Below are 72,089 nucleotides of genomic sequence, written 5' to 3' on the forward strand. Positions count from 1 at the left end.
CTCTCCACTGGGATTCTCTGCCTCTAACCCCATTACAGCAGCTGAGTCACTGGCTTACTGGTGCTCTTCCATGCCGTCCCAAGGAGGGGTGCGTCACTTGAGTGGGTTGAGACACTGTTGTGATCTTCCTGTCCTGGTTGGCGTCCCCCCTTGAGTTGTGCCGTGGTGTAGATCTTTGTGGGCTATACTCGGCCTTGTCTCAGGATAGTAGGTTGGTGGTTGAAGATATCCCTCTAGTGTGGGGGCTGTGCTTTGGCAAAGTGGTTGGGGTTATATCCTGCCTGTTTGGCCCTGTCTGGGGGTATCGTCAGACGGGGCCACAGTGTCTATGAACATTTGAACATCTTGACCATGTTCTGTTATAATCTCCACCCAGCATAGCCAGGAGAGGACTGGCCACCCCTCATAGCCTGGTTCCTCTCTAGGTTCTAGGGAGTTTTTCCTAGCCACCGTGCTTCTGCACCTGAATTGCTTGCTGTTTGGGGTTTTAGGCTGGGTTTCTGTACAGCACTTTGTGACATCAGCTGATATGAGAAGGGCTTTATAAATACATTTGATTGATTGATTGATTGATTGACGTTGAGACTAGTGTTTTGCGGGTACAATTTAATGAAGCTGCCAGTTGAGGACTTATGATGCGTCTGTATGTCAAACTAGACACTAATGTACTTGTCCTCTTGCTCAGTTGTTCCCAGGTGCCTCCCACTCGTCTTTCTACTCTGGTTAGGGCCAGTTTGTGTTGTTCTGTGAAGGGAGTTGTACACAGCGTTGTACGAGATCTTCAGTTTCTTGGCAATTTCTCGCATGAAACAACCTTAATTTCTCAGAACAAGAATAGACTGACGAGTTTCAGAAGAAAGTTCTTTGTTTCTTGCAATTTTGAGCCTGTTATCGAACCTACAAATGCTGATGCTCCAGTTACTCAACTAGTCTATAGAAGGCCATTTTTACTGCTTCTTTAATCAGAACAACAGTTTTCAGCTGTGCTAAAATAATTGAAAAGAGTTTTTTAATGATCAATTAGCCTTTTAAAATAAACTTGGATTAGCTAACACAGTGTGCCATTGGAACACAGGAGTGATGGTTGCTGATATTGGGCCTCTGTACGCCTATGTAGATATTACATAAGAAATCAGCCATTTCCAGCTACAATAGTAATTTACAACATTAATAATGTATTGTATTTCTGATCAAGTTGATGTTATTTTAATGGACAAAAAAATTGTTTTTCTTTCAAAACAAGGACATTTCTAAGTTACTCCAAACATTGGAACGGTTGTGTATATATATATATATATATATATATATATATTATTATTTACCCATCCACCACCCCCCTTCTTCAGAGGACAGATGTCTTTTTAAAAATTTGTTTTTTACAGCTTTTCTGATATATATACATACATTATACATATACATTTTACATACACATTTTACAGAGCGCAGATATTGGTAATGTGATCAGTCTGCCATTTTGAAAGTATTTTGGAAAACATGGCCTTTTTTGAGCTGAAATGAGAAAATCAACTCCCGTTTTGGAGTGAAATGTTGGCCATTCACGTCTCAAATGTTTCCTCACTGCAGTATTTGATCATGATACGTAAACACATACATACTGTGCTCAATAACTGATAAAAATATCCACACTGGGGTGTAGGCTCATCAATTAACCCATGCTAATCGAAAACCATGCTAAATCAATGGGACAAACAAGCTAATTCGCTAGCTAGCCATGTAGATTTTACATTTCATTTTTCGTTTTGGTATTTTATACTAGCTGGCCAGCTGAATGAATACCATTTACACTTTCTAGCTTAGAATTGTTAAGTAAAACGTTTGCTAATCTAATTGTCTGCATTAACTTGACTGGCAGTAGGTTGAATGAATGCCCAGGACAGAGGCAACACCTCATTATTGCTTCTTTGCTGATAAATTCCAGTACAACAATCAACAGAATACAACATTGATTTTATTTATTTAACTAGGCAAGTCAGTTAAGAACAAATTCTTATTTACAATGACGGCCTACACCAGCCAAACCTGGACGATGCTGGACCAAATGTTCGCCGCCATATGGGACTCCCAATCACGGCCAGATATGATACAGTCTGGATTCGAACTGGGGACTGTAGTGACACCTCTTGCACTGAGATGCAGTGCCTTAGACCACCACTCAGGAGCCCAACATGCTGGAGGTGATGGTTAAATAAATAGGGAAATTGAGTTTTAAGTTACTGTATTATGCCCTATTATTCCTGTCCATGTTACTCTTTGCTGATCATTGCTTCAGTGTCTCACACTCTACTCCGTTGCCAGAAACATTGCTCGGCAACATTGCCGGACAAATTGCTAGTGTATCATCAGCTTAACCCTTTTCCTAACCTTAATCTAATTGTCCTAACCTGCTATGTTATGTTAATTCTCTTAACCTACTGAATAAATTCTCCTAACCTGCTTCGAAGTCACTTCTGACACTGGCGTCATTAAGCCAAATCGTGACGTGTGAGTGGAGAAGGAGTCTCATTCTATGCAAGCACATTTTCGTCCATGTTCCCTCTCCTCACTGCCTCTCCTCGATTACCTTTGACCTTTTTCAAAAGAAGGTTAGAGAGGGTGGAGGAGAGAAATCGCAGGAGTTCAGCAAATCCAATTAAGAAAAGGCCTCAGTGATGACACTAGGCTCTGGCTTAAGGGCAGACCTGACTGCTTTTGATGAAACTGCAGATTTTTGCATTTGAGAATCATTCATTCCTTTTCTTTGACTCATAGATGGAAAAACCAGTGGTCCTTTTCAAAACGGGACTTCCATTTCTATGAAGTCGTTTTTTCATGGGGCAATCAGACAGTTGAACATGCAGAGATGACACGTTTTAAATTAATGTCCAAAAAAAGTATTTCAGTTTAAAATAAAAGTATTACATTGAATTCCTAGAGCATGACAATATGGATGGGGTTGAAAATGAAAAGTAAATGGAAGTGCCTTTAAGTTCTTGGATAATTATGAATTGAAAGCTTTTTAACCCCAGCATATCTACCCCCAGGCAGTTGTTCAATCAAACCCGCACTCCAACAGGCCTTCACTGCATAGGCCTTTAACTGTATCCAAAGCAAATGTACAGCTCATACCACCCAATGTTAACTTGACTACAGAGTAGATTTTGTAAAATAATCATATTTCAGTGCAACGCTTGTAAAAGCGCTCTGAATCTGACCCCATTCCAACACTTATTATTTTTCTAACAAGTTGTTATTATCCTCTGCAGAGCTACAAGCGTTCCAGGTTCCATTTCAGATTGATATCTTTCAACTATTGAGCTTTTGCTATTGTCTCTTGCAACAACAGAGGACACGTTGTACAGCAAAAATAAGTTTGAGTCCAGCGACAAATACATTCTAATACACACATTGAAGAAGTCTGAAAATTCCATTACACTTGTCATCGTAAAACGATTTAGGTCGATTTAGTAAACACAGGGTCACAGCTCCTACAACAAAATAGAAATGCAGAGATGAGGGGAGGATTTTCAGGAGAGCAGAATTTCAGAGAGAAATGCTGACTGTGTTAGCTACAGCCCTGGCTTGGCTAAATCCAGTGGAGATAGGAAGACTTTCTCATTTGCTTTCCCTCTATTTTAATAATGGCTGTGCATAAGTAATTTATGAAAGGCCAACCAGGCACTGGGCAACAGAAAATTAAACTAATTTTATCTGAAAGCAGGTGGATGTCTATGTATTATTAACATACATAGAATTTGCAGTGCATTATGGTATTTCTCCTAGTGATGGAACGTAACCAAATAATGTATGAGGGGTTTTTGCTTATGCTCAAATGAAATTCATAGATAAAAGTACTAGCCTTTTGCAATTTTCTGCAAACGTAAACTAATTCTGGGAAATGTCTTATTACAGGTAGCCTAGTGGTTAGAGCGTTGGACTAGTAATCGCAAGGTTGCAAGATCGAATTCCCGAGCTGACTAGGTAAAAATCTGTTGTTCTGCCCCTGAACAAGGCATTTAACCCACTGTTCCTAGGCTGTCTTTGTAAATAAGATTTTTTTCTTAACTGACTTGCCTAGTTAAATAAAAATATATATTTTTTAAACAACAGAGCAAAATTTGGTTTGCATTAAAGTTGCATATATGTCACATTAGGATAATTTCTCACACATTTCATGAGATGCTTTGCTTTGTGTTTAATCATTAGTCCTTCCCCTCCCCCCACTTAATTTCTCTAATTACAGACATAAAACCATTTCTCTTAATTTGTCCTATGGTATAGCTTGAATATTTCATATTAAAAGATAACACTGTGTAGAAAAACCAACCCAAGCAATAAGTTATCTTACAGCTCATTGACTTCAGAAAGTATTCACACCCCTTTATTTTTTCCATATTTTGGTTTTATAACCAGAATTTAAAATGTACTGAATTTAGATTTAGATTATGTGTCACTGATCTACATACAATACATAATGACAGGGGAATTGTTTGTTGTAATGGTAGTCGGTGGAAGAAGGTGAGGACCAATGCGCAGCGTGGTACGTGTTCATCTTTTTTAATGTAAACTGAACACTGAATAACAAAACAACAAAGAAAACAACCGAAACAGTTCTGTCTGGTGTAGACACACAAAGACAGAAAACAACCACCCACAAAACACAATAGAAACCAGGCTCCCTAAATATGGTTCTCAATCAGGGACAACGATTGACAGCTGCCTCTGATTGAGAACCATACCAGGCCAAACACAGAAATGGCAAATCATAGAAAAACTAGATAGATAACCCACCCAACTCACGCCCTGACCATACTAAAACAAAAGACAAAACTAAGGAACTAAGGTCAGAACGTGACATTTGTAGAATTCTTTTAAAATTAAAAGCTGAAATGTCTTGAATCAATAAGTATCCAACCCCTTTGTTATGGCAAGCCTAAATAAGGTCAGGAGTAAACTTGACTTTACAAATCACATAAGTTCCTTGGACTCTTTCCGTGTTTATTAATAGTGGTTAACATGATTTTTGAATAACTACCCCATCTCTGTACCACACATATACAATTATCTGTAAGGTCCCTCAATAGAGTAGTGAATGTCAAGCACAAATTCAACCATAAAGGCCAGGGAGGTTTTTCAATGCCTAGCAAAGAGGGAAACGAAAGGTAGATCTGTAAAAAAAAAAGCAGATGCTGAATATACCTTTGAGCATGGTGAAGTTATTAATTACACTTTGGATGGTGTATCAATACACCCAGTCACTACAAAGATACAGGCGTCCTTCCTAACTCAGTTGCCGGAGAGGAAGGAAACTGCTCAGGGATTTCACCATGAGGCCAATGGTGATTTTAAAACAGTTACAGAGTTTAATGGTTGTGATATGAGAACTGAGAATGGATCAACAACATTGTATTTACTCCTCAAAGACTAACCTAAATGACGGCAGAGTGAAAAGATGGAAGCCTGAACAGATTAAAATATTCCAAAACATGTATCCTGTTTGCAACAAATCACTTAAGTAATACTGCAAAAAATGTGGCAAAGAAATGAACTTTTGGTCCTGAACACAAAGCATTATGTTTAGTGCAAATCAACACAACACATCACTGAGTACCACGCATGATATTTTCAAGCATGGCCGTGCTGCATCACTTTATGGGCATTTGTCATCGGCAAGGACTAGGGAGGGTTTTTTTAAAATAAAAAAACAGAATACAGCTATAAACATGCAAAATCCTAGAGGAATACCTGGTTCAGCTTGCTTTCCAACCGACACAGAGAAGAAATCTCCTTTCAGCCAGACAATAACCTAGAACACAAGGCCAAATCTACACTGGAGATGCTTACCAAGACCACATTGAATGTTCCTGAGTGGCATAGTTACAGTTTTGACTTAAATCTATGGCAAGACTTGAAAATGGCTGTCCAACTTGTCAGAGCTTGAATAGATTTTGTTAAGAATAAAAGCTCTTAGAGACCCCAAAAGACACAGCAGTAATCGTTGCCCAAGGGTGATTCTACAAAGTATGGACTCAGGAGTGAATAGTTATGTGAATGAGATATTTCTGTATTTAATTTTCAAGAAATGTGCAAAAATGTCTAGAAACATGTTTTCACTTTGTCATTATTGGGTGTTGTGTGTAGTTAGGTCAGAAAATGTCAATTGAAATAGATTTTTAATTCAGGCTGTAACACAACAAAATGTAGAATAAGTCAAGGGGTATGAATACTTTCTGAAGGCATTGTATTTCATTTTAACACAGTTCAGAGATTGGATTAATTATTAACTGTCGCAAAGAGAAATTACATGAAGGTCAGTCAATGTGAAAAATTCAAAAACTTTGAAAATTTCTTCAAGTGTAGTCGCAAAAACCATCAAGCACTATGATGAAACTGGCTCTCATGAGGACCGCAACAGGAAAGGAAGACCTAGAGTTAACTCTGCTGCAGAGGATAAGTTCAATAGAGTTACCAGCCTCAGAAATTGCAGGCCAAATAAATGCTTCACAGAGTAAGTAACAGAGTAATTAACAGACACATCTCAACATCAACTGTTCAGAGGAGAATGTGTGAATCAGGCCTTCATGGTCAAATTGCTGCAAAGGATCCACTACTAAAGGACAACAATAATAAGAAGAGACTTGCTTGTGCCAAGAAACACGAGCAATGGACATTAGACCGGTGGAAATGTGCGATTTTTGGTTCCAAACACTGTGTCTCTGTGAGACGTGGTGTGGAAGACGCGGTGTGCATAAAGCATGGAGGAGGAGGTGTTATGGTGTGGGGGTGCTTTGCTGGTGACACTTTCTGTGATTTATTTAGAATTCAAGGCACAGTAAACCAGTGTGGCTACCACAGCATTCTGCAGCGATACGCCATCCAATCTGGTTTGGGCTTAGTGAAACTATCATTTGTTTTTCAACAGGACAATGATGCAACACACCTCCAGGCTGTGTAAGGGCTATTTTTTACCAAGGGGAGTGATGGAGTGCTATATCAGATGACCTGGCCTCCACAATCCCCTGACCTCAACGACATTTAGATGGTTTGGGATGAGTCGGACCGCAGAGTGAAGGAAAAGCTTCAACAAGTGCTCAGCATATGTGGGAACTCCTTCAAGACTGTTAGAAAAGCATTCCAGGTGAAGCTGGTTGAGAGAATGCCAAGAGTGTGCAAAGCGGTCATCAAGGCAAAGGGTGGCTATTTGAAGAATCTCAAATAAAAAAATATTTTTGGTTTGTCCAACACATTTTTGGTTACTAAATGATTCCATATGTTTAATTTCATAGTTTTGATGCCTTCACTATTATTCTGCAATATAGAAATTAGTACAAATAAAGAAAAACCTTTGAATTAGTTGGTGTTCTAAAACTTTTCACCTGTAGTGTAATATAAACACAGTCTTGGTGCTCCACAACACCAGAGTAATATTACTGTTGTTGCTTACTGAATCTTGTGTTATGACTGTTTGCACAAAACAATGCACTGAAAAATGTTGCTATTTACTCATTAAAAATCAAAGTGCAACCATTTCTCAGTCACTTCTACCATCCAACCACTGCAATAATAATAATAATAATATATGCCATTTAGCAGATGTTTTTATCCAAAGCAACTTATAGTCATGCGAGCATACACTTCTGTGTTCGGTCTGCACTCTTAGAGGACATGGTAAGGTTACAGAAGATCATACGATGTGATCTCCTATTCACACCAGTCATTATTCAGATACTAAATACTAAATACTTTTCTGTTTTCCCCAGCAAACAGCATACATAACCTTACCCATAAATATATTTTTACATGCATTGTTAGTCATGTGTTTCAGACTGTCTGCACTGATCCTTGGTAAGGTACTTATGAAATCCATTGGTGTTTAAGTATGTTATTTCCTGGCTGGGCACCTCCACTATAGATTCTGGGCTTTCAAAGAGACCTTTGTCCCAGCAAATGGAATGCTAATCCCAATATGATATGTACTGTATGTGTCAACAAAGGAATCCTATAAAGCTGGTAACCCTTTCAAAGAATGACCTTGGTATTTTCTGATAGTATACCATATTAATTTCCTCGTGTCTAAAGTTGCCTTGAGACATAACTTGAATATTTTTCAAAGCTTGAATACTTTCCTGGTATGCAGCCACACAGTAGTAGTGGTGTTAACAGTGCTTTATTAGGTATAAGGTATAAAAGAGGAACTTCCTCAATTGTTACAGTTGATTCATTCATTTCACTACGTGGAGAAAATTGTATGAAGAATATTTCTATGTTCTTGGAGAGTTTTTCTTGACCCAAACCATTTTCTTATATTAATAGTTAAGTGTCCATCTGTCACTTGGTCATGATTGTGGAACAGTTTTTTGGGGGGTGGGCGAGAAAAAGCAATAATATAGAATGCATTTGAACCCTGGCCCAAAGTAGATTATAAACATTTATTATGGCTTGTTATCATAATATTCTGTGCAGCATATTGCAAACTTCTGTCAGACAGTTTTAAACATGCTGTTGAAGATCATAGTTAATTCTGCTGATTTATGGTAATGCAGCGGCCATATCACCTACTGCATCAGAAATACTAACAAGCTTAGTATAAGCTTTGGCTGAAATGTTATGAGGTTTGAATTTCTGGAACGACTACGGGCTGTGGAGCAAAATCTCACTTCAGCAGAAATAGAACGATTCCTGTGCTTAAAAATTAGTGCTACTGCATATATTTTTTGCAAGGAAAGGACGTCTGGTCTTCTGAAAACGCATTGCATGTGGAAATGTTGGGGAGCAAACATTTTTCAGAGGAGTAATCAGTTGAGAACTTACTAAATGTATTTTGAAATACTAGGTTCATACTATAAGTAAAAGCTAAAGTTGAGATCATTATTGACTCATCTCTGATTGCAAGATGTTTGACTTTACAAATGCATACATGTTAATTTGATGTATACTCTGCACTTTACGTCTCACAAAAACCAGGCATATCTGACATAAGCATGTTATGCTTACATCCTCATAATTTTTCCATGATGCATTACAGGCCGGGGAGGTGTGCTTCTCTTGAACATATTAAATCCTGTTTGTGTCCCTGGGTTGCTCTGGGGTCTTACATTAATCTGACAATCCTTGCCCCAATGGCATTTTCTTCATTTAGAAGAGCAAGCTAATGTGTAACATTTAAGACCACAGAGTCAGAGACGGTCTGAATTGGACAAACAGTAAAGGTGTACAGTCTTCACTATTGAACAGCTTTCATGTTATAAATGTGTCATTTTTAGGAGTAGAGACTAGAGAGTTGAACTAGTAGAAGACCAACTGATATCCCAGCTCCAAATGTCAGCTGACAACAAATCAGTGCAACTACACGCTCTTCTCAATAAATAATTGTCAGGTTTTTATAGAATAACAACAAAAATCCAGCAAATAACTACCCCCCCCATCCCCCATCCCATCATTGAATATTGAATAAGAATTCCGTCCCTCACAGATTTGGCACTTGTGGCAGGTAACTAGAAAAATTAATTTATGTAAACGCTGTGTTATCAAAATTATACATTTGGAGCTGTTAGCATGGCCTACAAAAAGAGACAAAAAGATGAGGACAGTCTCTTCTCATTAAAGAAGCAGAAATAGTGGAATTAGCCTGAATCTAATTACAGGCCACACTATCTAATGTAAAAACATGCCTGTTTTTTCATTCCCATTCATTTTGACTAGTAATTCGTTTTGGCCCCAAAAATGCCACCCTTTAATCATTGAAAGGCAGATGTGATTTGCAGTGCAATTTAATCTTGCTTTAATGAAGAACTAATGGAGGCATTGCAAATTACTTTTTTTGCTGTTGAACAGGGAGAAAATCTATTTCCTGCTTTTGAAAAGATCAAGAGTATCTTTGATAATGGCGAGAGCGGCCCAGGCAGCTCTCCTGCATCGAGCCAACAAGCTCTTTTACTCGACTCACAATTCAATAGAAGGGAGGCCACAATTAGCAACAAAGCAGTGAAAATGCATCACTACAGCATAATTGCTCTCCATGGCTCAACCCTCGAGCTACCAACGCCTTGTTAGAGACAGGGCTAAAGTGTCAGCGTGGAACAATGAACCATGATAAATTACCCTCCCCAAAAAAGATGTACTACTAATTTTCAATTATACCGATAATGCATCAAAGATTGGAAGAACATTGGACATGCATTGAGAACAAACAGTAATAGATGTTAAGCCCTCTCTGTTTCTCTCACCTCCTGTTGATGTTTATGTAACAGGAGAGGAACATCTCAAGAGAGAGAAAAAAATCATATGCTCATTTTGATCGATAAATGAGAGACTGATGATTTTATATTTATCTCATGGCTGGTGAATTAAGATTGGTGCCAAAATGATGTCTCTTTGAGTTTATGTTGAATGTCTGAGTGGTTATTATTGACCCAAAACACCTATTAAGATAGGTCACTAATTCATCAGTTGAAAACAAATCTTATCTTTCATAGCATTACCAATTTGTCTTTAGCCAGATATGGTTTTATACAATGTGGTTTCAAGGAAAGTAGCATGCAGCTATATAAACCACTTATAAGACAGCACTGTTTCAAACAACCATTACTGGAAGACAATATTTGACCAAATATTTTGACCAAATGAGAGTGATTCAAGCAAAAGGGATGTCAAAACTATGAATGGTCAGACATGGGGAACACACTTGTATCTCTATGTGCATGCATTTGACTAAAATGTGAGAGAGGTTAAAAGCCTAATGGAAGTTGGCTTAACTCCTGGAGACAGCCCTGCTGTATATCTGATTACTGGGCCAGTCATTTTCTTTCTTAAATAAGGAAAGATTTGATAGGATGAATGAAATTTGGCTGTCATATTGCAAGGATGGTACCACCGGAGATTATGTATTTCGTAATCATTCATCATTTCCACTAGTGTTCAGGCTTAGCATAATGGATTTCGTAAACTGGTTTAAATCTGAAAGTGAGGACAGACTATCAGCTGGGCCCTAAATGGTTATATGGTAATAGCTCTGGAGCCCAGCGGAATATTTTCACAAGCATATGTCTTATTGATTAGATTTGTTTTCTTCTTATTGGGACGGTGTCACAGGGACATATGTGCACCAACATAAATACTGAATATGATAAGTCATAATTCATGTCTGTAATACTTATTTTGTTGGAAAGTTACATGTCTTTTATATTATTATGTTTTTCTCACTACATTTTATTGTGTAAACAAACAGAGGACTCAGAATAACTTGAAAAACAAGGTTGTTTTCACAAATAGGATACTCATTGAGGGTTGTTTGCAAATTCTGCAATAATTACAGTGCCTATTCACACCCCTTGACTTTTTCCACATTGTTGTGTTACAGCCTGAATTTAAGATGGATTAAATTGAGATGACCGTGCCACTGGCCTACACACAATACCCCATAATGCCACAGTGGAATTACGTTTTCCAATTGTTTACAAATTAATTAAAAATGAACAGCTGAATTAGAGTCAATAGGTATCCAACCCCTTTGTTATGGCAAGCCTATATAAGTTCGGGAGTAAAAATGTGCTTAACAAGTCACATAATGAGTTACATGGACGCATCTGTATGCAATAATAGTGTTTAACATTTTTGAATGACTACCTCATCTCTGTACCCCACACATACTATAAGGTCCCTCAGTCAAGCAGGGAATTTCAAACACAAGATTCAACAAAGACCAGGGAGGTTTTCAATGCCTCGCAAAGGGCACCTACTGGTAGATGGGTAAAAAATGTCTAAAAGACATTGAATATCCTTTTAAGTATGGGGAATTTATTAATTACACTTTGGATTGTGTATCATTACACCCAGTCACTACAAAGTCACAGGCTTCCTTCCTAACTCAGTTGCCGGACAGGAAGGAAAACACTGGGATTTCTAAATGAGGCCAATGGTGACTTTAAAACAGTTACAGAGTTTAATGGCTATGATTGGAGAAAACTGAGGATGGATCAACAACATTGTAGTTACTCCACAGTACTAACCTAATTGAGAGTGAAAAGAAGTAAGCCTGTAGGAAAACCTGGTTCAGTCTGCTTTCCACCAGACACTGGGAGATTAATTCACCTTTCAGCAGGACAATAACCTAAAACACAAGGCCAAATCTACATTGCAGTTGCTTTCCAAGAAGACAGTGAATGTTGAGTGGTTGAGTTACAGTTTTCTATAGCAAGACCTGCAAATGGTTGTGTAGCAATGATCAACAACCAATTTGACAGAGCTTGAAGAATTTTGAAAATAATAATGGGCAAATGTTGCACAATCCAGATGTGGAAAGCTCTTGGAAAAAAAGGTGCTTCTACAAAATATTGACTAATGTAACGGAGATATTTCTGTATTTCATTTTCAATATATTAGCACGTTTTCACTTTGTCGTTATAGGGTATTATGTGTAGATGGGTGAGAAAACCCACCAGATTTAATCCATTTTAAATTTAGGTTGTAACACCGTAACACTTTCTGAAGGCACTGCAATTAAAACATGTCTGGCTATAACTGTAAATATCAAACCAAGTGTTTGTCTATCACTCAATATTTTCTACAGAATTTTTTTTCAGAAAAATGCAGTATGCATTCTGCTGTATCATTTATTTCAGAAACAGTCTGGTTACAATTAGAATCCTTTCAAATATGGTCTGTGTGGAAGGACAATGATGTTCCTGGCGGGTATATGGGAGCAGACTGGTAATAACAAATATTTTATATTGGCCACTAGATGTCACAAAATAGTTTAAAATAAAATAATCAGATTCAATACATCCACACTGTGAAACATGCACAATGGAAAAGCACATTGTTTATGCACTGGGAGGGAAACTTTAATTCAAATAAAGTAAAAAAGGCCTATTTGCACAGCAAATATTGGGTGTTTGCATGCTTCAGTTTACTCTACAGATTGATTGACAACGGTCCCAGCCACAACATTGTCCCCAAGCCACGATTGTATTTATCTATTTTCTATTGAACGTTTATTTAGCTAGGCAAGTCTGTTCTTATTTACAATGACGGCCTATGAAAAGGCAAAAGGCCTCCTGCGGGGACGGGATTAAAAATATAAAATACATATATAAGACAAAATACACATCACGACAAGAGAGACACCACAAAGGTAGACCTAAGACAACAAAATAGCATGGTAGCAACACAACATGACATGGTAGCAACACAATAGGGCAGCATCACAACATGGTAGCAGCAAAAAACATAGTACAAACATTATTGAGCACAGACAACAGCACAAAGGGCAAGAGGGTAGAGACAACAATACATCACGCGAAGCAGCCACAAATGTCAGTAAGAGTGTCCATGATTGAGTCTTTGAATGAAGAGACTGAGATAAAAATGTCCAGTTTGAGTGTTTTTTGCAGCTCGTTCCAGTTGCTAGCTGCAGCGAACTGAAAAGAGGAGCTACCCAGGGATGTGTGTGCTTTGGGGACCTTCAACAGAATGTGACTGGCAGAACGGGTGTCGTATGTGGAGAATGAGGGCTGCAGTAGGTATCTCAGATAGGGGGAAGTGAGGCCTAAGAGGGTTTTATAAGTAAGCATCAACCAATGGGTCTTGCGACAGGTATACAGAGATGGCCAGTTTACAGAGGAGTATAGAGTGCATTGATGTGTCCTATAAGGAGCATTGGTGGGAAATCTGATGGCCGAATGGTGAAGCACATCTAGCTGCTCGAGAGCACCCTTACCTGATGATCTATTAATTATGTTTCCGTAATCTAGCATGGATAGGATGGTCATCTGAATCAGACTTAGTTTGGCAGCTGGGGTTAAAGAGGAACGATTATGGTAGAAGAAACCAAGTCTAGATTTAATCTTAGCATGCAGCTTTGATATGTGCTGAGAGATGGACAGTGGACAGTGCCATACTCCCAAGTACTTGTATGAGGTGACTACCTCAAGCTCTAAACCCTCAGATGTAGTAATCACACCGGTGGGGAGAGGGGCATTCTTCTTACCAAACCCATTTTGGAGGTGTTCAGAACAAGGTGAATGGCAGAGAAAACTTGCTGGACACTAAGAAAGATTTGTTGTAGGGAGTTTACCACAAAATCCGGGGAGGGGCCAGCTGAGTTTAAAACTGTATCATCTGCATGGATGAGAGAGCTTCCTACTGCCTGAGTTACGTTGTTTATGTAAATTGAGAAGAGCGTGGGGCCTAGGATTAAGCCTTGGGGTACTCCTTTGGTGACAGGCAGTGGCTGAGACAGTAGATGTTCTGACTTTATACACTGCACTCGTTGAGAGAGGTAGTTAGAAAACCAGCCAAAGACCCCTCAAAGACACCAATACTCATTAGCCGGCCCACAAGAATGGAATGGTCCACCGTATCAAAGGCTTTTGCCAAGTCAATAAAAATAGCAGCACAACATTGCTTAGAATCAAAGGCAATAGAGACATCATTTAGGACCTTTAAGGTTCCAGTGACACTTCCATAACCTGAGCGGAACCAGATTGCATACCAGAGAGAATACTATAGGCATCAAGAAAGCTGGTCAGTTGATTACTGACAAGTTTTTCCAACACTTTTGATAAACAGCGCAAAATAGAAATTTGCCTATAACAGTTAGGACCAGCTTGATCAACCCCTTTAAATAAAGGACACACCGTGGCTGCCTTTCAAGCAATTGGGAACCTCCCCAGAGAGAAGAGACATGTTAAAAATGTCAGAGATAGGCTTGGCGATGTTAGCGGCAGCAACCTTAAAGAAGAAAGGGTCTAAACCATCAGACCCAGACGTTTTTTGGGGGTCAAGTTTAAGGAGCTCTTTAGCACTTCGGACTCAGTGGCCGCCTGCAGGGAGAAACTTTGTAGCGGGGTAGGGGAAAAAGAGGGAGGAGCATCGGGGCTAGTCGCATTAGGAGGGGTGGGAGATGAGGAAATGTTGGATGGGCAAGGAGGCATGGCTGAGTCAAATAGGAATCCTAACTTAATGAAGTGGTGATTAAAGAGCTCAGCCATGTGCTCCTTGTCAGTAACAACCACATCATCAACATTAAGGGACATGGGCAACTGTGAGAAGGAGGGTTTCTTCTCCAGGTCTTTAACCATTTTCCATAACTTCTTGGGGTTAGACCCACAGAGAGAGAGAACTACTCCTTAAAGTAACTAACTTTGGCCTTCCGGATAGCCTGAGTGCACTTATTTTTCATTTGCCTGAACGAGAGCCAGTTAGCCTGAGTATGTGCCGAGCCTTTCGCCAAATGGAATTCTTGAGGTGGAGTAACTTTGCCAGATCACAGTCGAACCAGGGGCTGAACCTGTTCCTAATTCTCATTTTCTTTATGGGGGAGTTTTGTTAACAATACCACTGAAAATATCAAAAAAGAAGGTCCAAGCATCTTCGAGAGAGGGGATCAAGCTGATTCTATACCAATTTACAGAGGTCAGTTCATGAAGGAAGGCTCGCTCATTAAAGTTTTTTAGCAAGCGTGACAAATCAGGACAGGTCGTTTCACTGAGCAGCCATTGTGAATACAGGCTGTTAAACAGTGATCACTAAGGTCATTACAGAAAACACCAGACTGATACCTATCAGGACTATTTGTGAGGATAACATCAAGAAGAGTAGCCTTTTTTGGGTGTTTGGAGTCATACCTTGTGTGATTGGTAATAATCTGAGTGAGATTTAGGGAGTCCTATTGCTTTAGGACTTGGTCAGGTGGTTTAAACATGTCCCAATTTAGGTCACCTAGAAGGACAACTACAGATTTAGTGTAAGGGGCCAGAAGAGAGCTTAGGGCGTTTAGGGTACAGGCCGGAGCTGATGGTGAATGATAACAACCAGCAACAGTCAACAAAGAGCTATTTGAAAGTTTAATGCTTAAAACCAGCAAATCAATTTCCTTGTCACCCATCTACACACAATACCTCATAATGACAAAGTGAAAATATGTTTTTAGAAATGTTGGTAAATTTGTTGAAAATGTCATACATAAATAGACTGTATCTCATATTCACACCCCTGAGTCAATACACCTTAGAATCACCTTGGGCAGCTATTACAGCTGTGAGTCATTCTGGGTAAATCTCTAAGACACACCTGTATTGTACAAAATGTGCACATTATTCTTACAAAAATTCTTCAAGCTCTGTCAAGTTTGTTGTTGATCATTGTTGTACAGCCATTTTCAAGTCTTTCCATAGATTTTCAAGCCAATTTAAGGCCAGTGGCCAGTGACAAAAATATAAATTGAATACATTGTAAATTCAGGCTGGAACACAACAAAATGTGGAAAAAGTCCAAGGGGTGTACTTTCTTAAGGCACTGTATCAGGAGAATGTGCTATGGCCCAGGAACAATGTTATCCTGCAGTGTTGTTTTGATTGAATTCCAGCATCATAACAACATTTACATCTGAATAAATGGACCATTTATGAGTGACACAAAAACCTTTTCATTATTCATTTCGGATTTCTGATTCACAAGTTTAGCCTTTATGCCTGTCAATTCATTGACTACAATTGCCAGCACATCAGGCCATTTCAAAGTTTGGTCCTCATCTTGGTCCTCTGTCTAATGTCATGGATAGCAAAGTTGATGAATGATACATGTCCACATTTCTAAAATGCACTCACTCAGGCGATTTACAGTGTGCAAAAATCAATGATAGGTCTTGTTGCTATCCACATTTTACAATGTAGCTAACCTAAATCATATAATATATGTTGTGCAACACTGTGAAGTGTCACATTATTTGCCCCATGTTTTCATTTAGCTAACTAAATCTGTTAAATGTAGGCCTATGTTATGGACAACAATGTTGTAATCCTGGAGTATGGATTATGTGCACATTGCATTTGGCCTATCAATTTGCAAGTACACTTCTAGATTTGTACCATTTGTAAACTTCTAGAACTCCTCCCCGGCATGCATTGCATGCCCAACATGGATGAACTGACGGTGGAGGTCCGTGGCTCCAACGGAGCATATTATAAGGTAAATCAATTCTTAACATTCATGTAAACTGACCATAATCATGTTTTATAAAACATGACTCACACATCTGTTCCCCAACTATTGTCAACAAACGTATTCTAGCTACACACACTAAACTAGATATGTGTTTTCAACATGTCTGACGTTGGTAGTTAGCTAGCTATTACGAAACGTTAGCTAGATACGCTATCTTGATGGCCAAATATTATAGCTATTTGGCCTCTTGTCCGTTTTTGTTGCAACAACGTTTATTCACGTCCTGTTTGTCTTAACGTTACATGATTACGATATTAGTTTTCCTGGACGAAAACACTGAGGAATGTTTCTGACTTAATTAACAACTTGTCGGGCGGGTTGTCTATTGTTAGCATCAACCAGCTAGCTAGGTACTTGGCTAGCTGAACTAACGGGTTCGGTTGCTCTTTTGACTTTGCTCGTCTTGAATCAGCATGGATCTGAGTAACTTTATGACCTGCTAGACTATCTAAAAGTGTATATGCTAACCATATGTGTTAATCATGAAACCATTTTAAAGTAAAACGTTTGTTAAATTAATATTTTAATCATAGCCAGCTCACTGTTTTCATTTGCTCCTCAATGAAGTCTGAATAAGGAACTAACTTGCTAGCTAGCTGAAATGTGTATAGAAGGACTTGCCCGTTTAAGAACATACATTTGGTGAAAATGTTTGCACTCGTTGTGGATGTTGTTAGACTATTGCAGAAAGTTGGAAATGTGAAAAACACATTATCCTGAAGTTATTCCATGAATGCCCAGTTTTAGGCCCACTGATTGATCTATGCCGTGTCAGCTGCTCTCAGTCCTCAGCTCAGCTGTCGTCAGATTCAGCAGATACTTTAGGCACCAGGTCTATTTTTGTATTCACTGAATCAAAGATCCACATAGTGAAGGGATATCACAGTGCCCTGGTCGAGTTCTTGACTAGAATAGACCTAAACATACTCTAGCAAAAAGCTACAGTGCTGTGAAAAAGTATTTGCCCCCTTTCTGATTTTTGCACATTTTTATACTGTATGTAATCAGATCTTCAACCAAAACCTAATATTAGATTAAGGGAACCTGAGTTTACAAATAACATAACAAATGTATACCTCTTTTATTTATTTAATTAACAAAGTTGTGCAACACCCAATTCCCTGTGTGAAAAAGTAGTTGCCCCCCTTTCACTCAATAACTGGTTGTGCCTCCTTTAGCTGCAATGATTGCAACCAAATGCTTCCTGTAGTTGTTGATCAGTCTCTCACATCGCTGTGGAGGAATTGTGGCCCACTCTTGCATGCAGAACTGCTTTAACTCAGTGACATTTGTGGGTTTTCAAGCAGGAACTGCTTGTTTCAAATCCTGCCACATCTCAATTGGGATTAGGTCTGGACTTTGACTAGGCCATTCCAATTTGTTGTTTTTCAGCCAATTTCATGTAGACTTGATTGTGTGTTTTGGATCATTGCGTTGTTGCATGAAGCTGCGCTTCATCTCACAGATGGATGGCCTGACTAAAATTCTGATACAGAGTAGAATTCATGGTTCCTTTTATTAAGGCAAATCATCCAGGTCCTGAGGAAGCAAAGCATCCCCAAACCATCACACTATCACCACAATGATTGACCATTGGTATGAGGTTTTTCCTGTGGACTATAGTATTTGATTTTCACCAGGCATAATGGGACCCATCTCATCCATAACAATAACTGAAGTTTGCCAAAAAACACCCGGATTATTGTCAACTCTTGGAAGAATCTTCGCTGGACAGATGAGTCAAAAGTATAACTTTTTGGACGGCTGTTTTGGTTCTGAAAAGATCTGAAAACATTCAGTATCAAAATATGCAAAAGTAGATAAAATTAGAAAGAGGGCAAATACTTTTTCACTGCACTGTATATATATAATCTAGGGCTAGGGGAGCACTTCTGAATTTAAAGTACTGCTGTCCTTTCTCTAGGGATTTGTCAAAGATGTCCATGACGATTCACTCGCTATTGCCTTTGAGAACAAGTAAGTGTGGTAATTTGTCAGTTCTTGTCAGGTTGTAGTTTGTCATATTGGAGTGGTAGTGGTATTAGTTTGGGCATAACTTTGATACTGATCTAAATGCTTGTTGTTGTTAATGAAGTTGGCAACCAGAGAGACAAGTTCCCTTTAGTGATGTTCGGATGCCACCTCCAGCCGATGGTAAAAAGGACATCGGGGAGGGAGAAGAGGTGGAGGTGAGAACTGGCTCTCTATCTTCATACACATTTAACAGACACAGTTTCCATAGGATGTCTTATTTTTAATTATCTCCCCTTGTTTCTCTCTGTACCAGATCTTCTCCCGGGCCAATGAGCAGGAGCCATGTGGCTGGTGGCTTGCCAAAGTGCGCATGATGAAGGGAGATGTGAGTAGTTAACTGTGGTTACAATTTCACTGGTCCTATAATGTAATTGTGGAGAGTTGTTTAATCAAGGAGATGTTTATTTGATGTTTGTCCTCGGGTTTCCTTATCCTGTTATGTTTGTCAGTTTCATGCAAGTCGATATGTAACCTGTATTGTGTTTACTATGTAGTTCTATGTGATCGAGTATGCTGCCTGTGACGCCACATACAATGAAATAGTCACATTTGAACGTCTTCGGCCTGTAAATATCAACAAGGCGGTGTCAAAGAGCTCCTTCTTCAAGTGCACAGTCCCAGTTCCCGACGACCTGAAAGCAGCGTATGTACCTTGTTTAAAAGTAGTTTCTGATTGTGATATTGACTGGTTATTTGTTGGATGTTATTTACATGCATTATAATTTAGAATCTGATTATAGTTCCTTCTACTTCAGGTGCGAAAGTGAACAAGCACATAAAGATTTCAAAAAGGCAGTGGGAGCTTGTCGGATTGTCTACTGTTCAGAAACAAGTAGCTTGGTTGTACTGGTAAGTGTGTATACATCTTTCTGACACTCTTTCTTCAGTTCCAGCAGATTTGAGTATACCAATGAAATAGGGCTGGAAATTGCCAGGGACCTCACGATATGATATTATCATGATAGGTGCCGATACGATACTTGGGTGCCGATACGATATGTATTGGGATTCTCACAATTCTATATGTATTTCGATACTGTGAGTTTATTGCGATTTGATGCTCCAAACATATTACTCACTATACAGTTGATGTCGGAAGTTTACATACACCTTAGCCAAATACATTTCAACTCAGTTTTTCACAATTGCTGTTATTTAATCCTAGTAAGAATCTTAGGTCAGTTACGATCACCACTTTATTTTAAGAATGTGAAATGTCAGAATAATAGTAGAGTGAATTATTTCAGCTTTTATTTCTTTCATCCCATTCCCAGTGGGTCAGAAGTTTACATACACTCAACTAGTATTTGGTAGCATTGCCTTTAAATTGTTTAACTTGGGTCAAATGTTTCGGGTAACCTTCCACAAGCTTTCCACAATAAGTTGGGTGAATTTTGGCCCATTCCTCCTGACAGAGCTGGTGTAACTGAGTCAGGTTTGTAGGCCTCCTTGCTCGCACATGCTTTTTCAGTTCTGCCCACAAATTTTCTATAGGGTTGAGGTCAGGGCTTTGTGATGGCCACTCCAATACCTTGACTTTGTTGTCCTTAAGCCATTTTGCCACAACTTTGTATGTATGTTTGGGGTCATTGTCCATTTGGGAGACCCATTTTTATTTTATATATTTTTTTATTTCACCTTTATTTAATAACCAGGTAGGCCAGTTGAGAACAAGTTCTCATTTACAACTGCGACCTGGCCAAGATAAAGCAAAGCTGTGCGACCAAAAACAACAACAGAGTTACACATAAACAAACGTACAGTCAATAACACAAAATAAAAGAAAAATAGAAAAATCTATGTACAGTGTGTGCAAATGTAGAAGAGTAGGGAGGTAGGCAATAAATAGGCCATAGAAGCTAAAATATTTACAATTTAGCATTAATACTGGAGTGATAGATGTGCAGATGATGATGTGCAAGTAGAGATACTGGGGTGTAAAAGAGCAAGAGGGTAAGTAATAATATGGGGAGGAGATAGTCGGGTGTGCTCTTTAGAGATTGGCTGTGTACAGGTACGGTGATCGGTAAGCTGCTCAGACAGCTGATGCTTAAAGTAAGAGAGGGAGATATATAAGACTCCAGCTTCAGATATTTCTGCAATTGGTTCCAGTCATTGGCAGCAGAGAACTGGAAGAAAAGGTGGCCAAAGGAAGTGTTAACTTTGGGGATGACCAGTGCAATATACCTGCTGGGTTTGGCGACAGATATGTAGTGAGGGCCAGCCAACGAGAGCATACAGGACGCAGTGGTGGGTAGTATATGGGGCTCTGGTCATAAAACGGATGGCACTGTGATAGACTGCATCCAATTTGCTGAGTGGGGCTGTTTTGTAAATGACATCGCTGAAGACAAGGATCGGTAGGATAGAGGAATGAGTGAAAGAGGCTTTGTTTATTATTATTATTATTATTATTTTTTTTTTTTTAAACCTTTATTTAACCAGGTAGGCTAGTTGAGAACAAGTTCTCATTTACAACTGCGACCTGGCCAAGATAAAGCATAGCAGTATGAACAGACAGCAACACAGTTACACATGGAGTAAACAATAAACAAGTCAATAACACAGTAGGGGGGGAAAAATAAACTATATACATGGTGTGCAAAAAGCATTAGGAGGTAGGCGAATAATTACAATTTAGCAGATTAACACTGGAGTGATAAATGATCAGATGGTCATGTGCAGGTAGAGATACTGGTGTGCAAAAGAGCAGAAAAGTAAATAACTAAAAATAGTATGGGGATGAGGTAGATAAATTGGGTGGGTTATTTACCGATAGACTATGTACAGCTGCAGCGATCGGTTAGCTGCTCAGATAGCAGATGTTTAAAGTTGGTGAGGGAGATAAAAGTCTCCAACTTCAACTATTTTTGCAATTCGTTCCAGTCACAGACAGCAGAGAACTGGAAGGAAAGGTGGCCAAATTAGGTGTTGGCTTTAGGGATGATCAGTGAGATACACCTGCTGGAGCGTGTGCTACGGGTGGGTGTTGCCATCGTGACCAGTGAACTGAGATAAGGCGGAGCTTTACCTAGCATGGACTTATTGATGACCTGGAGCCAGTTGGTTTGGCGACGAATATGTAGCGAGGGCCAGCCGACTAGAGCAAAGCGGATGGCACTGTGATAAACTGCATCCAGTTTGCTGAGTAGAGTATTGGAAGCGATTTTGTAGATGACATCGCCGAAGTCGAGGATCGGTAGAATAGTCGGTTTTACTAGGGTAAGTTTGGCGGCGTGAGTGTAGGAGGCTTTGTTGCGAAATAGAAAGCCGATTCTAGATTTGATTTTGGATTGGAGATGTTTGATATGAGTCTGAAAGGAGAGTTTACAGTCTAGCCAGACACCTAGGTACTTATAGATGTCCACATATTCAAGGTCGGAACCATCCAGTGTGGTGATGCTAGTCGGGCATGCGGGTGCAGGCAGTGAACGGTTGAAAAGCATGTATTTGGTTTTACTAGCTTTTAAGAGCAGTTGGAGGCCACGGAAGGAGTGTTGTATGGCATTGAAACTCGTTTGGAGGTTAGATAGCACAGTGTCCAAGGAAGGGCCAGAGGTATACAGAATGGTGTCATCTGCATAGAGGTGGATCAGGGAATTGCCTGCAGCAAGAGCAACATCATTGATATATACAGAGAAAAGAGTCGGCCTGAGAATTGAACCCTGTGGCACCCCCATAGAGACTGCCAGAGGACCGGACAACAGGCCCTCCGATTTGACACACTGAACTCTGTCTGCAAAGTAGTTGGAGAACCAGGCAAGGCAGTCATTAGAAAAACCGAGGCTACTGAGTCTGCCGATAAGAATATGGTGATTGACAGAGTCGAAAGCCTTGGCCAGGTCGATGAAGACGGCTGCACATTATTGTCTATTATCGATGGCGGTTATGATATCGTTTAGTACCTTGAGCGTGGCTGAGGTTTACACGTGACCGGCTCGGAAACCAGCTAACACAGCGGAGAAGGCACGGTGGGATTCGAGATGGTCAGTGATCTATTTGTTGACTTGGCTTTCGAAGACCGTAGCTCGGCAGAGCAGGATGGATATAGGTCTGTAACAGTTTGGGTCCAGGGTGTCTCCCCCTTTGAAGAGGGGGATGACCACGGCAGCTTTCCAGTCCTTGGGGATCTCAGACGATATTAAAGAGAGGTTGAACAGGCTGGTAATAGGGGTTGCGACAATGGTGGCGGATAGTTTCAGAAATGCAGGGTTCAGATTGTCATGCCCAGCTGATTTGTACGGGTCCAGGTTTTGCAGCTCTTTCAAAACATCTGCTATTTGGGTAAAGGAGAAGCTTGGGAGGCTTGGGCCAGTAGCTGCGGGGGGATGGAGCTGTTGGAGTAGCCAGGAGGAAGGCATGGCCAGCCGTTGAGAAATGCTTGTTGAAGTTTTCGATTAACATGGATTTATCGGTGGTGACCGTGTTACCTAGCCTCGGTGCAGTGGGCAGCTGAGAGGAGGTGCTCTTGTTCTCCATGGACTTTTTGGAGTTAGAGCTACAGGATGCAAATTTCTGCTTGAAAAAGCTGGCCTTTGCTTTTCTGACTGACTGCGTGTATTGGTTCCTGACTTCCCTGAACAGTTGCATATCGCGGGGACTTTTCGATGCTATTGCAGTCCGCCACAGAATGTTTTTGTGCTGGTCGAGGGCAGTCGGGTCTGGAGTGAACCAGGGGCTAAATCTGTTCTTAGTTCTGCATTTTTTGAACGGAGCATGCTTATTTAAGATGGTGAGGAAGTTACGTTTAAAGAATGACCAGGCATCCTCAACTGACGGGATGAGGTCAATATCCTTCCAGGATACCCGGCCAGGTTGATTAGACAGGCCTGCTCGCAGAAGTGTTTTAGGGAGCGTTTGACAGTGATTAGGGGTGGTCGTTTGACTGCGGACCCGTAGCGGATACAGGCAATGAGGCAGTGATCGCTGAGATCCTGATTGAAGACGGCGGCGGTGTATTTGGAGGGCCAGTTGGTCAGGATAACGTCTATGAGGGTGCCCTTGTTTACAGATTTAAGGTTGTACCTGGTGGGTTCCTTGATGATTTGTGAGATTGAGGGCATCTAGCTTACATTTTTCGAACTTCCGGGGTGTTAAGCATATCCCAGTTTAGGTCACCTAACAGAACAAACTCTGAAGCTAGATGGGGGGCGATCACTTCACAAGCGGCAACGGTGAGAAACTTGTTTCTGGAAAGGTGGATTTTTAAAAGTAGAAGCTCAAATTGTTTGGGCACAGATCTGGATAGTATGACAGAACTCTGCAGGCTATCTCTGCAGAAAATTGCAACTCCGCACCCTTTGGCAGTTCTGTCTTCTCGGAAAATGTTATTGTTAAGGATGGAAATTTCAGGAATTTTGGTGGCCTTCCTAAGCCAGGATTCAGACGCGGCTTGGACATCCGGGTTGGCGGAGTGTGCTTAAGCAGTGAATAAAATAAACTTAGGGGGGAGCCTTCTAATGTTAACATGCATGAAACCAAGGCTTTTATGGTTACAAAAGTCAACAAATGCGATCGCCTGGGGAATGGGAGTGATGCTGAGGGCTGCAGGGCCTGGGTTAACCTCTATATCACCAGAGAAACAAAGGAGGAGTAGGATAAGAGTACAGCTAAAGGCTAAAAGAACTGGTCGTCTAGTGCGTTCGGAACAGAGAGTAAAAGGAGCGGGTTTCTAGGCACAGAAGAATAGATTTGAGGCATGATGTACAGACAAGGGTATGGTAGGATGTGAGTACAGTGGAAGTAAGCCTAGGAATTGAGTGACGATGAGAGGTTTTGTCTCCAGAGGCACCATTTAAGCCAGGTGCGGTCACCGCCTGTGTGGGGGGGGTGGAACATAAGGCCTATTGATCAGGGCTGGAGGCTCTACAGTGAAATAAGACAAATTACTAACCAAAACAGCAATAGACAAGGCATATTGACATTTACATTACATTACATTTAAGTCATTTAGCAGACGCTCTTATCCAGAGCGACTTACAAATTGGTGCATACACCTTATGACAACCAGTGGAACAGCCACTTGCATCTAAATCTTGTTGGGGGGTGAGAAGGATTACTTACCCTTACTTACCCTATCCTAGGTATTCCTTGAAGAGGTGGGGTTTCAGGTGTCTCCGGAAGGTGGTGATTGACTCCGCTGTCCTGGCGTCGTGAGGGAGTTTGTTCCACCATTGGGGGCCAGAGCAGCGAACAGTTTTGACTGGGCTGAGCGGGAACTGTACTTCCTCAGTGGTAGGGAGGCGAGCAGGCCAGAGGTGGATGAACGCAGTGCCCTTGTTTGGGTGTAGGGCCTGATCAGAGCCTGGAGGTACTGAGGTGCCGTTCCCCTCACAGCTCCGTAGGCGAGCACCATGGTCTTGTAGCGGATGCGAGCTTCAACTGGAAGCCAGTGGAGAGAGCGGAGGAGCGGGGTGACGTGAGAGAACTTGGGAAGGTTGAACACCAGACGGGCTGCGGCGTTCTGGATGAGTTGTAGGGGTTTAATGGCACAGGCAGGGAGCCCAGCCAACAGCGAGTTGCAGTAATCAAGACGGGAGATGACAAGTGCCTGGATTAGGACCTGCGCCGCTTCCTGTGTGAGGCAGGGTCGTACTCTGCGGATGTTGTAGAGCATGAACCTACAGGAACGGGACACCGCCTTGATGTTAGTTGAGAACGTCAGGGTGTTGTCCAGGATCACGCCAAGGTTCTTAGCGCTCTGGGAGGAGGACACAATGGAGTTGTCAACCGTGATGGCGAGATCATGGAACGGGCAGTCCTTCCCCGGGAGGAAGAGGAGCTCAGTCTTGCTGAGGTTCAGCTTGAGGTGGTGATCCGTCATCCACACTGATATGTCTGCCAGACATGCAGAGATGCGATTCGCCACCTGGTCATCAGAAGGGGGAAAGGAGAAGATTAATTGTGTGTCGTCTGCATAGCAATGATAGGAGAGACCATGTGAGGTTATGACAGAGCCAAGTGACTTGGTGTATAGCGAGAATAAGAGAGGGCCTAGAACAGAGCCCTGGGGGACACCAGTGGTGAGAGCGCGTGGTGAGGAGACAGATTCTCGCCACGCCACCTGGTAGGAGCGACCTGTCAGGTCAAGCGTGGGCCGCGCCGGAGATGCCCAACTCGGAGAGGGTGGAGAGGAGGATCTGATGGTTCACAGTATCGAAGGCAGCCGATAGGTCTAGAAGGATGAGAGCAGAGGAGAGAGAGTTAGCTTTAGCAGTGCGGAGCGCCTCCGTGATACAGAGAAGAGCAGTCTCAGTTGAATGACTAGTCTTGAAACCTGACTGATTTGGATCAAGAAGGTCATTCTGAGAGAGATAGCGGTAGAGCTGGCCAAGGACGGCACGCTCAAGAGTTTTGGAGAGAAAAGAGAGAAGGGATACTGGTCTGTAGTTGTTGACATCGGAGGGATCGAGTGTAGGTTTTTTCAGAAGGGGTGCAACTCTCGCTCTCTTGAAGACGGGAGGGACGTAGCCAGCGGTCAGGGATGAGTTGATGAGCGAGGTGAGGTAAGGGAGAAGGTCTCCGGAAATGGTCTGGAGAAGAGAGGCGAGATTTCATCTGGAGAGAGAGGGGAGAAAGAGGTCAGAGCATAGGGTAGGGCAGTGTGAGCAGAACCAGCGGTGTCGTTTGACTTAGCAAACGAGGATCGGATGTCATCGACCTTCTTTTCAAAATGGTTGACGAAGTCATCTGCAGAGAGGGGAGGAGGGAGGGGGGAGGATTCAGGAGGGAGGAGAAGGTGGCAAAGAGCTTCCTAGGGTTAGAGGCAGATGCTTGGAATTTAGAATGGTAGAAAGTGGCTTTAGCAGCAGAGACAGAGGAGGAAAATGTAGAGAGGAGGGAGTGAAAGGATGCCAAAGTTTTCCTCCATTTCCGCTCGGCTGCCCGGAGCCCTGTTCTGTGAGCTCGCAATGAGTCGTCGAGCCACGGAGCGGGAGGGAGGACCGAGCCGGCCTGGAGGATAGGGGACATAGGGAGTCAAAGGATGCAGTAAGGGAGGAGAGGAGGGTTGAGGAGGCAGAATCAGGAGATAGGTTGGAGAAAGTTTGAGCAGAGGGAAGAGAAGATAGGATGGAAGAGGAGAGAGTAGCGGGGGAGAGAGAGCGAAGATTGGGACGGCGCGATACCATCCGAGTAGGGGCAGTGTGGGAAGTGTTGGATGAGAGCGAGAGGGAAAAGGATACAAGGTAGTGGTCGGAGACTTGGAGGGGAGTTGCAATGAGGTTAGTGGAAGAACAGCATCTAGTGAAGATGAGGTCAAGCGTATTGCCTGCCTTGTGAGTAGGGGGGGAGGGTGAGAGGGTGAGGTCAAAAGAGGAGAGGAACATTAGGGAGAGGCATGTGTAGCCGAGTGATCATAGGGTCCAGTGAGTAGCATTTCCCCCCCCTCGTGAAGCCATCTATTTTGTGAAGTGCACCAGTCCCTCCTGCAGTAAAGCAACCCCACAACATGATGCTGCCACCCCTGTGCTTCACGGCTGGGATGGTGTTCTTCGGCTTGCAAGCCTCCCCTTTTACCTCCAAACAAAACAATGGTCATTATGGCCGAAAAGTTATATTTTTGTTTCATCAGACCAGAGGACATTTCTCCAAAAAGTACGATCTTTGTTCCCATGTGCAGTTGCAAACCGTAGTCTGGCTTTTTTTATAGAGGTTTTGGAGCAGTGGCTTCTTCCTTGCTGAGCAATATGTCGATAATGGACTTGTTTTACTGTGGATATAGATACTTTTGTACCTGTTTCCTCCAGCATCTTCACAAGGTCCTTTGCTGTTCTGGGATTGATTTTAAACTTTTCGTACCAAAGTACGTTCATCTCTAGGAGACAGAACACGTCTCCTTCCTGAGCGGTTTGACGTCTGCGTGGTCCCATGGTGTTTATACTTGCGTACTATTGTTTGTACAGATGAACGTGGTACCTTCAGGCATTTGGAAATTGCTCCCAAGGACGAACCAGACTTGTGGAGGTCTTGGCTGATTTCTTTTGATTTTTCCATGATGTCAAGCAAAGAGGCACTGAGTTTGAAGGTAGGCCTTGAAATACATCCACAGGTACACCTCCAATTGACTCAGGCTAATAGACATTATTTTTCAGAAGCTTCTAAAGCCTTTACATTTTCTGGAATTTTCCAAGCTGTTTAAAGGCACAGTCAACTTAGTGTATGTGAACTTCTGACCCACTGCAATTGTGATACAGTGAATTTTAAGTTAAATACTCTATTTGTAAACAATTGGTGGAAAAATTACTTGTCATGCACAAAGTAGATGTCCTAACCGACTTGCCAAAACTATAGTTTGTTAATTAACAAGAAATTTGTGGAGTGGTTGAAAAACGAGTTTTAATGACTTCAACCTAAGTGTATGTAAACTTCCGACTTCAACTGTATGTCTGCTGCAGAGGGACAAGAGACATGAGAGAACTAGTTTGGACCAGTTATGGAAATAAGTACTGAAAACAAATTGGGTCCCTATTTAAAAAGATGGAGAACAAGCTATGGGGAAAAAATACTGGAGTTTTGGTGCAGGCACAGCCAACTAGCGCAAAATAATATTGTGAAAATATGATATATCGTCAAAAATAATATTCCGATATGTAACTATACATTTTTCCTCCTACCAGTTAATGTGTTTTGACCATTTATTTATGTTTATATTCTTGTTTCCTTGCAGTCCATAAATGAAGCCACAGTTAAGCGAGTGTCTTTGCTCAGTGACATGCACCTGAGGAGCATTCGTACTAAGCTCATGCTCATGTCCCGAAATGAGGAGGCCACTAAACATCTGGAGGTAAGGGCCATTTTCATAATTGCATCCTGGCATAAAAACACATGAATTCATGCGCATGACAGAATTAAATTGGATAATAGGAAAATTAATGGCATCTGTGAATGTAAGATCTTTCACTCAAAACGATCTCCTCTCAAGAGTACAAAGCAACTGGCATCTGGTTTCCAAGAGGAGTTTACAGTCAGGGTGGACCTCATGGGCCTTGCCATTGGAAGCCATGGAAGCAACATTCAACAAGCCAGAAAACTGCCTGGAGTCACTGCTATCGAGCTGGATGAGGGGAGCGGGACGTTCAGAATTTACGGAGAGGTGTGCTAATGCTTTGGCTGCTTCAAGACCTTATGAGGGAACTATAGACGTTCGTTCAAAAGTTTGGAGTCACTTAGAAATGTCCTTGTTTTTGAAAGAAGACCATTGAAAAAAATGCCCCTTTAAAATAACATTGATGAAAAATACAGTGTTGACATTGTTAATGTTGTAAATGACTATTGAAGCTGGAAAAATATGATTTTTAATGGAATATCTACATAGGCATACAGAGGTCCATTGTCAGCAACCATCACTCCTGTGTTCCAATGGCACGTTGTGTTTGCTAATCCAAGTTTATCATTTTAAAAGGCTAATTGATCATTAGAAAACCCTTTTCCAATAATGTTAGCACAGCTGAAAACTGTTGTGCTGATTAAAGAAGCATTTTTTTTTTCAACTGGCCTTTTTAGACTAGTTGAGTATCTGGAGCATCAGCATTTGTGAGTTCGATTTGTTTCTGGCGCAAAATGGCCAGAAACAAAGAACTTTCTTCTGAAACTCGTCAGTCTATTCTTGTTCTAAGAAATGAAGGCTATTCCGTGTGAGAAATTGCCAAGAAACTGAAGATCTCGTACCACGCTACTCCCTTCACAGAACAGTGCAAACTGTCTCTAACCAGAATAGAAAGAGGAGTGGGAGGCCGGGTGCACAACTGAGCAAGAGGACAAGTACATTAGGGTGTCTAGTTTGAGAAACAGACGGCTCGCAAGTCCTCAACTGGCAGCTTCATTAAATCAACATTAAATCAACATCAACACTGAAGAGGCGACTTTGGGATGCTGGCCTACAATATTAATTTACAACATTGTCTACACTGTATTTCTGATCAATTTGATGTACGAAAAATATGCTTTTCTTTCAAAAACAAGGACATTTCTAAGTTACCACAAACTTTTGAACGGTAGTCTGTATGACAGTGTGTGTGTGAGTGAGCGAACTACGGGCGTGTGTGTGTGTGAGTGAGCGAACTACGGGCGTGTGTGTGTGAGTGAGCGAACTACGGGCGTGTGTGTGTGAGTGAGCGAACTACGGGCGTGTGTGTGTGAGTGAGCGAACTACGGGCGTGTGTGTGAGTGAGCGAACTACGGGCGTGTGTGTGTGAGTGAGCGAACTACGGGCGTGTGTGTGTGAGTGAGCGAACTACGGGCGTGTGTGTGTGAGTGAGCGAACTACGGGCGTGTGTGTGTGAGTGAGCGAACTACGGGCGTGTGTGTGAGTGAGCGAACTACGGGCGTGTGTGTGTGAGTGAGCGAACTACGGGCGTGTGTGTGTGAGTGGCGTGTGTGTGTGTGAGTGAGCGAACTACGGGCGTGTGTGTGTGAGTGAGCGAACTACGGGCGTGTGTGTGTGAGTGAGCGAACTACGGGCGTGTGTGTGTGAGTGAGCGAACTACGGGCGTGTGTGTGTGAGTGAGCGAACTACGGGCGTGTGTGTGTGAGTGAGCGAACTACGGGCGTGTGTGTGTGTGAGTGAGCGAACTACGGGCGTGTGTGTGTGTGAGTGAGCGAACTACGGGCGTGTGTGTGTGTGAGTGAGCGAACTACGGGCGTGTGTGTGAGTGACGAACTACGGGCGTGTGTGTGTGAGTGAGTGAACTACGGGCGTGTGTGTTGAGTGAGTGAACTGTGTGGGCGTACGGGCGTGTGTGTGAGTGAGCGAACTACGGGCGTGTGTGTGAGTGAGCGAACTACGGGCGTGTGTGTGTGAGTGAGCGAACTACGGGCGTGTGTGTGAGTGAACGGGCTGTGAGTGAGACGGGCGTGTGTGTGTGTGTACGGGCGTGTGTGTGAGTGACTATACGGGCGTGTGTGTGTGCGAACTATGTGCGTGTGTGTGTTTCTGAACTATAGACGTGTGTGTGTGTGTGTGTTTCTGTGAACTATAGACGTGTGTGTGTGTGTGTGTGTGTTTCTGTGAACTATAGGTGTGTGTGTGTGTGTGTGTGTGTGTGTGTGTGTGTGTGTGTTTCTGTGAACTATAGACGTGTGTGTGAGTGTTTCTGTGAATTATAGACGTGTGTGTGAGTGTTTCTGTGAATTATAGACGTGTGTGTGAGTGTTTCTGTGAACTATAGACGTGTGTGTGAGTGTTTCTGTGAACTATAGACGTGTGTGTGTGTTTCTGTGAACTATAGACGTGTGTGTGTTTCTGTGAACTATAGACGAGTGTGTGTGTGAACTATAGACGTGTGTGTGCGTGTGAACTACAGACGTGTATATATTTTTAAGAAAAACAACCTTTTGTATTCTTCAAGAATGAGGAGGCAGTTAAGAAGGCAAGGAATTATCTGGAGTTTCTTGAAGATTCTGTTCAGATCCCCAGGAACTTGGTCGGTATGTATGGAGATGGATTTGATCATTATAAAATTAAAGTGATGGTGTTTTTAGTGGCAGTTCACACAAGTTCTTTGTGGCTTTTTCAGGCAAGGTAATTGGCAAGAATGGGAAAGTCATTCAGGAGATCGTTGACAAGTCTGGAGTGGTGAGAGTTAGGATTGAAGGGGACAAGGATGGCACACAGCCACGTCAAGAAGTAAGCCCTTACTTTTGTGCTACTTTCTTGCTCACTTAGTAGACAAAGAGATCAATATTGTCATCGAAACACTCTTCACCCATAATAACATCATTTATTTGTGATGCGCTGACACAGGGAATGGTCCCGTTTACATTTGTCGGCACTAAGGAGAATATTGGGAATGTCCAGGTACTTCTGGAGTACCACATTGCCTACCTGAACGTAAGCAGTGATCTACAGTAACACACTCCTAATGGTTTGAGTCAGCGCTGTAGGAGTTTTTGTGACATGTTTGCCTTTCGTCGACTGCAGGAAGTCGAGCAGCTGCGTATGGAGAGACTGCAGATAGACGAGCAGCTGAGGCAGATTGGGATGGGCCACAGGCCTTCATCTGGCCGCCCAGCAGACAAGGGCTACACCACAGATGACAGTGTGGCTGCTACCGCCGTGCACACCAGCCGCTCCTACACCGGCAGAGGCCGCGGACGCAGGGGCCCCAACTACACCTCCGGCTATGGTGAGTGTCATGTTTACAATGATACTGAAGACATTTTGTAGATTCTCCCATTACAAGCCAGTCTTCCACACCTATCAGGTGGTCAGTCAAAAGTTAAGACAGTCTAGAGAGGGGAATATTGATATTGGGATATAATGCTATAGCTCAACAGAATGTGACAGTCATGTGGTATTAAAAAGCTATGTTTGACTTTCAGGCACAAACTCTGAGCAATCCAATGCCTCTGAGACTGACTCTGAGCGTAAGGATGAGCTGAGTGACTGGTCCCTGGCGGGAGAAGAACCGGAGAGGGGGACTCGACAACAGAGAGACAGCAGGAGGAGAGCTGGTCCAGGGAGGGGTAGAGGGCCCAGGGGCCGTGGAGCAGGGAGAGGAGCCCCCAACACCGGTACAGCTGCAGACACAATTGATGGGTCATACACATGCTGATGACATCAGACAATCATTTGTTATCCTTTGTTTATCATGAATGATCACATGAAGGTTTGAATTGTTCCTCAAACGATAGGTATTAAATATTAAGCCATTTTGCTTACTCTGTAGCTCTGAAGGATCCTTATGGCAACCCATACAGTGTGCTTGACAACACAGAGACAGACCAGACGGCTGACACTGATGCAAGTGACTCCAACCTCAACACAAACCGCCGCCGCCGCTCCCGCCGCCGCCGGACTGATGAGGACACAACAGTCATTGATGGCATGAGTGAATCAGATAACGCTTCCCTCAGTGAGAATAGCCTTGGTAAGTCCCTTCTGGATAAAGGTGTCTGAGTAAAATAAACAATCCCTGGGAGCCAATGGGATTCAACAACAAACTCTCATAAGCATTAGATGGGAGGCAATTACCTCCGTGACAGACCAAAAAAGGATAGAATCATAAATTTACACCAATCCCAAGTCTATCCTTATGCAATACTCTCACTGAGGGCTCTGCACAAATTCTCCCCCACATAGATGACTCAAAAGCTAAACCACAACGGCGTAACCGTAGCAGCAGACGCAGTGTCCGCCCACCAGAGGAAAAGCAACCAGGTAACCGGTGGTGAACGGCCTGTTTGTTTACCAAAGCGTGTGCTTAACACTTTCCCTCGCTAGCAGTAAAGTGATTCAACCAGTAACCATCAACTTGCTCTGGGAAGCCTCTTCAATTTCTCTATCTGGAGCTGAGGGAGAAACTTAGGAAAGGCATGCCATCAAGAAGACCCATTGTTTTTAATGTTACCACTCCAATTCACTAACATGTCAGCTACTGGTTGACAACCGTTTTAAGGTTGTGAAAATTCATTGAGTTTTCCTTGCTGTAATGCTAGTTGCCTGTATTTCTCACTTGCACTCCTAAGACTACCCTTTTAGTTATTTTTAACTGCATTGTCTGTTTTTTCATTGTTTTTATTTAATTAGCTATGATGACATCTGATTTAAGTTCTAGTTAAATGAATTACCAATGTAAAAGTGGTTCTAACATTCTTTGTTTTGCAGTTACAGTGGCAGATTACATATCCCGTGCTGAATCACAAAGCAGACAGACTAACCAAAAAGAACTGAAAAAGAACAAAAAAGAACTGGTGAGTCTGGAAAACAATGCTACAAATCAGACTTCAGGGCCTGTATGTATCAGAATAGGAGTGCGGTTCTAGGATCAGACCCCCCGGTTCTTACTTGGGTCTCCCGAGTGGCGCAGCAGTCTAAGGCACTGCTTCTCAGTGCTATAGACGTCATTACTGACCCTGGTTCGATTCCAGGCTGTATCACAACTGACTAACTGGGAGTCCCATAGGGCAGCGCACAATTGGCCCAGCGTCGTTAGGCTTTGACCGGGGTAGGCAATCATGAATTTGTTCTTAACTGACTTGCCTGGTTAAATAAATTACTCATTGTGATTTAAAAGGTTAAACTGATCCTAAATCAGCACTACTACTATGAGATACTTGTTACACACAGGTCGGTCCCAGGCCAGAGAAAGAATCATGGTAATGTACCAAACCCTGCCAATGAGTTGAGACCAGGCTGGTTTTCAATTCCCAGAATTGTACCAACACATGAATGTGAAGTGTGTCTTTGGTCAAGCTTCTGTAACTGTTTCTACCTGTGTCTTTTAGGGGCAGGTTGAGTGTATCGCGGAGCACAGCCTATCTGCAGAAGCAAATACAAGCAACGGACCCAGCAATGGAAGAGGTGACGAACCAGGCAGGGCTTCCACAGAACAGGTTGCCAAAGTCACTTACCAAGGGAATGGTGACCAGCAGCCTGTCCTGAACGGAGTTTCCTAATCTACGAATCCACTCAAACTCATTAATTGTACTACATTTTTACAATAGTTATTGTACAAGCTTGCCAAAGATAGTCATGGACTTCCAGATTCTCTACTGCACTTTTCAGTTCCCTCAACATGGGACACAGAGATTTAGCACTGAACCCGAGACATAAGAGTATGTTTCAAGTACATGATCTGATGTTGTGCCTTGAGAATAGATTCAACATAGTTAGTTGCCTGGCTGTAGTAAACGTTTTGTCAGTGATGGCAAAGATAGGAAGAATCCAGTTATCCTAATATTTGTTGAGTTAGCTGCTTTTTGTTACATTTTAATATGCAACCACTTCTTCATACGAGGAAATGCAGTCTGGAAGAGTTTTGCACTGAATTGTAATTTATTTTCCATAAGAATAACATTAGTCTGGAAACTGGTCTGTTAATGTTCAATGTCCATTTTTTTTTTCCCCTGAATGACACTCCACATAGTAGTGAACCTGTATGCTGAAATGCACCCACCAGAGGCTGGAATTATGGTGGCAGTAACTGGTCTCATGAAGGAGCTTTATTTGGTTTATCAAGTGTACAGTATTTAAAAAGCTGTTATTCCTAACACTGGCTGAAGACCGTATTTTCATGCAGGTGACAATTTGGACTACTGAAAGATTAGTTCCCAGATGTTGGTTTGGTAAACTACAATTCTGTTTTTTTATGCTCATTCTGGTTTGATGTGCAATATGTTTTGTATGCCGGTAGTTCTTAAATAAAACCCGATCTTCCATTTAGATCCAAAACCACCTTTGTCCTGAGAACATGAGTCATGTAAAGAGGAAGACTGAGTTTGATCTCTTACATTATTTATTTGGGCACAATTAATAAGAAAAACCAAGTGCAATGTGATTATCTGATCTATTTCTTTAGTTGTCCATCAAGTAAATCCTTTGCTTCGTTTATTTTAGCCGCAAGATATGGTGATCCACCTGCAATAGAACAAAATGTGCATTTTTAGAGTACGGTGTGATCAATACATTTTTACAAGCGCAATGGGTCTAAATAAAAGTCATGACCACACATTGTACTAGTTCCTCAAACCTCTATCGGGGTGATTAAGAATCATCAGTTTTCTGTGGGCTTCTCTGATCTTGGTCTTGTTAGCTGTGGGACTGGGGACAACAATATGATGCATTAGTGCAATAAAGTCAAGCATTTTCTTATCACAGTGAAATTTACAGTACCTGACTCCTAGAACGAGCGACGCCTCTCTCTTGTTCATTTTGGGATCAAATCCACCTCTGTAGTATCCACCACCAAAAGCCTGCAACAAGACAGTTACAGATGCAGTGGTGTAAGTAGTATTTGTTGGCTCTTTTGACAACTTTCAATTTACTACATTCCTAAAGAACTACTTTTTAATAATATAATAATATAATATATATAATAATATAATATGCCATTTACGTAGAATGTATGCACACATGACTAAGTCGCTTTGGATAAAAGCGTCAGCTAAATGGCATATATTATTATTACTTTTTACTCTATATTTTCCCTGACACCCAAAAGTACTTGTTACATTTTGGATGCTTAGCAAGACAGAAATGGTCCGATTCACAAACGTATCAAGAGAACCACCCTGGTCATCCCTTCTACCTCTGATCTGGCAGACTCACTAAACACAAATGCTTCATTTGTAAATTATGTCTGAGTGTTGGAGAAAGCCCCTGGCTATCTGTAAATTAAGAAAATGGTCCCATATGGTTTGCTTAATAAGGAATTTGAAATGTACTTATGTATCAAAAGTAAAACTATACATTTCAAACCTAATGTTTTATTAGGTGACTTACTTGGGTCATTTTTTATTTAAGGTATCTTTACTTTTACTCAACTATGACAATTGGGTACTTGTTCCACCACAGCACCAATGTGAGTTCAGTCAGACTAATGCCATTCATTGTGTCTTGTAGAGGCCAACACGTGTGAAAGCCCATACAATCTTACCGATTTTGGAAAACTCTGCATAGCTTGCTTCATTTGGGGTTCCATGTGTTTTATGGCCTGCATGGCATAGCGACCTGAATCAAGGAGGATCCGCATTTTAGTGTCACAAAATCCATCAAATCGTTTCTTCAACTCTGCATATTCTGTACCTTAAAGATAAACTGACCTACAAATCCAGCTGCTGCTAGGGTGAGCCCCACTGCCACCATGGAACTGGCCTGTGAATCGATTATGGATGTTCATTAGTAGAGGAAGATATCGCAACCTTTTCATATAAAGCCTACAAGACACGTTTATAATCAAAGTCAGCTAGTGCAGTGGTCACATCTCAGATATGTGGTCAAAACCTGTGTGATCTGTAGGGCATGTACCTCAATGGTTTCCACATGATGGCGCTGCAGTAGTCATGCTGCTATTTGTTTCTAGCTGTAACGTTAACCATTTATGAGTAATGTTAGCTAACCACCAACTGTATGGCTGTTAGTCGTAGCTACACACACTATCAGCTTGCTCACTTTCACTAGTATGCTGCTACAGCTAGTTACAGTCGCTAGTTAGTAAAGCTGGCTAGCCAGCCAGTTAGCTAACGAAATTCTAAAGCTTCTGCTCTTGTCTAAACACTTCAATGCAGTAAGCTATCCTTTCACGGTAGCATCGATATAATCAATACTAACTCACCATGTTTTATTGCTAAGATCCGCCTCTATCAAAGACTTGCAACATAACTTTTTATACACTTGTCTACGATGAACAAAGTCACAGATAACCCCTCATGTTTTGATCCGTGACTTCTCTGTTGTATATTTCTGGCCTGACAGAAATTAAAGGTACATGTCGTAAAGACTCAAGTCAATTGCTCAGCACTGTCGCAAAATGATAGGGTCCCAATTCTATAGAAATGTATGCCTAGTCCCTAGCTACTTCCTGCCTAGTAATTTAGTGTCCTATAATATATGTTGCCTATCTGGTCCAGCGTCTCTAGACCTGAAAATGCTCATGCATTAATAAAAGAGAATTGTGCAAATACAGTGTTTTTCAGAACACATTATTAAGGTAATGTATAACATACTTATAAATCAGCCTTTTTACCTATTCCCCAGATGTAATACTATTATTTAGATACTTTTTCTCCAGAGACCTGCTTGTTTGACATGCTAAAACACATATATTTTTATTTTATTTTATCCAATGGAACAACGGTGCATGTATAATACATACATGTCCAGTACAAACACGCAGTATTGTACAGCAGTGGGAATGTAATGCCAAATAGTCACACGTTAGTCACTCAAATTACAACAGGCACTCATTCATACACTATGCAGTACATTCGGAAAGTATTCAGACCCTTTCCCTTTTTCCACATTGTGTTATGTCACAGCCTTATTCTAAAATGGATTACATTAAAACATTTCCTCATCAATCGACACACAATACCCCATAATGACAAAGCAAAAACAGAAATCTTAGCAAATGTATTGCAAATAAAAAACAGAAATACCTTTTTAACATAAGTATTCAGACCCTTGGCTATGAGACTCGAAGTTTCCATTGATCATCCTTGAGATGTTTCTACAACTTTATTGGAGTCCACCTGTGGTAAATTCAATTGATTGGACATGATTTGGAAATGCACACACCTGTCTATTTAAGGTCCCATAGTTGAAAGTCAATGTCAGAGCAAAAACCAAGCAATCAGGTGGAAGGAATTCTCCATAGAGCTCCGAGACAGGATTGTGTCGAGGCACAGATCTGCGGAAGGGTAGCAAAACATGTCTGCAGCATTAAAGGTCCACAAGAATACAGTGCCCTCCATCATTCTTAAATTGAAGAAGTTTGGAACCCCCAAAATATTTACTGGTGTTGGCTGCCTGGCCAAACTGAGCAATCGGGGGAGAAGGGCCTTGGTCAGGGAGGTGACCAAGAACCCGATGGTCACTCTGACAGAGCTCCAGAGTTCCTCTGTGGAGATCGGAGAATCTTCAAGAAGGACACTCGTGTCTGCAGCACTCCACCAACCAGGCCTTTATGGTAGAATGGCCAGACCGAAGCCACTCCTCAGTAAAAGGCATATGGCAGCCCGCTTGGAGTTTGCCAAGAGGCACTTAAAGGACTCTCAGACCATGTGAAACAAGATTCGCAGCTGCAAATGCAAATTTATTTTTATTTCACCTTTATTTAACCAGGTAGGCTAGTTGAAATTCTTCTCAACTAGCCTACCTGGTTAAATAAAGGTGAAATAAAAATAAATAAAATAAATTCTGGAGTCTGATGAAACCAAGATGGAATTATTTGGCCTGAATGCCAAGTGTCACATCTGGGGGAAACCTGGTACCATCTGTATGGTGAAGCATGGTGGTGGCAGCATCATGTAGTGGGGATGTTTTTCAGCCGTAGGTACTGGGAGACTAGTCAGGATCAAGGGAAAGATGAATGGAGAAAAGTACAGAGAGATCCTTGAAAACCTGCTCCAGAGCGCTCAGGACCTGATACTGGGGCAAAGGTTCACCTTCCAGCAGGACAACAACCCTAAGCAAGCCAAGGGTGGCTTCGGGACAAGTCTCTGAATATCCTTGAGTGGCCCAGCCAGAGCCCGGACTTGAACCTGATCGAACATATCTGGAGAGACCTGAAAATAGCTGTGCAGCGATGCTCCCCATCCAACCTGACAGAGCTTGAGATGATTTACAGAGAAGAATGGGAGAAAGTCCCGAAATACAGGTGTGCCAAGCTTGTAGTGTCCTACCCAAGAAGACTCAAGGCTGTAATCGCTGGCAAAGGTGCTTCAGCAAAGTACTGAGTAAAAGGTCTGATTACTTATGTAAATGTGATATTTCCGTTTTTTATTTTTAATACATTTGCAAAAAATTGTAGAAACCTGTTTTTGCCTTGTCATTATGGGGTATTGTATGTAGATTGGCGGGGGGGAAACTATGTAATCCATTTTTGAATAAGGCTGTAGCTCAACAAAATGTGGGAAAATTCTAGGGGTCTGAGTATTTTCCGAATGCACTGTATATACGAAAGTATGTGGACAATCCATCAACTTAGTGGATTCAGCTATTTCAGCCACACCCGATGCTGACAGGCGTATAAAATCGAGCACACAGCCATGCAATCTCCAAAGACAAACATTGGCAGTAGAATGGCCTTACTAAAAAGCTGCCCCCTTTCCAACAAGTCAGTTCCTCAAATTTCTGCCCTGCAAGAGCTGCCCCAGTCAACTTTAAGTGCTGTTATTGTGAAGTGGAAACGTCTAGGAGCAACAACGTGCATAGCGCGTAAAAATCGGCTGTCCTCAGTTGAAACACTCACCACCAAGTACCAAAATACCTCTGGAAGCAACATAACTATTCATCGGGAGCTTAATGAAATGGGTTTCCATGGCTGAGCAGCCGCACACAAGCCGAAGATCACCATGTGCAATGCCAAGCTTCGGTTGGAGTGATGTTAAGCTCGCAGTCATTGCACTCTGGAGCAGTGGAAATGTATTCCCTGGAGTGATGAATCATGCTTCACCATCTGGCAGTCCGAAGGACGAATCTGGGTTTGGCAGATGCCAGGAGAAAGCTACCTGCCCCAATGCATAGTGCCAACTGTACAGTTTGGTGGAGGAGGAATAATAATCTGGGGCTGTTTTTCATGGTTCGGGCTACGTCCATACAGAAATGGTTTGTTGATATTGGTGTGGAAGAACTTTACTGGCCTGCACAAAGCCCTGATCTCAACCCCATCGAACATCTTTGGGATAAGTTGGAACACGGACTGCGAGCCAGGCCTATTCACCCATCATCAGTGGCCGACCTCACTAATGCTCTTGTGGCTGAATGGAATCAAGTCCCCTCAGTAATGTTCCAACATCTAGTGGATAGCCTTTCCAGAAGAGTGGAGGCTGTTATACAGTAGCTGCGAAGGGGGGTGACTCCATATTAATGCCCATGATTTTGAAATGAGATGTTCGACGAGCAGGTGTCCACATACATTTGGTAATGTAGTGTAACTAGAAAGAACATAATTGATCTTACCTTACATGGTCAGTTCCCAAGGATTGCAATAATATAGGACTGTACAGAACTTTAACCAAACATCTGCTCTGAGCAATTTAAAATAGAATAGAACATGGTTATCTCTCTTCCCATTGGAACGAAGCACACTGGAGCAACACAATGAGATGTTGAAGGTCCTAATTATTGCCCCTATCATTTGCATAATTACAATGTTTTCCAAGGCAAGGGCAGTATAGAAATTTCAAACTGTAGTGGACCTGCAGCAGTCAGTGAAAGTCAGGTTTAATGATGAATCTGTCCTCCATCAGGCAGGCACACTGGCTGGAGGGCTGGAGTTTCAATAGGATTTAAAAAGCCAACTGTGTGGATAAATTAGAGTTTTGCCCCAAAATCATATGGAATTACAGTGCTGGGTGCATGTGGTGAGCCTACACACAAAAAGCCCAGAGGAAGCAGCTATTTCTGTTGGTTTTATTAAACCAACCAAGCAATTTAATTCTTTTGTTCAGGGGAGTTCTACTTCATTGATTAACAAAAGCAGGGATATAATTTTTTCAGCCTTTTTGAAAAGCCTGAAATGTCAAGCCTTTTAAAGCAGATTATTCTGCCTCTGTGCGGTGAATGCTGCCAGAGTAACCTTTTGTCTACAATTAAATATTCCAGCATAAATATAAAAGAAAATCAGAGATGGGGAAGATTGACTCACGAGAGATTGGAGAGGTAGATCCTCACACTGATAGTGCAAACAGCTTGCTTCTAATTAAATATGCCACAGAGTCTCAAAGCATTTGCTTTCAGCCGCAGAGAGAGGAAGCTGCCTAAGAATGAGGGGGAGAAATATATCACATCATCTGTCTGTCCACAGCCTTCCTCTGGGCATCTGAAAGGTATTTCATTTTTTTGTTTTTGTAATTATTTGTTTCCCTTTTTTCGTAGGAAGTATCTAAAGGCAACACCTTCAGGGATATGCATAAATAGAGAAACACAATAAAAGTTATCAGATTGTTTATGATTCAGACTCAGATGATTAAGCATGACAATGTGGCACTTCAGGGACATGGGGCATTTATTTTACATTTATGGAACTGGGTGCATTCTCCCCATGTCTGTGATGCAGAGAGGGGGTATATTCAAAGTCGTTATATTATGCAACGTTTAACTTAGTAGTGTTCAGTTTCAGTCGTATACTTTATGTAGTGGTTCATTTAATTGATGTGTGATTGCATCTAAAGGAAAGAGGTTATATAGAAAGAATATGTGGTATTGTATAACTAGGGGTCATTCCTTGTACCTTTAACAGACATATTACTACATTTGTTGGTGAAATAATGTATAGATAGTCTGGAGTAAAGATAGATGTTTAGTGGTTTGTTTATTGTCAGGTTGACATAGAGGTGACCTCTAATAGATGTCTTGTTATATGTGTTTGCTTACTTACTCCTAAGAGAGTATTGATATCGTAACTTTGATCTGATAACAGCAGTGTTGATAATATTCAACTCTGCTTTACATGTTAATATGATATTTTCTCACGCAGATATTTAGCCAAGTTTAGGAAACAGTACTTTGTGAATTTTAGAATGGTTTACTAGAATTGGATCCTATCAACTTTATCAAGTCGTCAAGTGTTTTGAAGAGGCAAATGCATAGCAAATTCTGTCATAGCAAAAATGTGTGAGCACATATTAAATCATAGGTTCTAAATAAGTCTAAGATAGAATGATTATTGGGAATAAACTTTTTTGTTGTTGAGCAGAGCATAGCTGTTTTGATAAGTTGCTAAGGTCAGCTTATTAAAAGTGTGTTATCCTAATAGTATGTTGTTGGTAATAATTTCATTAAATTACAGGTTCATAACAGTTATGTTGATCATCATACATCACACATATATCTTCATGGAGGATGTCAGTTTACACATTTGAATGTTTGCTTGCTGCAAAAAAACATGACAAAGTATTTTCCTTTAAGTATGCTATGTGTATAGGAGAACAAACTCCCAGATAATGGGGGGATATATGGCCCCCTAAGATGTTTTCAGTGGGTGACTGAAGGATTTCAATTAATGCAGATTACTTCAACTGTTGGCTTTGTTGTCTCAGATCTCACTACCTGTATATATCAAAGAAGTAGTAGAGAGGGCTGTGGACTGATAATGTTTTGCGTGAGAAATTGGGCACTTTTTTAAAGTGATTCATTCCAAGCATTTGAATGCTCTGAAACATCCAGACAAAACAGAGGCCCCAACATATGCCCCCCCACCATGACCCCATCCCACTTACCCCATACCTGCAATAAGGTCTTATCAGAAAATTGGGCAAGTCAAGAGTCTGTTGATTAACCCTGACAGACCTAATGATTGTGGGTCAGGGTTTCAGCTTGTGAGATAAAAAAACAACCACTAGTGTCAAATAATAGATGCACTGACAGGCAAATTGTGCTCTGTCATTTGCGTTTTAGGACGATAATGGATTCTGAACTGACCAGCTCTGACTGGTGATGGCGTTGGCTGCAGCTTTTCCCCACGTCTGAAGTGAACGGATGTGGCATGAGGGACGAACCTCATCGCTTTCCCAGACCACAAGTAAATCTTGCATTATGCTGAATTTTAGCTTCCAAAAGGATTTGCAAGGTTTGCAAAAAAGGAAACAAGAATTATTCAATCAAATTGGCACCTCCACATCCAGATTCGACTAGTGCTGCATAATGCAATCCAGTAATCCCTTTATCAAAAACTCAGATGAAATGGTCTTATTGGAAAAGGAGTTAAAAATATTTAAGGTCATTCTATCACTAGTTTATTTTCCAAAATTGCCCACTCTCTTTTTATCTTCAGAGACAATAATTACTTCTAGTTCAACACACTGTGGCTGATGAATGTTCAGAGAATCGACAGGAAGAAATCTTTGCAATAATCAGCAGTACAGTTTTCTCTCCCTTTTAACATTTCTATAAATTTGAACATACATGGCTGTCTGAGGATATGCAATGTTAATGTCTAGGTGATGATGGCAATATGTCAGCAAAATATGGTAACCTACTTGAACTGTCATTGTTGCCGCATCAGCATCTTACATATCTTAGGCTACAGTGCTTTGTGGGCTTAGCTATAATGCAGTTTTTCCAATACATTTTGGGAAGGCATTTCTGTCCTCCTTTTTATTTATTTTATTTTCAGTAATCATCATGGTTCATGTAATTTTTCTAGGTCATAATAGGAAGAATGCTGGGTGAATACTAAACAGAGCCTATATACTGTACATGTAGGCATCCTTTGCTGACTGTTCACATTGCCCACTGCTGAAACCTCATCAGCAGCTGACTGATGCCAAATATCAGCATTCAATTTATCAATAACCCACTAGGCCTAATGGTTTATAAGTCTATTAGTCTGTATAAATGAGAGTGTTTCTGCTACATGTACAGTGCTTTCAGAAAGGATTCATACCCCTTGACTTATTCCACATTTTGTTGTGTTTCAACTTAAATTCTAAATAGATTAAATATAACTTTTTTCACACCCATTTACACACAATACTCTATAATGATGAAAGAGAAACATGTTTTTAGACATGAAATACAGAAATATCTTATTTAAATCAGTATTCACACCACTGAGTCAATACTTTGTAGAAGCACATTTGGCAGTGATTACAGCTGTAAGTCTTTCTGGGTCTCTAAGAGCTTTCCACAACTAGTTTGTGCAACATCTGCCTATTATTAATTTCAAAATTCAACAAGCTCTGTCAAATTGGTTGTTGATTATTGCTAGACAAACATTTTCAGGTCTTGCCCTAGATTTTCAAGCAGATTGAAGTCAAAACTGTATCTCGGCCACTCAGGAACATTCACTGTCTTTTTGTAAGCAGCTCCAGAGTATATTTGGCCTTATTTTTTACGTTATTGTCCTGCTGAAAGGTGAATTAATCTGCCAGTGTCTAATGGAAAGCAAACTAAACTAGGTTTTCCACTAGGATTTTGCCTGTGCTTAGTGCCATTCCATTTCTATTTTATCCTGAAAAACTCCCCAGTTACAAGCAAACCCATAACATGATGCAGCCACCACTATGCTTGAAAACATGGAGAGTGGTACTTAGTAATGTGTTGAAATGGATTTGCCCCAAACATAACGCTTTGTATTCAGAATAAAAAGTTAATTCCTTTGACACATGTTTTTGAAGTATTACCTTAGTGCCTTGTTGCAAACAGGATGCATGTTTTGGAATATTTGTATTCTGTACAGGCTTCCTTCTTTTCACTCTGTAAATAAGGTTAGCATTGTGGAGTAACTACAATGTTGTTGATCCATCCTCAGTTTTCTCCTATCACATCCATTCAACTCTGTAACTCTTTTAAAGTCACCATTGGACTCATGGTGAAATCCCTGAGCAGTTTCCTTCCTGAACACAAATGCTTTGTTTGTAAATTATGTCTGAGTGTTGAAATATGCACCTGGCTATCCATACATTTAAATAACAAGAAAATCATGCTGTCTAGTTAGTTTAATACAAGGAATGTGATATTATTTATACATTTTAACAATTACATGTACTTGTGATACTGAAGTATATTTAAAACCAAACATTTTTAGACTTTTACTCAAGTAGTATTTTACTGGTTGACTTTCACTTTTACTCGAGTCATTTTCTATCAAGTTATCTTTACTTACTCAAGTATGACAATTGGGCACTTTTCCCAGCACTATATATTTATTTATACTCTACAGGCTTCCTTCTTTTCACTCCATCAATTAGGTTAGTACTGTGGAGTAACTACAATGTTGTTGATCCATCCTCAGTTGTCTCCTATAACAACCATTAAACTCTGTAACTGTTTTAAAATCCCCATTAGGCTCAAGGTGAAATCCTTCTCCGGCAACTGAGTTTGTAAGGACACCTGTCTCTTTGTAGTGACTGGGTGTATTGATACACCATCCAAAGCTAAATAAATAAATATCACCATGCTCAAAGAGATATTCGGCATCTGCTTTTTCTATATTTTACACATCTACCAGTAGGTGCCCTTCTTTGCGCGGCACTGAAAAACTTCCCTGGTCTTTGTGGTTGAGTCTGTGCTTGAAATTCACTACTTGATTGAGGGACCTTACAAATAATTGTATGTGAAGGGTACAGAGATGGGGTAGTCATTCAAAAATCATGTTAACCACTATTATTGAACACAGAATGAGTCCATGCAACTTAATATGCAATTTGTTAAGATATGTTTTACTCGTGAATTTATTTAGGCTTGCCATAACAAAGGTGTTGAATATTTATTGATCATTTTTTAAATTCATTTTAAACATTTTCAAAAAACATAATTCCACTTTGACATGATGGGTTTTTGTGTGTAAGCCAGTGACAAAAATAATCTAAATTTAATAATTTTTAAATTCAGTCTGCAACACAACAAAATGTGGAAATGTCAAGGGGTGTGAATAATTTCTGAATGCACTGTAAAGTGATAGTATATGGTTATTCAGATTCATCAGGGAATAGAAGATAATGCATGTTTAGCCTAGATGTATTGCAATGTTATCAATCAATAGCATTGATTAAAAACTAGCGAGCCCAGGTATTGCAAATACAATTAAACCTGGTGACTATTGACAGTGCTCACAAGACTTAAGCAAAAATATTTATTGATGGTACAAAAATTTAATTCCTATGCACAGGATAGTAATGTTACGCACTTGAAACCAATCAGAAATCGATCATACAACATTTTGCCTCTACATTTCAGTAGTTTTTCAATGTAACAGAGTTGATCTTTAACACACCCTTCTGCTTCTGTCAGCTCCCTGGACACAACTACTCATTCCAGGGTTTTTCTTTATTATTACTATTTTCTACATCGTAGAATAATAGTGAATACATCAAAACTGTGAAATAACACATATGGAATCATGTAGTAACCAAAAAAGTGTGAAACAAATCAAAATATATTTTATATTTGACATTCTTCAAAGTAGCCACCCTTTGCTTTGATGGCAGCTGTGCACAATCTTGGCATTCTCTCAACCAGCTTCATGAGGAATAATTTTCCAACAGTCTTGAAGGAGTTCCCACATACAGTGGGGCTAAAAATGATTTAGTCAGCCACCAATTGTGCAAGTTCTCCCACTTAAAAAGATGAGAGAGGCCTGTAATTTTTATCATAGGTACACTTCAACTATGACAGACAAAATTAGGAAAAAAATCCAGATTTTTAATGAATTTATTTGCAAATTATGGTAGAAAATAAGTATTTGGTCACCTACAAAAAAGCAAGATTTCTGGCTCCCACAGACCTGTAACTTCTTCTTTAAGAGGCTCCTCTGTCCTCCACTCGTTACCTGTATTAATGGCACTTGTTTGAACTTGTTATCAGTATAAAAGACACCTGTCCACAACCTCAAACAGTCACACTCCAAACTCCACTATGGCCAAGACCAAAGAGCTGTCAAAGGACACCAGAAACAAAATTGTAGACCTGCACCAGGCTGGGAAGACTGAACCTGCAATAGGTAAGCAGCTTGGTTTGAAGAAATCAATGGTGGGAGCAATTATTAGGAAATGGATGACATACAAGACCACTGATAATCTCCCTCGATCTGGGGCTCCATGCAAGATCTCACCCCGTGGGGTCAAAATGATCAAAAGAATGGTGAGCAAAAATCCCAGAACCACACGGGGGGACCTAGTGAATGACCTGCAGAGAGCTGGGACCAAAGTAACAAAGCCTACCATCAGTAACACACTACGCCGCCAGGGACTCAAATCCTGCAGTGCCAGACGTGTCCCCCTGCTTAAGCCAGTACATGTCCAGGCCCGTCTGAAGTTTGCTAAAGAGCATTTGGATGATCCAAAAGAAGATTGGGAGAATGTCATATGGTCAGATGAAACCAAAATATAACTTTTTGATAAAAACTCAACTCGTCGTGTTTGGAGGACAAAGAATGCTGAGTTGCATCCAAAGAACACCATACCTACTGTGAAGCATGGGGGTGGAAACATCATGCTTTGGGGCTGTTTTTCTGCAAAGGGACCAGGACGACTGATCCGTGTAAAGGAAAGAATGAATGGGGCCATGTATCGTGAGATTTTGAGTGAAAACCTCCTTCCATCAGCAAGGGCATTGAAGATGAAACGTGGCTGGGTCTTTCAGCATGACAAAGATCCCAAACACACCGCCCGGGCAACGAAGGAGTGGCTTCGTAAGAAGCATTTCAAGGTCCTGGAGTGGCCTAGCCAGTCTCCAGATCTCAATCCCATAGAAAATCTTTGGAGGGAGTTGAACGTCTATGTTGCCCAGCAAGAGCCCCAAAACATCACTGCTCTAGAGGAGATCTGCATGGAGGAATGGGCCAAAATACCAGCAACAGTGTGTGAAAACCTTGTGAAGACTTACAGAAAACGTTTGACCTCTGTCATTGCCAACAAAGAGTATATAACAAAGTATTGAGATAAACTTTTGTTATTGACCAAATACTTACTTTCCACCATAATTCGCAAATAAATTCATAAAAAATCCTACAATGTGATTTTCTGGATTTATTTCCACATTTACATTACATTTAAGTCATTTAGCAGACGCTCTTATCCAGAGCGAGTTACAAATTGGTGCATTCACCTTATGACATCCATGTATGTCATAGTTGAAGTGTACCTATAATGAAAATTACAGGCCTCTCTCGTCTTTTTAAGTGGGAGAACTTGCACAATTGGTGGCTGACTAAATACTTTTTTGCCCCACTGTATGCTGAGCAATTGGTGGCTGATTTTCCTTCACTCTGCAGTCCAACTTATCCCAAACCATCTCAATTGGGTTGTGATTGTGCAGGCCAGGTCATCTGATGCAGCACTCCATCACTCTCCTTCTTGGTCAAATAGCCCTTAAACAGCCTGGAGGTGTGTTTTGGGTCATTGTTCTGTTGAAAAACAAATGATAGTCCCACTAAGTGCAAACCAGATGGGATGGCTTATTGCTGCAGAATGCTGTGGTAGCCATGCTGGTTAAGTGTGCATTGGATTCTAAAAAAATCACAAACAGTGTCACCAGCAAGCACCCCCACACCATCACATCTCCTCCTCCATGCTTCACGGTGGGAACCACACATGCGGAGATGATCTGTTCATCTACACCTACTCTACGTCTTCATCTACTCTGCGGTTGGAACCAAAAATCTCAAATTTTGACTTTTCAGACTAAAGGACAGATTTCCACCGATATAATGTCCGTTGCTCATGTTTCTTGGCCCAAGCAAGTCTCTTCTTATTATTGGTGTTCTTTAGTAGTGGTTTCTTTGCAGCATTTCAACCATGAAGGCCTGATTCACGCAGTCTACTATGAACAGTTGATGTTGAGATGTGTCTGTTACTTGTACTCCGTGAAGCATTTATTTGGGCTGGAATCTGAGGTGCAGTTAACTCTAATGAGCGTATCCTCTGCCGTTCCTGTGGCGGTCCTCATGACAGCCATTTTCATTGTAGCGCTTGATGTTTTTTGCTTCTGCACTTGAAGAAACTTTCAAAGTTCTTGAAATGTTCCATGTTGACCGACCTTCATGTCTTAAAGTAATGATGGACAGTTATTTCTCTTTGCTTATTTGAGATGTTCTTGCCATAATATGGATTTGGTCTTTTACCAAATAGGGATATCTTCTTTATTCCAACCCTACCTGGTCACAACACAACTGATCGGCTCAAACGCATTAAGAAGGAAAGAAATTCCACAAATTAACTTTTAACAAGGCACACCTGTTAATTGAAAGGCATTCCAGGTGACTACCTCATGAAGCTGGTTAAGAGAATGCCAAGACTGTGCAAAGCTGTCATCAAGGCAAAGAGTGGCTACTTTGAAGAATCTCAAATATAAACACTTTTTTGGTTACTACATGATTCCATTTGTGTTTTTTCATAGTTTTGAAGTATTCACTATTATTCTACAATGTAGAAAACCCTTGACTGGTACTGTACCTCAGTGGTCAGATCCGAGGTGATAACAATTACAGTGCCTTGCAAAACTATTCACCGCCTTGGCATTTTTCCTATTTTGTTGCATTTTAACCTGTCATTTAAATGGATTTTAATTTAGATTTCATGTAATGGACATACACAAAATAGTCCAAATTGGTGAAGTGAAATTAAAACAATAACTTGTTTCAAAAAATTATTTAAAAAATGAAAAGTGGTGCGTGTATTCACCTCCTTTGCTATGAAGCCCCTAAATAAGATCTGGTACAACCAATTACCTTCAGAAGTCACATAATTAGTTATATTGCACACAGGTGGACTTTATTTAAGTGTCACATGATCTGTTACATGATCTCAGTAGATATACACCTGTTATGAAAGGCCCCAGAGTCTGCAACACCACTCAGCAAGGGGCACCACCAAGCAAGCGGCACCATGGAGACCAAGGAGCTCTCCAAACAGGTCAGGGACAAAGTTGTGGAGAGGTACGAATCAGGGTTGGGTTATAAAACAATATCAGAAACTTTGCATATCCCACGGAGCACCATTAAATCCATTATTAAAAAATGGAATTAATATGGCACCACAACAAACCTGCCAAGAGAGGGCCGCCCACCAAAACTCACATTCCAGGCAAGAAGGGCATTAATCAGAGAGGCAACAAAGAGACCAAAGATAACCCTGAAGGAGCTGCAAAGCTCCACAGCGAAGATTGGAGTATCTGTCCATAGGACCACTTTAAGCCATCCACTCCACGGAGTTGGGCTTTACAGAAGAGTGGGGTGAAAAAAAACAGTGCTTAAAGAAAAAATAAGCAAACACATTTGGTGTTTGTCAAAAGGCATGTGGGAGACTCCGCAAGCAGATAGCTTTTTGGCCATCAAGGAAAATGCCTGGCACAAACCCAACACCTATCATCACCCCGAGATTACCATCCCTGGTAATGTTTTTCATCGGCAGGGACTGGGAAACCTGTCAGAATTCAAGGAATGATGGATGGTGCTAAATACAGAGAAATGTTTGAGGGAAACCTCTTTTAGTCTTCAAGAGATTTGAGACTGGGACAGAGGTTTACCTTCCAGCAGGACAATGTCCCTAAGCATACTGCTAAGGCAACACTTGAGTGGTTTAAGGGGAATAATTTAAATGTCTTGGAATGGCCTAGTCAATGCCCAGACCTCAATCCAATTGAGAATCTGTGGTATGACTTAAATATTGCTGTACACCAGCAGAACCCATCCAACTTGAAGGAGATGGAGCAGTTTTGCCTTGAAAAATGGGTAAAAATCCCAGTGGCTAGATGTGCCAAGCTTATAAAGACATAACACTTGCAGCTGTAATTGCTGCAAAAGGTGGCTCTACAAACTATTGACTTTGGGGGGTGAATATTTATGCACGCACAAGTTTTCCATTTTTTAGTCTTATTTCTTCTTTGTTTCACCAACAAAAATATTTTGCATCTTCAAAGTGGTAGGCATGTTGTGTAAATCAAATGATACAACCCCCCCCCAAAATCCATTTTAATTCCAGGTTGTAAGGCAACGAAATAGGAATAATGCCAAGGGGGGTGAATACTTTCGCAAGCCACTGTACAATTAAAGACGTCTTTCAGTGATTTTTGCACTTTTACTGTTGAAAAGGAATATCATAAGTATAAATTCAGTAAAATACACACACTGAAGGGTAAAAAAATACTTTTTGAGCAAAATTGTTTTTTTTAGACAGAACTGCAAACTTCAAGGAGTTGGTCTGATGAGAATCCGCGATGTCATCTGCTTTCCCTCTGCTTGAACAATAGAGGAATTGTACTATGTCATGACATACCTGGACCACCTATTAAGATGTGCCTTTTGTTAAGTAAATCAAGTGATAAATGAGGTGAAAAAGAGACTGGAGTGCTACTTTAAGGGCATGGCTACAAAAGCCTCCTTATCTGTTTCTTTCAGAGGATTCCCAACTTTGCCAAAATTCCATTTTACTATATCTCAGGAACCCAGGAAAAGACCCAGATGCAGACAGCTAGAATGACAAATGTTTATTGACCCAAACATGTGGCAGGCAAAAGACAGGTCAATGGCAGGCATTCCCCCTCAGAAGACTGAAAAGATTTGGCATGGGTCCTTAGATCCTCAAAGGATTTACAGCTGTACCATCAGGAGCATTCTGATGGGTTGCATCACTGCCTGGTATGGCAACTGCTCTGCCTCCGACTTCAAGGCACTATAGAGGTTAGTGCGTACGGCCCAGTACATCACTGGGGCCAAGCTTCCTGCCATCCAAGACCTCAATAGCAGGTGATGTCAGAGGAAGGCCCTAAAAATTGTCAAAGACTCCAGCCACCCTAGCCATAAACTGTTCTCTCTGCCACCGCACAGCAAGCGGTACCGGAGTGACAATTCTAGGTCCAAGAGGCTTCTAAACAGCTTCTATCCCCAAGCCATAAGACTCCTGAACATCTAATCAAATGGCTACCCAGACTATTGCATTGCCCCCCTCTTCTACTTTGCTGCTACTCTCTGTTATTACCTATGCATAGCCACTTTAATAACTCTACCTACATACACATATTACCTCAACTACCCCGACACCGGTGCCCCCGCACATTGACTCTGTACCGGTACCCCTTGTATATAGCCCCGCTATTGTTATTTTACTGCTGCTCTTTAATTATTTGTTATTATTATCATCTCTTACTTTTTTAAGGTATTTTCTTGAAACCGCATTGTTGGTTAATTAAGGGCTTGTTGTATTTGACGCATGTGACAAATACAATTTGATTTGATTTGAACTGGCAACATACAAACAGAGAACACAGGTACACATACATAGGGGATAATGGGGAAGATAGGAGACACATGGAGGGGGTGGAGACAAACACAAAGACAGGTGAAACTGATCTGGGTGTGACAATACCAGCGTCATCAAGAACTGATGGAGTTTACTAAAGGAGGGCTGAACTTGAAGTGTTTGAAGTGGGTGTGTTATGTTCACTACCATTGTGTGTTGCTCTCATAGAGTTAGATGGACATCACATCTAGTGTTGGGGAAGCTACTCTGAAAATATAGTTTACCAAGCTACCAATACCTTCACAGTGGAAAAGTTAAGCTACACTAAAGCCCTTGGAAAACATATAGTTTACTTAATTAAAGTTTCTTTGAAAAAGCAGTTCACCACATCCAAACTACTCTGTGATAAATTATCCAATCTGAAATGTTATAGACTACAAATTGCAAGGTCAGATCACTCTGGAGTCAGATGTTAGCAGAATGTGTAATTTAGCCTATTATCCACAAAAACTATGTTTCAAGTAAGAATTAGGCAGGTCTGATGCTGAAAAAGAAAGGACATTCTTGCCTATTTCACCCATATTTTATTTTAGCAAAGAAAATTGTGTGTAGTTCCATTAGCTGGCTACACCACTGCATGACAAAAAAAGTAATTGACTACTGACAGCACTACCAAGACTTGAATTGAGTTCAACTGCCACCAAGCTACTGCAAAATGTAGTTAAATTACTAATTGAATTAGATGTAGTTCACTACTCCCCAACACTGATCACATCATTGTATCTGTCCCATTATGGCGTCTGTGAGAGCACAGGCAGCGCCACTTAGGCCATCTCGATAGAATACCACAGTATAAGTCATAATACCCATAAAACCTAGAGGTCAAACAAGGAAATTACTCTAATAATTTTTCCACCATTCATTTTTCCTATAGCGGATTTTAGAAACGCTTAAGGGCTGTGTTCAGTGTAGGCTTACCCTGGTGTGACATATTGATAACTGTGTAAATTGCTCTAGAACAAGGTGACTTTATCAATATATTTGCCTGTATTTACCCCATAAAAATGAATGCTACTTAGCTGATAATGTGGCTATCATAAAGAACTACAAATGCCATGATGATCTAGACGAGACTGCCATGTCGAGGCAAAGGTAAGAATCTCTGGATTAACTATCTAATGTTAGCTAAATTTAGTAATGAATATAAAATGTCTTTAAATTTACAATTCTGTGAACTGCCTTGTGCAAGTTTTAAATGACCCAATACCTGTTGACAAAGGTGTCAGCTAGAGATGACGTGCAGTAGCTCGCAGGGATTTGTAGTCTTGCATGATGTCTGCTGATCCTAATTAGCATTTCCGGGTCTGAGAGTAAATTAAGCTGAATATATTGATAAAAGTCACCTTGTCCGGGAGAGATTTACATGGTTATCAAAACGTCACGCCAAGATAAGCCTACACGAAACACAGCACTTAAGTGTTTATAAAATTTCCTATGAGAAAAATATTAATGGTGGAAAAATGATTGGTACCATTTCCCTGTTTGACCGTTAGGTTTTATGGGTGTTATGACACCTCCACTGTGGGGCTCTATTTTTTAGTAGTCAATTGTACTTTTTACTACATCTATGAGTTGGGAAAAAAACTGAACAGGTGCACACTGCCACCTAGAGTGTGTTGTTTCAACAAGTATAAAGCCAAGTTTGGCGATTTACTGCCACCTACAGTTATGGAATGTTTCCTCACTAGTAGAATTAATTGGCTGATCCTTCCTGGTGACCTGGATGAAATTATGTGATTCATCATTAGACTATAGGAAGTCCCATCCAGTTTACTACTTGAAAATGCCCATGCTAAAACTGGCTTTTTGGCACTAGAGTCCTCTATCTATCTCTATGCTTCCTCTTTACTTGAAACATCCCAAACAGCCACTGTACGCGTAACGAATGGCTTAGCATCCTTGTGACGCATGACAACATGAATGTGATTTGTCAAGAATCCCAACCTCCGAGCATTTCCTAAATTCTAGAGTATCAGTATCTGGTCATGTTCCCCTGCTCAGATGTTGCATGTCACATCATTAACTGTAGCTTCGGGCAACAGATTGTTATAACATAAGATGTGGCTAGCTGATAAGGAAAATAGCCTACCTACAGTATCCAGGCATTGTAATATCCGGCATGCTTCAGAAGCATCTGAGCAGGGGAACACAACCTCTATCTTTGATGACCATTATGTTTGTGAATCTAACGTTAGCTCACAAATGTGAGGATGTTTGAGTTGGAAAGTCCTTTATAAACACCAAGTCTCCTTATTTCAACATAACATTGGCAAAGATGTCTATGTATTGCTGTCTTGTGTATTTCTGTAGGTGGATTCTGTTAGTTGATTGAACAGAGTGCACTCAGTGCAGCTGTTTGTCCTTGCATAATAATTCTTCTTAGGCATTATGCTGTGTTCGTAACCAAGTGCGAAGTGCGAATAAACCACATACGACTGGGAAAAATCCACTTGAAAGGCCCTCAAACTGGTAATTATTTGTGGGAAATTCGTCTTTCATCCTTAGCTGCAACTCGTCCCACATACTAACTTCTGATGTCACCTAGATAACAGCATTTTTGGCAGTTAAATGCTATAATAAAACATTATTTATAAAAAGTAATCTATGGTTTTTGAACACTAGAATTTACAAGCATGATAGCGGTACTTTTCGTTTTATGGTTGATGCAGCTTGTTGGCCATTAGCCAATCTGCATTTCTCAATGAGTTCAAAGCACATGAATGCATCCAACTGATATTTACAACTTCACAACTGGTAAATTCCCACCTGGTTACGAACACAGCATTACCATCCCATGTTAGTGGGCAAGTGGGCATGACTGAAATCAATATCCAACCCTAAAATATCGAAGGATTTAGGAACATAATAGTTTTCCCTAAAATCTCGCAAATGTCTGTTTTGGAAAATACTCCAAAACTGATCATATTGGGCGGTTTGGTTTTACAAAGTCCGTGTGTTGCATTATGGGAATAAACTGTCTGACCTGCACCTTGATGTAGACTGCATGAACTTTACAAAAGCCACGTGATCAACAGTCATGAAGTTTTAACTTCAGTTGACTGCAAGTTGCCGCAGATTCTCTTTATCATTTTCATTCTGCAGCCATCGCATGCATTGTGGTAGGCTCTATTGTCAACCAATCATTATGGTGTTTATTTTACCCACACAAGTATGACCAAAGACCAGGGGTGAAAGTAAGCTGGTATGGTGATACTGACGGCTTCTCAGAGCTGATGGCTTCTATGTTTGTGGCTAGATGGAGTACAGCTCCACTTAGTTGTCGCATTAGGGACAACCGGAGCATTTTAGCTAAGCATAACTCTTTTCCTAACCTTAATCTAATTCTCCTAACCTCCTAACTCCATCTAGCTACAACCGTAGAAGCCATCAGTTCCCGACAAACCATCAGTTTCACCACACTTGAAAGAAATTAAATCTACGTTCACCCCTGCCACAGATGTGACTGAAACAGGAACCAACTTTGCTGCGATTCATGTAGGCTACGCAGTGGATATATACTTTGAGTTTTCAAAACATTAGGAACATCTTCCTACTATTGAGTTCCACCCCTTTGCCCTCAGAGCAGCGTAAATTCGTTGAGGCATCGACAACAAGGTGTTGAAAGCGTTCCACAGAGATGCTGGCCTATGAAGACTCCAATGCTTCCCACAGTTGTGTCAAGTTGGCTGGATGTCCTTTGGGTGGTGGGTGGACCATTCTCGATACACATGGGAAACGGTTGAGTGTGAAAAACCCAGCAGCACTGCCGTTCTTGACACACTCAAACCGGTGTACTTGTCACCTACTACCATACCCCGTCCATAGGCACTTTAATATTTTGTTTTTTCACCCTCAGAATGGCACACATACACACTCCATGTCTCAGTTGTCTCAAGGCTTAAAAATCCTTCTTTAACCTGTCTCCTCCCCTTCGTCTACACTGATATAAGTGGATTTCAATAAGGGATCATAGCTTTCACATGGATTCACCTGGTCAGTCTATGTCATGGAAAGAGTTGGGGTTCCTAATGTTTTGTACACTCAGTGTACATATGAATGGAATATTTGAGGCTCACCAATTGATTGTTCAATGTACACACATATGATTTCACTTTATGAGTGTCTGATATGGTGGTTGGAGACATGTTTATTTCATAATTATAAAGAAATGCATTATAATAAACAATGTTTTACATCACCAACTTCACACCCAGGCTTGTAAATTAATTGAATGCAGGAAAATAATTTTCGATGATGAGGTGATTGTGGTCAAATGCTTTGCTCTTTGCCTGGTTATGGTACCCTGGCATTTGCTTTCACTGACTTCTTTTGCAGTTGCAAGTTTATCACATCGATTCCAGCAGCATAGCACACTGCATCCCACTGCTGGTTTGCCTCTGAAGCTAAGCAAGGTCTGTCCCTGAATGGGAGACCAGATGTTGCTGGAAGTAGTGTTGGAGTGCCAGTAGGTGACACTTTTCCCTCTGGTTTTACTATCATATTCCAGTGCCACATGGCAGCGATGGGGTCATCGCCCTGTCTGGGGTGCCGTCTTTGTGATGGGACGTTAAACTGAAGTCCTGATTCTCTGTGGTTCTTTTAAAAAATCCCATGGCACTTAATGTAAGACTCGGGGTGGTAATTACCTGGTGTCATGGCTAAATTACCAACATGGCCCAATTCCATGTTGATAATTACTGGTGGAGTCAACTAATAAAATAATGGACGACCTGACCAGAGGTTCAGGACCTGAAGAACAGTACAGAGTTCTCCCAGGGTCAGCTCGATGAGTTCAAACAGTTAAAAGGCAAGATAACAGCAATCTGCATGTCATTGAGAGAGGACATCAGTTTTGTATGTGAATCCATGATAACAATGATGGAGAAATCATATTATTTCAAGGGATAATCAAGGCGGAACTATTTGCAGAATCTCCACATGAGACCTGGATGGAGTCTGAGGACAAAGTGAGGGAAATGATCTCTTAGAAATTGAAGATAGACGACAGGAATATTGAAGTGAAGTGCGCCCACAGGATTGGAAAACCAACCACCGGCTCAGGTGACCGGCCCAGTCAAGTTCCAGAGGTTCAAGGACAAGGTAGCTGTTCTGGAAATAACCAAGAACTTGAGAGGAATGTACATCTTCCTCAACAAGGACCATTCTGAAGCTATGTGCCAGAAGAGAAAATAACTTATCACGGCCATGAAAGCTGCCAGAGCGAGTAGGGGCATTGCTTACATCTGCTATGATAGGGTCATTGTCCACCATCCCTCCCAAAAGCCTAGAAGGTATGAGAGGGCCTTACCTATGGGTTTGTAGCTTCAGCACCCACACATACTTACACACACCTGATTGATGGACTTCTGTATGTTTGTTTGTTTTGTTTGTTATTTTCCATATTATGTTTATCTCTGAAAAGCCCAGAAAATAGCCTTTATTAATATATGTAGCTTAGAAATAAGGTTTGTAAAATCAATAACTTGCTAACATCTGATACAGTGCCGTGCGAAAGTATTCGGCCCCCTTGAACTTTGCGACCTTTTTCCACATTTCAGGCTTCAAACATAAAGATATAAAACTGTATTTTTTTGTGAAGAATCAACAAGAAGTGGGACACAATCATGAAGTGGAACGATATTTATTGGATATTTCAAACTTTTTTAACAAATCAAAAACTGAAAAATTGGGCGTGCAAAATTATTCAGCCCCCTTAAGTTAATACTTTGTAGCGCCACCTTTTGCTGCGATTACAGCTGTAAGTCGCTTGGGGTATGTCTCTATCAGTTTTGCACATCGAGAGACTGAATTTTTTTCCCATTCCTCCTTGCAAAACAGCTCGAGCTCAGTGAGGTTGGATGGAGAGCATTTGTGAACAGCAGTTTTCAGTTCTTTCCACAGATTCTCGATTGGATTCAGGTCTGGACTTTGACTTGGCCATTCTAACACCTGGATATGTTTATTTTTTAACCATTCCATTGTAGATTTTGCTTTATGTTTTGGATCATTGTCTTGTTGGAAGACAAATCTCCGTCCCAGTCTCAGGTCTTTTGCAGACTCCATCAGGTTTTCTTCCAGAATGGTCCTGTATTTGGCTCCATCCATCTTCCCATCAATTTTAACCATCTTCCCTGTCCCTGCTGAAGAAAAGCAGGCCCAAACCATGATGCTGCCACCACCATGTTTGACAGTGGGGATGGTGTGTTCAGGGTGATGAGCTGTGTTGCTTTTACGCCAAACATAACGTTTTGCATTGTTGCCAAAAAGTTAAATTTTGGTTTCATCTGACCAGAGCACCTTCTTCCACATGTTTGGTGTGTCTCCCAGGTGGCTTGTGGCAAACTTTAAACTTTTTATGGATATCTTTAAGAAATGGCTTTCTAATTGCCACTCTTCCATAAAGGCCAGATTTGTGCAATATATGACTGATTGTTGTCCTATGGACAGAGTCTCCCACCTCAGCTGTAGATCTCTGCAGTTCATCCAGAGTGATCATGGGCCTCTTGGCTGCATCTCTGATCAGTCTTCTCCTTGTATGAGCTGAAAGTTTAGAGGGACGGCCAGGTCTTTGTAGATTTGCAGTGGTCTGATACTCCTTCCATTTCAATATTATCGCTTGCACAGTGCTCCTTGGGATGTTTAAAGCTTGGGAAATCTTTTTGTATCCAAATCCGGCTTTAAACTTCTTCACAACAGTATCTCGGACCTGCCTGGTGTGTTCCTTGTTCTTCATGATGCTCTCTGCGCTTTTAACGGACCTCTGAGGCTATCACAGTGCAGGTGCATTTATACGGAGACTTGATTACACACAGGTGGATTGCATTTATCATCATTAGTCATTTAGGTCAACATTGGATCATTCAGAGATCCTCACTGAACTTCTGGAGAGAGTTTGTTGCACTGAAAGTAAAGGGGCTGAATCATTTTGCACGCCCAATTTTTCAGTTTTTGATTTGTTAAAAAAGTTTGAAATATCCAATAAATGTCGTTCCACTTCATGATTGTGTCCCACTTGTTGTTGATTCTTCACAAAAAAATACAGTCCTGAAATGTGGCAAAAGGTCACAAAGTTCAAGGGGGCCGAATACTTTCGCAAGGCACTGTAACATTCATACATTAGCCATTTCTGAGACTCATTTACATAATTCCTTTGATGATACAGCAGTAACAATACAAGGATATAACATCTATAGAAGAGACAGGAATTCTCATAGGGGAGGTGTTGCTATATACTTTTAGAGCCATATATCCCTGTAACGCTTAGAGAAGATCTCATGTCAAGTGTTATTGAAGTGCTGTGGTTGCAGGTTCACCTGCCATCTAAAGCATATTATTTTGGGATGTTGCTATGTGCCACCAAGTGCTAACAGCAAGTATCTAAATAATGTGTGTGAAATTCTTGATAGTGTATGTGATGTAAACAGAGGCCAGCTTTCTTGGTGGCATGAATATTGACTGGTGTTCATCAAGCTGTCCGCTCAAGAGAAAGCTTCTCACTTTAAACAGTGCCTGTAATCAGGTTCAGGTTATTAATCAACCTACCAGGGTGTTTACAAACACTACAGGAACAAGATCATCCACATGTATTGATCACATTTTTACAAATACTGTAGAACTTTGTTCTAAAGCTGTATCCGTACCCATTGAATGCAGTCATCACAATCTAGTAGCTGTATCTAGCAGAGCCAAAGTTCCAAAAGCTGGGCCTACAATAATGTATTAGAGATCATACAAAAGATGTTGCTGTGACTCATATTTTTGATGTTAAAAATATTTGTTGGTCTGACGTGATTAATGAGGAGCATCCAGATGCTGAACTTCTTTCAATTATTGCCCCTGTTATGAAACGGACTATTAGAACTGTTACGGCTCCATTGATTTATGAGGAATTTAAAAACTCTATGGTTGACGGAGATGGGGTGAAAGGAGTGTCTAATAAGTCTGTCTGCACATCTGACTGTCTGACTTACTGCAAATTGAGGAAGCTATATTATGAAGCCAAGATCGATGATATAAAGAAAGATGGAAAAAAAACTTTGGAATACTTTAAATGAAATTATGGACAGAAAGACGAATTCAACTCCATCTTTCATCGAATCAGATGGCTTATTCATCACAAAATCATTTGATATAGGCCAATTATTTGAATGATTACTTCATTGGCCAAGTGGGCAGACTTAGGCAGGAAATGCCAACAACGAACAGTGAGCCAATGTATTCAGGCATAAAATTGACAAAATAATGAAAGAAAAGCATTGTAAGTTAGAATTTTGTAAAGTTAGTGTGGGAGAAGTGGGGAAATGATTGTTATCGATCAATAATGACAAACCTCCTGACATTGACAACTTAGATGGAAAGCTACTGAGTATGGTAGCTGACTCTATGGCCACGGATATATGTTACAGTGTCGTGAAAAAGTATTTGCCCCCTTTCTAATTGTCTCTACTTTTGCATATTTTGGATACTGAACATCATTAGATCTTCAAGCAAAACCTAATATTAGATAAAAGGAACTTGAGTGAACAAATAACACAATAATGACATATGTATTTAATTTATTTCATAATCAAAGTTAAGCAACACCCAATGCCACTATGTGAAGAAGTAGTTGCCCCCTTACACTCAAGTGCCACCTTTACTGCAATGACTCCAACCAAACACTTCCTGTAGTTGTTTATCAAGCTCTCACGTTGCTGTGGAGGAATTTTGGCCTAGTCTTCCATGCAGAAATGCTGTAACTCAGCGACATTTGTGGTTTTTCAAGCATGAACTGTGCGTTTCAAGTCCTGCCACAACATCTCAATTGGGATTAGGTCTGGACTTGACTAGGCCATTACAAAATTTCAAATTTCTTGCATTTTCATTTAGACTTGATTGTGTGTTTTGGATCATTGTCCTGCTGCATGACCCAGCTGCCCTTAAGCTTCAGCTCACAGACAGTTGGCCTGACATTCTCCTATAGAATGATCTGATACAGAGCAGAATTCATGGTTCCTTCTATTAAGGCAAGTTGTCTAGGTCTTGAGGCAGCAAAGCATCCACAAACCATCACACTACCATCACCAGACTTTCTTACTGTGGAATGAAGTGTTTGGTTTTCACCAGGCATAATGGGACCTATGTCATCCAAAAAGTTATATTTTTAAATCATCTGTTCATAGAACATTCTTCCAAGAGTCTTGATGATCATGCAGGTGCTTCCAGGTGTTTTTATGGCAAACTTGAGTCAACATTGTGGAATTAAGTGTTTGGTTTTCGCCAGTTGAAATGTGACCAGGTCATCCAAACAGTTATACATTTGAATCATCTGTCCATAGAACATTATTGATGATCCTTCAGGTGCTTCCAAGTGTAAGAACCTCATACCAATGGTCAAGCATGGTGGTCAAGTGTGATGGTTTGGGGATGCTTTGTTGCCTCAGGACCTGGACGACTTGCCTTAATAGAAGGAACCATGAATTCTGCTCTGTATCAGATAATCCTATAGGAGAATCATGTAGCGTTCTGTTGAAAAACAAATGATAGTCCCACTAAGCCCAAACCAGATGTGATGGTATATCTCTGCAGAATGCTGTGGTAGCCATGCTGGTTAAGTGTGCCTTGAATTCTAAATAAATCACAGACAATGTCACCAGCAAAGCACCCCCACACCATAACACCTCCTCCTCACAGTCCCAAAATCCAGAACAAATTCAAGAAAATGTACAGTATTATATAGAGCCACTATTGCATGGAACTCCCACCCATCTCATATTTCTAAAATGAACAGCAAACCTGGTTTAAAAAAACGGATAAACCGACACCTCACAGCACAACGCCTCTCCCCTATTTGACCTAGATATTTTGTGTGTATGTATTGATATGTAGGCTGTGTGCTGTTTTTAAATGTATGTAGTTCTGTCCTTGATCTGTTCTTGTCTATTAATGTTCTGTATTATGTCATGTTTCAAGTATTGTGTGGACCCCAGGCAGTGGTGAAAAAACTATCCAATTGTCATACTTTAAAAGTAAAGATACCTTAATATAAATGACTCAAATAAAAGTGAAAATCACCAAGTAAAATACTACTTGATTAAAAGTAAAAAACGTATTTGGTTTTAAATATACTTAAATATCAAATGTAAATGTAATAGCTAAAAAATAGTCAAGTATGAAAAGTAAAAGTATAAATCATTTCAAGTTCATTTTTAAGCAAACCTGACAGAACAATTCTCTTTAAAAAAAAATTCAGATAGCCATGGGCACACTCCAAAACTCAGACATCATTTACAAACAAAGCATTTATGTTGAGTCAGTCTACCAGATCAGAGGCAGGGTATGACCAGGGATGTTCTCTTGATAAGTGCAAGAATTGGACCATTTTCCTGTCCTGCTAAGCATTCAAAATGTAACCAGTAATCAGTGAAAATACATGGAGTAAAAGTACATTATTTTCTTTAGGAATGTAGTAGTAAAAGAGTAAGTAAAAGTTGTCAAAAATATAAATAGTAAAGCAAAGTACAGATACCCCCCAAAACTACTTAAGTATTACTTTAAAGTATTGTGGGTGAGTGTTTTTTAGCACAAAATGGTTGCTGTGCATCACCCAAAGGGTGGATAAGGTGAGTTTCCCCCTTACTATGTCAAAAAGTAGAAAAGCACTATTATAAATCCTATCAGTCAATGTAGGTAGGGTTTAGAGGGCAGCATATATAATGCATCTTCATTAGCCAACCAGCTTTGTCGTGATAATTCAGCTATATGTTACAATAAGTGCCATGGGGTTTTAAATGACCACAGAGAGTGGACATCAGTTTAACAGCCCATCCAAAAGACCAGAAGGACGGGTTCCCCCTACTGTCCCACCAATACTACTTCCAGGAACATCTGGTTTCCCATCCAGGGATTGACCAGAACCAACACTGCTTAGCTTTGGAGACAAACCAGCAGTGGAAAGCAGGTTGCTATGCTACTGGAATGAATACACCAGAACTTACAAACTAAAGCAAACACCAGGGTAATGTAACAAAAGCAAGGAACATTTGCAGGCTAAGAGGGAGGCGTTTACTTTAATCGCGTTATCATATAAATGCATCAAATATGGGGGCATCAATTTACAATACATTTCTTCTGGCATTTCTAAATTATTTCCTTGCAATATTTTTGCTCTCAATTCTTTTGGGTTTATGTTCTGCTTTCAATATCATTATTTTGTTTGCAATACAAAGAATTTTGTTCTCACCTTCAAAAGTTTTACTTGATTTTAATGGCACAAAAGGAACTCCATACAAACTCCACCACCTGGTGAACTGGACCCTCTTAATCGAATCCCCTCAATGTGGTGTGGAAGTGTGGTGCCAGGACAATAACCTCTCACCCAACGTCAACAAAACAAAGGAGTTGATAGTGGACTTCAGAAAACAACAACTATCCACATTGACAGGACAGCAGTGGAGGAGGTGGAAAGCTTCAAGTTCCTCAGTGTACATAACACTGACAAACTGAAATGGTCCACCCACACAGACAGTGTTGTGAAGAAGGCGCAACAGCTTCTCTTCAACCTCAGGAGGCTGAATACATTTGGCTTGGCACCTAAAACCCTCACAATCTGTTACAGATGCACAATTGAGAACATCCTGTCGGGCTGTATTACCGCCTGGTACGGCAACTGCCCCGCCCACAACAGCAGGGCTCTCCAGAGGATGGTGCGGTCTAAACTACCTGCCCTCCAGGACACCTACAGTTCCCGATGTCACAGGAAGGCCAAAACCAAAAAGATCCTCAAGGACAACAACCACCCGAGCCACCCATACCCAAATCTAACTGCCTGTAGCTCAGGACCTGAAGCAAGGATATGCTTATTCTTGATACCATTTGAAAGGAAACACTTTGAAGTTAATGTAGGAGAATATAACACATTAGATCTGGTAAAAGATAATACAAATATGTTATTTTTTTCATAATCTTTGAAATGCAAGAGAAAGGCCAATATGTGACTTAGGAATCTAGGCACAATTTAGATTTTGGCCATTAGATGGCAGCAGTGTATGTGAAATGTTTAGACTGATCCAATGAACCATTTCATTTCTGTTCAAAATGTTGTATCAAGACTGCCCAATTGGGCCTAATTGGTTTATTGATACATTTTCAAGTGTATAACTGTGCACTCTCCTCAATCAATAGCATGGTATTCTTTCACTGTAATAGCTACTGTAAATTGGACAGTGCAGTTAGATTAACAATAATTTAAGCTTCTGCCCATTTGAGATATGTCTATGTCCTGGGAAATTTTCTTGTTACTTAAAATGTCATGCTAATCACATTAGCGCACGTTAGATCAACCGTCCTGTGGTGGGGACACCGATCTCGTAGAGCAGGTATTCCCAAACTGGGTTACGTGTAATGCTGGCAGGGGTACGCCAAATAAAAGTGTGATTCACATTTTAAAAATATATGTAAAAAATATATAAATCTTTTTTTTCTTATTCACATTCACATTGACACATTTTTGTAAAATTGAGAATTGTTTTCTTTATTGATCATAATTTTCACCTGTGTGACCGCTTGCATGATAACGAGTTTCTCACATGACTGGCCTATCTGGCCTGAATGATCTGAATCTAGGATTACAGGGACTCTCCACGTCACAACTTCTACCGAAGTCGGTCCCTCTCCTTGTTCGGGCGGCGTTCGACGTCACCCATTTTCCATTTGTTTTTCTTTGTCTTACACACCTGGTTTCAATTCCCCAATTACCTGTTCATTATTTAACCCTCTGTTTCCCCATGTATGTTTGTGGGTGATTATTTGTTGTATTGTGGTCTGTATTGTGGGCTTGGTAATTCTCTTGTATTTTGAAGACTTTGAGTAAAGTTTTATTTACTCATCTCTGCTGTCCTGCGCCTGACTCCTCTGCACCAGCTACACACAGACCCTTACACCACAACTATATTCAATGTGAGGTACAAAATTGAGGCTATGATTAAGAAGTTGGACTTCTTCTCTGTCTGCATTAACAAGGACAACACACAGGTCTTTCCATCATTGTATGATTTTTTTTGTGTGCAAATTAACTCAAGCTTACGGACAATGTCAAATGTGCGAAGCACCTGTGTGAGTTGGGTTTTCCCGAAACGGATGACACAAACAACTGGTTTTGTTATCCTTTTCATGCCCTGCCTCCAGTCCACTTACCGATATCTGAGCAAGAGCAGTTCTGTGAAAATTGAATTTAATCAGAAGCCACTGCCAGATTTCTGGATTGGGCTGCACTCAGAGTATCCTGCATTGGCAAATCTCGCTGTTAAGACACTGATGCCCTTTGCAACCATGTACCTATGTGAGAGTGGATTCTCGGCCCTCACTAGCATGAAAACTAAATACAGGCACAGACTGTGTGGAAAATGATTTAAGACTCTCTCCAATACAACCCAACATTGCAGAGTTATGGGCATCCTTTCAAGCACACCCTTCTCATTAACCTGTGGTGAGTTATTCACAATTTTCGATGAACAAATAAGGTTTTATATGTAAGATGGTTAAATATAGAGCAAAATTATTGATATTATTATATTATTATTAAAGAGCTATAAGAGCTCTTTGTCACTTCCCACGACCCGGATTGTGACAGAAACTCACACTCATTCTTATGTTTAATAAATATGTGGCAGGCTTACAATGATGGCAAAAAAACAACATTTGAAGCCCTGGCGCTAGAGGGGGTTTGCAGCTGGAGGTTGAATGTTTGAAGGGATACGGGACTATAAAAAGTGTGGGAACCACTGCCGTAGAGGTTAATAATGGAACATTAGTCACTTTAATAATGTTTACATATTTTGCATTACTCATCTCATAAGTATATTCTGTATTCTATCCTATTCTACTGTATCTAAGTCTATGCCGCTCTGACATTGCTCACCCAATATTTATATATTCTTAATTCCATTCCTTTACTTTAGATGTGTGTATTGTTGCGAAATTGTTAGATATTACTGTTGGATATTACTGCACTGTTACACAAACATCTGCTAAACACGTGTATGTGATAAATTTGATTTGATTTGACACTTTCCACAAGCGCGATCTGCCTCTGCTTTCCACATTTCGCTCTGAACTGGCATGTGAAGGGCTAGCCTACTGGAACAGGCAGGCCCTGAGACTCAAGAGCAGGTCAACTAATATGACAAATCATAAAGCATGCATTGATATATTGGTTTGAAGCACATTTGCAACATTAACATTAATCAATGCAATATTCAATTCCACCTAAATGGATAATTGTGGGCTATCTATCATAACGATAGACAAATGGTTATGCTTGCGGGTGGAGTCTCATTATGGCCCGCAGTGGTCATCATTTGTAAATGATAATTGAAATGAGCTGTGAAATGAATGCAATGAAATATAAATTGTATTCAGCTCAGACCACAGTAAGAACACATCTGCTCTATGACACTTTATAGCACCACTGGCAGAGGTGTCATGTTCATAAGGGGCACAAGAGCATGTGCCCCATCAGATTTGTCCGTTTTTTTTTCAGATGTTGAAATAATTACTGAACTTCATTTTTAAGTCCACGTTTTATCATAATTATTTATGAAATTCAAGGTGCACCATGGAGCAGATATGCCTTCAGACAGTATCGGTGAGAAGCGAAGGAGAAAGAGTGTCGAGTAACACCCACAGCGTTTCCTCTGATTTTAGCTGCCGGTGATGGGCAGGACTCGCAGTAGGTATGTTTGTAAATTCATTTGATCAAGCTACACTACCGTTCAAAAGTTTGGGGTCATTTAGAAATGTCCTTGTTTTTGAAAGAACTTTTCTTATTACATAAGAACATTTTATCCATGAAAAAAACATAAAATTAGTGAAGAAGCGACTCCAGGATGCTGGTCTTCTAGGTAGAGTTCCTCTGTCCAGTGTCTGTGTTATTTTGCCCATCTTAATCTACTATTTTTATTGGCCTGTCTGAGATATGGCTTTTTCTTTGCAGCTCTGCCTAGAAGGCCAGCATCCCGGAGTTGCCTCTTCACTCTTGATGTTGAGACTAGTGTTTTGCTGGTACAATTTAATGAAGCTCACAGTTGAGGACTTGTGAGGTGTCTGTTTCTCAAACTAGACACTCTAATGTACTTGTCCTCTTGCTCAGTTATGCACCGGGGCCTCCCACTTCTCTTTCTATTCTGGTCAGAGCCAGTTTCTGTTGTTCTGTGAAGGGAGTAGTACACAGCATTGTACGAGATCTTCAGTTTCTTGGCAATTTCTCGCATGGATTAGCTTTCATTTCTCAGAATAAGAATAGAGTTTCTGGCCATTTTGAGCCTGTAATCGAACCCACACATGCTGATGCTCCAGATACAACTAGTCTAAAGAAGGCCAGTTTTATTGCTTCTTTAATCAGAACAACAGTTTCAGCTGTGCTAACATAATTGCAAAAGGGTTTTCTAATGATCAATTAGCCTTTTAAAATGATAAACTTTGATTAGCTAACACAACGTGCCATTGGAACACAGGAGTGATGGTTGCTGATAATGGGACTTTGTAAGCCTATGTAGATATTCCATTAAAAATCAGCTACAATAGTCATTTACAACATTAACAATGTCTACACTGTATTTATGATCAATTTGATGTTATTTTATTGTTTAAAAAACAAGGACATTTCTAAGTGACCCCAAACTTTTGAACGTAGTGTATGTAGCCTATTGATTCCTTGTTGATGAATAAATAAAGCAACATTTTTGTGTTGTTTCTCTGTAATACTAGCCACCTAGAAATGTTATGAAGTTGGCTTTATCTAGCCAGCTAGACAGGTTCCCAATCTCCCAACCCCTGCCAATTTGTTGTTGTTGAAATTTGTTAAATACATGTGAAATATAAAAGAAATGCCAAATAATATATTTGCATTCAAATGTATGTATTCCAAATAAATTTTCAAATGTATATCATGCATTAAAATTAATTTCAAAAAGTATAAAAAAGACATTATTTGGCAAATTTTTTCTATTTCACATGTATACTAAAATGCATCCACAAATATACATTGTATATGTGTATATTGAAATAGCTACCAAGACATTTCATCCTATCATTCAAGTTAAAGTAGCTTGTCTACGTATCTTAGCTGGCGTGCCTGCTGACAAGTTTGCTAGACTTGAGAAAATACTATAATTGCTTTAATTCTTAGGTTATGCATATATTACTACTGTATATACCAGTGTGGCAGTTGTACTAAACTCCTAAGTCATACAAGTTCTTAAAGAATCAATGTGCATCATTAATTAAAATGACAATTAAACAGGGAAAGAGGTATGCTTAGATAACCTATACAGAGAAATATACATATTTTTAACATAGAATTAGGCATAATGTTTATGGCCCAGGATTTCAGTAAAAAGCCGTTTCAGGTGTTTGAAAAATGCAGCCCTCCTCAAGACCACCCCCCATCCAGCCTCACATCCATCCTCTAAAATATTGGGTGCATGACGCACCTGAGCATCAGTGCTCCTTGTCAAAACAAATAATGCATTAGCTCTATAAATGTAACGTGACGTGATGCTCCATATCCATTACAGGACCTGGCACACATTTTTCAACTAACCTTTTCTTGGCGATACTTTCTTCGTTCTCGATTCGGAAGAAACTTCCATTAAAATATCAAATCCACTTTTTTTTGGAGTGAGAAATGCCTCTTGCATGTGTGTAGATCTTCGCTTTGGTCGCACTGTGTGACACACTCATCTACTTCTACACATGGCGTCGCATAGAAGCGACAAGTTCCTGCAAAGATGTTGGGAAATGCGAGATGTGCGGCAGCTAAAATGGCAGTGCAAAAAGTGGATTTTCATTTTTTTTGCATTTTCTCTGGTTTTTGGAGAACGACCTGCAACTGGACACAGACGTTTATAAAAGACAGGTTTCGTCATCAAGAATTAAGAAAGTATCAGCAAGAAAAGGTTAGTTGAAAAATGGGTGCCAGGGCTTTCCATTAGCTAAGCTATGGAGCATTACATATCATGCTACAATTCTGTAGCTAATAATGCATAGCAGCCTACCTGATTTGAGACAATGTGTGAATGTGTGATGTGTGATCAATTGTGGCTATCCGACACTAAAGTAGGTACTTCTTTTCAGGTTCAACAACTGATTGACACATCAACCATCTTTCAGCCATCTGGAGATGAACAACATTTCTAAGTTCTCTTGTTTGCTCCCACTCTTTCTTCTCTGTGTGTGTGCTAGACACAACCCTGTAATTACCCACAAAGGAAAAACAAGTACAGGCTGAAATGCCTATTGTGGCCATAGAAAAGGAATTATACAGCCCATCTCTTTTTCTTTCTCTCATGGAAGAATGCATCTTTTTGTGTTATGAAATGTTTTTTGTGCGTTTCGTTTGAACTGTTTTGTAGTGTGTGGGGAAGGGTGGGGGTGCTCTGCAGACCAGTCCTGTGTGTATTTCTTTGTTAAATCCCCTCCTGTCTTGATGATGGAAAATTGATCAGGCTTGAATGAGAGGCTCAATACATGCCCCCCTCTCTCTCTATTGTCTCGGTGAATAGCACACACTGAAGGCCATGGGCAGGTTGCTATTAATATGACAGCCTACTTTATATCCAACTATAATTTCTAATGAAATACCTCATCTCCATTATTTTGATCTAGGAAGGCGATTCACTGAAAGACAGTGGGAGATAAAAAGTATTTTATTTGAGTTGCTCATGTCAGCAAACCAATAATTTTGTCAAGTTCTTTTTTTAGCCAACTGAAACGCTTTGTATTGCCACAGTTTATAAAGGCACACAGATAAATCCTTTCAGAGCGCTGAATGAGGACGCCATCTGTTTTTTTATGTCCTCCTTTTTCTTCTAGTTTTTCAATCCTTGTAATCAAATTTGAGCAAAATCAAATGGGGGGTTTTCAATGAAAGTACCTTTTGTTGGTCTGAAACGAGCAAGTCATTTACAAAATGCCCTTCCTTTGTGTGGGAGGCTAAAGGAAAAAAGAAATCAGTAGCTTTTAAAGCTAGGCCTTGCTGTGACTGCGAAGATAATGAAAGCCGTCTTGTGTTGTGGGGTAGAAAGCATTTCAAAGGCAGGGCCCGACTCAGGGTTACAGTGCTGAAAACCCTGTGTGTTTGTTTTGTGTGGAGTGCCAAGCCAGGCATCCACAGTCTACCATCTTTGGGGTGAAATGGTGAAGACGAGTTCCAGGTAGTGCGAATAGCCCCGGCTTTAATGTTTCTACCTTCTCTCTATAGGCGGCCCTTGTGTCATGCTCAATCCGCCACAGAAGAAGTGGGAGTGGAGCAGGGGTTCTCTTATTCTGCTTGGTATGATGAGGAGCTTTCACTGAAGACTGGAGTTCCCCGGTTGTTTTTCCTTCAGTCGCCAGGCAATGGAATACCTCTCAGAAGGTTAGTTGTCCTCTTTTCCTGCTTGCTATGCATCTTTCTGGGCATCCTTAGTTTTGTAGCTATTTACATTGACTGACAGGGATATTACTTTTTAATTTTTAAAGCTTCTGGGCTCTTTTCACTGCACAGTACAGGTATTAGACAATGAGTCAGGTCCATAATGTAATGTATGGAACTGAGTTGATGCCTCAAACTCAGAACAGAATGTAGGCTTCTTCTGTACAAGGTCTATAGGCTTTAAGTATCTTCATGGAAATGTGAATGGAGGCAGATGAAGGCAAGTTATGGCAAGCCCCCCAGGGCATGCTAGCCTGCTGTCTCAGGGGCAAGGCACAAAATCACTGCAGCACTAACAAATGAGTTGTAATGATGTAATTAGCATCCTTGTTACTAACCAATGAGAGGAGAAACACAAATAGTTTATAGAAGACTCACCTGTGTGAAAGTTGATGATATAGCTTCTGTGATTTTGTAAAGATATAATGACATATCATTCTATAAAGACATCAAAGGAATGTCACAAATTAAATTCTATATGAATAATGTAAAATGAACATTCTTATTGTTTTAGCAGTCTTCTTTGACAATTAGTCTGACGTTATTGTGGTTGTCGGATACTGTCCAGGTGTCCAACTGTCTGTTTGTTTCTTATGGTGCTGCCTTTAAACTTCCCTCAACTGAATTGGTGTTCTCAAGACATGAACGAATGTGTTAATCATATGCCTATGCACACAGCATTTCTTGAGTGTTTTCATGTTCAAAAAGTTGGCAACTTTTTGAGAAACTATTTTCTCATATCTGCAAAGTTTCATGTGTGTAATTTCCACCTCTATATTCTCAGTTGACAATAGACAAGCGAGTAATATTCAAATGAGTTGATTTCTCACTTGGCAGATTGAAATGTCAGAATTTGCACTGGAACAAATAACTTGGTAAAATTCAATTTCAAAAGAATATTTAATCAGTCAACCAATACTAGCAAGGGAATCTTACAGCCTTTGGGGAAAGAAGTCAGTCAGGCAGCCAGTATGCATCGCTGCATTGATTGTTACTAGACTTCCCATTTAGGCTTGTGTGTGACTGTGAGCAGCCATATGTAGGTTATAGTAGGGATTAAATACCACTGCATTTTGTCTCTATTATAACATGATACATGTCTACTTTGAAGCCCTGTCTTCTAAATCTTTTATGCATCGTTTTTTTCTGGAATAGTTTTCTGTTCAGTTGACATAATAGTATGTTATGTGTATGCTTACTGTGTGGGTCATTTCAAGTGTTTTATATTAGAGATATGTAGGTTTTGGGGCTGTTAGCATAGATTTGGTAGAATTCTATAACAGCCAGTGTTCCTGTGAGGGAGTAAATGGAGTTTTATTCATACCTCGTACTTTTCTGTCAAAACAGATAACATAGAAAAGATTATGGAGCAATAGTATTTTTTGGGGTGGTCACTTACTTGCGTAATGTGATAAAACGTAAC

The 72,089-nt window shown here is 40.7% G+C and overlaps 2 protein-coding genes and 1 long non-coding RNA gene across 9 annotated transcripts in view; 2 read left to right on the plus strand and 1 right to left on the minus strand.

The window, feature by feature from the left end:
* The first annotated feature begins 16,812 nt into the window (after window positions 1-16,812).
* Window positions 16,813-35,209, plus strand: fxr1 (FMR1 autosomal homolog 1). 3 transcript variants are annotated; one of them, XM_035781510.2, is made up of 17 exons: window positions 16,813-16,965; window positions 18,926-18,978; window positions 19,097-19,190; window positions 19,289-19,360; window positions 19,530-19,678; window positions 19,791-19,884; window positions 28,703-28,819; window positions 28,958-29,128; window positions 31,383-31,461; window positions 31,551-31,660; window positions 31,778-31,864; window positions 31,955-32,159; window positions 32,356-32,547; window positions 32,703-32,903; window positions 33,116-33,193; window positions 33,641-33,726; window positions 34,261-35,209. In XM_035781510.2, the coding sequence occupies exons 1-17, from the start codon at window positions 16,897-16,899 to the stop codon at window positions 34,429-34,431; spliced, it is 2,028 nt and encodes a 675-aa protein (XP_035637403.1). In that variant the 5' UTR covers window positions 16,813-16,896; the 3' UTR covers window positions 34,432-35,209. The 3 variants fall into 3 exon arrangements, with proteins under 3 accessions (XP_035637403.1, XP_035637404.1, XP_035637402.1); XM_035781509.2 differs by having other exon boundaries at window positions 16,815-16,965; window positions 31,772-31,864; XM_035781511.2 differs by lacking the exon at window positions 33,116-33,193 and having other exon boundaries at window positions 16,814-16,965.
* Window positions 35,210-35,252: 43 nt separating this feature from the next.
* On the minus strand, window positions 35,253-37,238 carry dnajc19 (DnaJ (Hsp40) homolog, subfamily C, member 19). Of its 3 annotated transcripts, XM_035781533.2 has the most exons (7): window positions 37,089-37,236; window positions 36,782-36,836; window positions 36,577-36,628; window positions 36,411-36,484; window positions 35,648-35,727; window positions 35,505-35,575; window positions 35,253-35,392 (listed from the first exon to the last, which is right to left on the minus strand). In XM_035781533.2, the coding sequence occupies exons 3-7, from the start codon at window positions 36,617-36,619 to the stop codon at window positions 35,322-35,324; spliced, it is 339 nt and encodes a 112-aa protein (XP_035637426.1). In that variant the 5' UTR covers window positions 36,620-36,628; window positions 36,782-36,836; window positions 37,089-37,236; the 3' UTR covers window positions 35,253-35,321. The 3 variants fall into 3 exon arrangements, with proteins under 3 accessions (XP_035637426.1, XP_035637418.1, XP_035637410.1); XM_035781525.2 differs by lacking the exon at window positions 36,782-36,836 and having other exon boundaries at window positions 37,089-37,238; XM_035781517.2 differs by lacking the exon at window positions 36,782-36,836 and having other exon boundaries at window positions 35,505-35,727; window positions 37,089-37,238.
* A 32,988-nt stretch (window positions 37,239-70,226) lies between these two features.
* The window catches only part of LOC118390856 (uncharacterized), a 102,254-nt gene continuing 100,391 nt past the window's right edge, over window positions 70,227-72,089 (plus strand). The window contains exon 1 of one of the 3 annotated variants that reach the window (XR_008060800.1): window positions 70,227-70,609. This is a non-coding gene — a long non-coding RNA (uncharacterized LOC118390856). The remainder of the gene's footprint in view (window positions 70,610-72,089) is intronic. The other 2 variants (XR_008060798.1, XR_004827027.2) reach the window with 2 other exon arrangements.

This window comes from Oncorhynchus keta, chromosome 1 (genome assembly GCF_023373465.1).
Source record: "Oncorhynchus keta strain PuntledgeMale-10-30-2019 chromosome 1, Oket_V2, whole genome shotgun sequence".
Taxonomy (NCBI): Eukaryota; Metazoa; Chordata; class Actinopteri; order Salmoniformes; family Salmonidae; genus Oncorhynchus; species Oncorhynchus keta.

Bases quoted from the DNA above. Each gene is read 5' to 3' on its own strand.
- fxr1 (XM_035781509.2), top strand. From the start codon at position 16,897: ATGCATTGCATGCCCAACATGGATGAACTGACGGTGGAGGTCCGTGGC. The intron at 19,885-28,702 runs GTAAGTGTGTAT...GTTTCCTTGCAG, and splicing joins CAAGTAGCTTGGTTGTACTG to TCCATAAATGAAGCCACAGT. The intron at 32,904-33,115 runs GTAAGTCCCTTC...TCCCCCACATAG, and splicing joins CCTCAGTGAGAATAGCCTTG to ATGACTCAAAAGCTAAACCA.
- dnajc19 (XM_035781517.2), bottom strand. The intron at 35,728-36,410 runs GTAAGATTGTAT...GTCTTGTTGCAG, and splicing joins TGCAGAGTTTTCCAAAATCG to GCTTTTGGTGGTGGATACTA. The intron at 35,393-35,504 runs GTTTGAGGAACT...GTTCTATTGCAG, and splicing joins TCTTAATCACCCCGATAGAG to GTGGATCACCATATCTTGCG.